Raw genomic sequence first — 67,820 nt, forward strand, 5'->3', positions numbered from 1 at the left:
AGCCTGCTGCTTAGCCCGCCAGTTTGGCGTCATCATGGTCCCCACGGACACCATGATGGCGCGCTGCATGGCCTCGAAGTCGAGGGCTGCTGGGGCCGTCCGTTTTTCGACGGACTGAATTTTGCCCCGCAGCTCCTCGAGCTCCCGGCTCAGCCTGGCGTTTTCCGCCAGCAGCCCCTCCGTTCCGGTGGACTTTGTCAGGGCGCGGACACCGCCCTGAATTTCCTCCACCGCATCCTTGAGCCTTTTGATTAGGCAACCCTTTATATTTTTGGAGGTACGTGCTACCTCCAGGATTGCCATAAGGCTGCCATCCGATGGCTTCTTTGGCAGAAGAAGGGTCCATTGGCTTTAGTCCGGAACTAATGAGGTCCCGGACTTCCGCTCTGGCGTCCCTCCTCCCGCCTCTCCTCTTCCACCTTCTCGTCCAGAGTATCGGACGACTGCGCCGATTCCGCGGCGAGCCTCCGATACTCTTCTCGTTGTCGGTGTAGCCCGACATATCGCCCGTGGGTGACGCCGCCGCGGGACCGTGTCGACGAGGCTATAGACACCTCGCTCTCACAGTCGGAAGCGGCGTACGCCCCCACAGACATTCTGTCCTCCGAAGCATCCCGCCTGGGACGCTTTCGGTCGGACCTTCCCGCGGAGCTGTCGCGTGAGTGACACGACAGCTCCTTCTCCTTCTCCAGGGGCGAGGCGATGCGCTCGAGCACCACCCGAGGCGACCTCGCCATCAAATCGTCAGCCAAACTCGGTCTACTAGTAGACCGAGTCTCTCTCCTTCCTTCGACCTCTTCTGCGTTTTTTGGGTGTTTGAATGGTTCCATTTAGATCCCACGAGTATGGGGGATTGGGTCGTCGTCCCCGGCCAGTGCCCCCTGTAGCCGGGGAAGGTCTAAAAGTAACCCTCCGAGGTGCGACATGTGCCCCGTCGGGGGTCAACGCTAGGGACTGGTTTCCCACCAGCCATTCATCCCCTCGCCGCGTTGTCCAATAGCTTGGGATTGGGGGTTTTTTATAGAGGTTTTCCGTCCTCGCGGTCCAACCGGTTAAGGTAAGACCTCCGTTCCTGCGTAAGTCCACCCCTGACCTCGCTGCAGGTTTACGGTCTGGCCGACGGTGGTCTTAACAAGACCGCGTCCGGAGGCAGTGCAAGTGCACACCGGACCCGTCGCCCATCTCCGACTCCCCGCCCGCCGCCGCTACCCGGAATAAGCCCAGGACGCCGACGGGCTGCGACATCCAGCAAGCTGTGAACACTCACTGGACTCGCCCTACACCACGCCCGCTGCCGCTACTCGGAGTACGTCCGAGACGCCAGCGAACGCCCACCACGCGAAGGCCGAGACAACAACGACCCCCGCCAGTCTAACCCACAGGCTGTGGGAAGACACCCCCACCCGCCGCCGCTACCCAGAATGAGTCCAGGACGCCGGCGGGCTGCGGAGTCCAGCAAGCAGTTGTCACTCACTGGACTCGCCCTCCTTCCGACCTTCGGCCAACAAACAATGGCCGAAGTCGTCGCCGCTCCAGCTCTGCAAGCCACTCCTCGCTTGAGGAGGGTGAGAGCGAGCGCGTCCGGCCAGCAGTGGACACTGGCCGGACTGGCAGAAATTCGCCACGCACAACAATTGCCCCAACTCGCGAGACGATTATTGTGCGTACCCAGGGTGCACCGGCCCAACGACTGCTCTTCCCCCCGGACGTATCCGTAAGGGACCAGCAGCCGCCAGGCACACGAGGAGGTTTTCTGCCCTGCACCCCCAGCGAACCTAACCTAACCTAACCTTTTTTTTTTTTTTTTTTTTTTTTTTTTTCGGGGGGAAATCCTCATGGACTTCCTCCGCCAGGGGAGAGGCGGAGGGGTGTGCCGGACTCTTACCGGCTAAAACCCCCCGGTGTGTCTCCTCGCACGTGGGCACGCGGGGCCGCGGGAGTCCAAATTCCTCCGCAGCCCCGCACTAGTGCTGGCCCGGTCAGTCCGGTCAGTCTCGGGTCCATGGAATAGGGGGCGGGGGGCTTCCCCGAGTCCCGCGCCCCTGAACCCATTCATGGGGGCTGGAAGAGGGCGTTGTCCGCCCTCCTCCTACGCCCAGTGCGCTTTCTGCGGCCGGGGAAGGGAGTCGAGATCTCCCTCTCCCGCTCCGCAGCTTCCTTCTGCGACATCACGTCCTCGCAGAAGGACACCACCGCGTCCCACGACTCTGCGCTACCGACCATCTTCCGCACTACGGCCGGCAGCGACAGATCGCCTCCTACTTCGTTTGTGAGGACACGGCGCTGCTCCTCCCAAGCCGCACACTCGGCGAGAGTGTGCTGCGCCGTGTCCTCCCCGCAATGGACGCAGTGGTGGCACCGAGCGTCCGGCTCCCTGTTTATGCGACACAGGTACTTGCCGAAGCAACCGTGCCCCGACAGCACCTGCGTCACCCTGAACGACAGGGAGCCGTGCCTTCTCCCGAGCCAGTCGTCGAGCACTGGCCGGATCGCCTCGACGGTTGCGAGGCCGGCGGCAGGGCGCAGAAGCCTTTGCCGCCATTCCGCCACCAAGACCTGACGGAGCTCAGCTCGGCGCAGTGCGATCTGTCGCTGCGCCGGCCTCGAGCCCCGTGCCCGCTCTACCTCGCGCCATCGGTACAACGACGCGAGTACTTTCGCCTCCAGGACTCTGACGGCCATCGCCCTCTGCGGTTTACGCAGAATGGCGAATGTGCCGGCCGTCAGGTCCATCGCCCACACAGGGGCCCCATACAGGGCCATGGACCGCACGATTCCCACGTACAACCGCCTACAGGCGGTGCTCGGGCCCCCCATGTTGGGAAGCAGCGTTGAAAGCGCGCCCGCCGCGCCCATCAGCTTGGGCGCCAGGCGCCGGAAGTGAGGACCGAATTCCCATCGGCTGTCGAGCACCAATCCCAAGTACTTCATGGTGGACTCGACAGCTATCCGGGCCCCACTGACCACGATGTGTGATCCCGGCGCCGGCGCACGTCGGGGGCCATGAAACACCATGGCCCCCGACTTATTAAGGGCCACCTCTAGGCCCAGGCGCCGGATGCGGTTCACCACCTGTGACACCGCAGCCGTGGCTATCAACGCCGCTTCCCTGTGCGAGCTGTGACTAGCGTGTCGTCCGCGTAGCACGTCAAGTCGGCGCCCGACGGGAGCTCGCCTCTCAGCACCCAGTCGTAGCCGATGTTCCACAGGAGCGGCCCCAAAACCGATCCCTGCGGAACACCGCACGACATAAGGTGCCGACCAGCACCGTCACGTCCCCGATAGGTGACGCACCTATCCTCCAAATAGGCCCCTACTGTACGACGGAGGTAGGGAGGCACACGATGATATTTTAGGGCCTCCCGAATACAACTCCAGGGTAGGGTGTTGAAGGCGTTGGAGATGTCCAACGACACCGCCAGCACCACCCCACCCCGGGACACTGTCTCCTCCGCCAGGGCCCTCACGCGCATGATGGCGTCTATGGTGGAGCGCCCCCGACGAAAACCAAACTGGTTGTCGTCCAGGTCCGGCCCCTCTCTGCACAAGTCCTCCGTCCTCATCTGAGGACTGACCCGCCGAACCACCTCCCATCGAAGCACGGTCGCGCGGACGTTTCCTAACGGAAGACGATCCGCGCGGCCGCTCCTCGGCGTATTCTGTGCTGCCAGTAATATTATCAGCGACAGGGGCCTGGTCGCCTACCCCTGCGCGTCCGTCGGTAACCAATTTCACACTCGCAGGCCCGGGTACCTGCGAGCGCCGGGCGTCAGCCGGATCGCACGACACAACAAAACTTTCTGTGTCCGACATCATTATTTACGAATGGGTGGTACGCACATCGCTTCCCCAAGGCGATGCGGCCGCTCTTTTGGGAGGTTATTTGATCCTCCTGAGGCCCGCGGATGCCTCTGGTGCAGGATATACCGCCCGCTGCTCAGTGTCTACAAAATATTTTTTTTTTGGATTTTCTGTTTTTTTTTTTTTTTGTAAATTATAAATTCTAAAACTAACCTAACCTAACCTATGTACATCCGTGGCTCAATACCTCGCCACGGATGCGTCAGACCGCGGGCAGAGGAGTAGCCCACGGTCTTACCCGCCTCGGTCACCGCGATCCATACGCCGCGGCGACCCCTAGACCACGGGCCGGAGCGACGGCCCGCGGTCTACCCCACCTCACTCCCTAGTCATGCACTCTGCAGCTGCAGAGCGCAGCCAGGGAGCCTTCGGGAGCGACTCCTCCGCTCCGGCAGAAATTCGCCACGCACAACAATTGCCCCAAGTCGCGAGACGATTGTTATGCGTGCCCAGGGTGCACCGGCCCAACGACTGCTCTTCCCCCCGGACGTATCCGTAAGGGACCAGCAGCCGCCAGGCACACGAGGAGGTTTTCTGCCCTGCACCCCAACCTAACCTTTTTTTTTTTTTTTTTTTTTTTTTTTTTTTCAGGCGGGGGAATCCTCATGGACACCCGCCCCCCCGGGGGGGAGGACGGGTAGTGTCAGACTCTTACTGACTAAACCTAACCGCCGGGTGACGTCAGCCGCGTTTTGTGCCGGCACGTGGTGTTACATGATATGACAACACTGTGCCGGCCGCGGGGATCCGCCGGCCGTTGAGTAGGGCCGGCGGCTCGCTTTCGCGTTGTTTTTGTTTTTGGAGGCCGACGTGTAAAGGGCGTCGGCCTCCTCGCCTCGTAATGGGGTCGCACCCGTCACACCGAAATGCGACCCCCCGTCGCGGGTCTGTTTTGACGGGCGATATGCACCCCCGTGCCTATCGCCCAGACCCTAGTTAGGGCGGCAAGTGGCGCTCGTGCGCAGCACGTCGCCGCCCCATACGACGTCGGCGTATGGCGGGCGCGCTGGGATCTTCCTCCCGAGCGCGCTCCGCCGCCTCCTTCGCTGACATGACTGTCTCTGCGAAGGAGGCCAATGCATTCCACGCTGCGCGACTGCTGATCGATGCAGCCACAACAGCCGGCAGCGCGGACAAGTCTATATTGCCAAGCGCCGCCAGAAGGTCAGAGCGTGGCTCGGCAAAAGCCGGACATACGGCCAGAGTATGGAGTGCGGTGTCGTCGACATCACCGCACTCATGGCACGCAGTCGACTCCTCCCTCCTGACGACGTGGCACAAGTAATGGGCGAACGCCCCGTGGCCCGTCAACATCTGCGTGAGGCGGTAGGTAAGAACACCATACCGCCTCTCCGCCCACGGTTGTAAGTGTGGGCGGATTGTTTCACAAATAGCCCGCCCCGCCGTCGGTCGTGAGAGCCGCAGCTCCCAGTTCCTAAAGGTGACGAGGCGGGCTTGTCTCTTCCAGTTTTCTTTTTGCCTTGGCGAGGGTTCAATGCCCCGGGACCGGAGCTCGGTGATGCGGGTGTAAATGTCCGCAAGCACCTTCGCTTCCAGATCCCAAGGCGGCGTCCCCGCCAAGGCAGTCGCGGCTTCGTGCCCGACAGTACGGTATGCACGGACGACCCTGTTGGCGACAGCACGCTGCGCGCCAAGCAGGACCGCCCGACTGTCGGGCAACAACGATTTGGCCCAAACGGGTGCGCCGTACAGGGCCATGGACCGTATGACCCCTGCGTATAGCCGGCGACACCCTGCATCAGGGCCCCCGACGTTCGGCAGCAGCCTCCCGAGAGCAGCTGCGGCAGCCCGGAGTCTGGGCGCCAGCCTTCTGAAGTGCTCCCGGAAGTTGAGCCTCCCGTCGAGGACCAGTCCCAAATACTTCATTGTGCCTGACAGTGGGATACGGACACCTTCCACCGTCAGGCACGCGTCAAATCCGGTAGTTTGTGTGGGGCTCCGGGGGCCGTGCAGCAAGAGCGCCTCGGTCTTCCCCAGAGCCACGTCAAGTCCAAGCATCCGGATGCGACCTACGACGAGTTGCGTGCCGCAGGTCGCACGCCGGATGCATTCTGCGGGGTTCGCACCCCGCGCCAAAACCAGGGTGTCGTCCGCATAACAGACGACCCGCGTGCAGGGCAGGAGAGCACCTCGGAGGGTCCAATCGTACCCGATGTTCCACAAGAGGGGCCCCAAGACAGACCCCTGTGGAACACCGCGCCCGGTCTCCCACCTCTGCGGGCCGTTCTGACCCACGAACGACACAAATCTCCCGGACAGGTAGTCCGCCACGACGCGCTGGAGATAGAGCGGCACCCCGTGGTATCGGAGCGCCGACTCTATGCACTGATGCGGCAGCGAATTGAAGGCGTTGGCGATGTCAAGTGAAACAGCCACCGCCACGCCCCCCCGTGCCACCGCATCCGTGGCGAACTCTTTTACAACTTTAATGGCGTCCACTGTGGACCGCCTCGCCCTGAATCCAAATTGGCAATCCGACAGACTCGGACCCGTCCTTTCCAAATGCCGGACGATGCGGGCAGCGATGACACGCTCAAAGAGCTTGCCCGCCTCGTCCAGCAGGACGATCGGCCGATAACCCGAAGGCGAGTCTGCCGGACGCCCCTCCTTGCGTAGGAGTACCAACCGCCCCGTCTTCCATGTATCCGGGAATCTGCCCTCCTCCAAACAAGAGTTGAGCAGTCCCCGGAATCGACTTTCGAGTGGCCCCAGTGCCAGCGCAAGAGCGCGCGCCGGCACTCCGTCGGGGCCTGGGGCGGTCTTCTTCGGGCGAAGGCGGCTTATGGACGCCTCCAGTTCCCCCTCCGTGATGAGCTCCAGTGACGACTCTGGCGCCTGAGGCGCGGCCACCACTGGAGGGCGAATCTGTGTCCTGTCCGGGAATAGGGACGAGACTACGGCTTGGAGCAGCTGGGGCTCCATGGTCTCCGTAATCGGGGGCCCGTTGGCGCGGAGCTTGCTCCGCGCCGCGATGTACGGGCGCCCCCACGGATCCCTGTTGAGCTCCTCCAGCATCTCCTCTCTCCCTGCTGCCTTGGCCTGTATGATGGCCAGGCGGAGATTGCTCCTCGCCGTGCGGTAAGCCTCATACAGCGAGGCCTCCCTCGTCTCGTCCCAGCCTGGTCTTCCGGCGTGCCTGGAGCGGTAGCGGGTAAGACTCCGCTTTGCCCCGAAGCACGCCTCCCTGAGAGCTGCGATCTCGGGCGACCACCAGTAAACTGACCGGCGGTTCGGCCGCCGTCGGACGCGAGGCATCGCAGTGTCGCACACTAAGGTTAAGGTGCGACAGAATCGCTCTGCCTCGTCGTCAATTGAGCGGCCGGCCACCGCCGGTGTGCACCAATCGGCTACAATGGCCGCCTCGATCAGCAGCTCTCTGTCCATCTTCTTTAGGGCCCATCGTGGGCTTCCCGGGTCCGGTGTAAAGCGCCGGATCCCGGGTCCCCCAGGAGCGGAAACGCTGAACCGTATGTAACGATGGTCCGATAGCGTCTCCACCTCCTCGACGCGCCAATCACGAACGCGCTCCGCAATAGACGGAGCGCAAAACGACACGTCGACGATGGACCCTCGTTCGGCGAGAAGTAGACCCCTACGACTGCGTACGGCCCCCAAACGACTGCGACATAACCCGAGCCCCTGCGGATGGTATGCAGGGGCCGGGAGTCCGCGCCCGTAGCGCTTATAACGGCGACGGAGCCATCCAAGTCCCCCGCCCAATTCGGACGAGGGGCGACATAATATGGCTCCGCCACCACTCCAATGTCTATGTTCCACTGCGCCAGCGACTGTAAGAAGAGATCCTGTGCGCCGGCGCAGTGGTTCAAATTCCCCTGGAGGAGGAGGTGTGGACGGACGTTATCCATTATTCGTCCATCCGTTCCTCCTCACAGGAGTGCGCCTGTGATGTGGTCGCATTGGGCACCTTCCCCAACGCGGCCATTCTCTTCTTGATTAATGCCGGGGGAGCACATCCCCGGCTGCCCATCTGGTGGGCGGCATTGCGTCCGAGCTCGACGCATATGGCGCACCTTGCCGGCTCCTTACACTCCGCTGCCTTGTGCCCTGGCATCGCGCAGCGGTAACATAAACCACTGCGGTCTGCGGGGCACATGCACACTGGTCTGGTGTGACCTAGTGCCAGGCAGCGGTAGCACTTCATTGGTCGTGCCCCCAGCTGCACGACCCGCGCCGAGCTCCATCCCACCAAGAACTTTTGCGTCTTGGTGGTTATTAACTTTGGTGCCGCCTCCAGTGGGCACTTCAGCACTGCGCTAAATTTGCCGCCGTAGCTGGGCCTCAAGTCTCCCACCTTGAGCTGGCCGGTAGTGCACTGCGACTGACGCGCGGCGACGTCGAGGATCTCCTTCTGGGTGACGGAGTCGTCCAGGTTCGACACCCGGAGCTCCGCGCACCTGACAGGCCTAGTGACTCTGACGTCACCGCCGTATTTGGCACGCAGTTCTTCTGCCATGCCATCAGCCGCCTCCCGACCAACGTTCTGCGGGAGCTCAAGGACCCGAGCCCCTGTCTGCGTCCTCCGGATGCGGATTGGGTCGACCTCCATGTCGACCCCCATCTTTTTTAGGTCGATGGTTTCCCGCGCCTTCCTCAGAACGGTTTCGTATGTGAGGGCCTTCTGGGCCCCCTCCTCACTAATCGTGAGGACGACAGCAGAGGTGCGGGCAAGACGCCTCTGGCGCTGCTCCCTTCTCCGCCGCGTCTTCCCCGACTCTTTCGTCGGCCCCTTCGTCGTCGACTTTCGCCCCTCCTGCCTCTTGGTGGGAGGGGTTTTCTTGGCCGGCTTTGCCGCCGGCTTCTCCGGCGCCTTGGTCTTCTGCGCCTTCTTCTTTTTGTTGGAAACTGTGGTCCAACCATCGTCCACAGTCTCCAACGTGCCCACTACCGGCGCCTCTTGTGGCGTCGGTGCCTGAGCTGGCGCCTCTTCTGGCGCTGGTGCCAGAGTCGCCTTTTTCGCCTTCCCCTTGGCCGGTTTTGGTGTCGGCTTCGGCGCCAGTCTTGACGCCGGTTTCGGTGCCTGCTTCGGGGCCGGGGCCGCTTTGAGGACCTGGTTATACCCAGGCTTGGGCCCACGGCTTGTCGCCTCCGCCTCCGCGCGTCTTCTATCCGCCGCAAGTGGCGGACGCATGATCGGCTCTGGCGGGAGTCGACTCGTGACCCCCGCCAGTTTCGCGTCCACCATTGTCCCGACGGACAACATGACGCGCTGCAGCATCTCCTCGTCGAGGGATGCTGGGGCAGTCCGCCTCTCCACGGACTGGATTTTGCCCTGCATCTCCTCCAATGCTTTGCTGAGTCGCGCGTTCTCAGCAAGCAATCGCTCGAGCCTATCATCGCTCGTCAGGGCGCGGACGCCGCCCTGAATAGCCTCCACGGCATCCTTGAGCTTCTTTATGAAGCTCCCCTTAATGTTTTTGGAGCCGCGCGCAACCTCCAAGACCGCAATCAGGCCGCCGTCTATTTGCTCCTTGGCAGACGCAGGATCGAGCGGCTTCAGTCCGGAACTTATCATGTCCCGGACGGCCGCCCTCGCATCCCTCTGCTCCTTCTCCTCTCGCTCCTTTAAGGCGAGCGTTTCGTCTGGCTGCGTTGATTCAGCGGCCAGCCTCCTAAACTCTTCCCGTTGCCTATGCAGGCCGACGTACCGTCCGTGGGTGACGCAGCCGCGGGACCGTGTTGACGAGGCAAGAGACACCTCGCTTGCACAGTCCGAAGCGGCCCCCACGGACAACCTGTCATCCGAGATGTCCCGCCTGGGACGCTTCCGGTCAGACCGACCTGAGGAGTTGTCGCGGGAGCGACACGACAAGTGTGTCTGCTCCGCGACCTCCATAGACTCCTGCTGTAGTGGCAAGACGATGCGCTCGAGCACCACTCGAGGTGACCTCGCCACCAACTCCTCCTCCAGACTCTGCCTGACAGCAGACCGAGTCTTTCTCCTTCCATCCTCATTCTTTTCGCCCACTAATACGTCGGTTTGGTTTTGTTTTTTAGTAGAATTTTCCATTTGATTCCCACGAGAATGGGGGATTAGGGCGTCGTCCCCGGCCAGTGCCCCCTGTAGCCGGGGAAGGTCTAGGATGACCCTTCGAGGTTCGACATGTGCCTCGTCGGGGGTTAACGCTAGAAACTGGTCTCCCACCAGCCATTCATCCCCTCGCCGCGTTATCCAATGGCTTGAGATTGGGGGTTTTTTATAGAGGTTTTCCGTCCTCGCGGTCCAACCGGTTAAGGTAAGACCCCCGTTCCTGCGTAAGTCCACCCCTGACCTCGCTGCAGGTTTACGGTCTGGCCGACAGTGGCCTTTACAAGACCGCGTCCGGAGGCAGTGCAAGTGCACACCGGACCCGTCGCCCATCTCCGACTCCCCGCCCGTCGCCCCAACCTAACCTAACCTAACCTAACCTAACCCTGAAATTTTCAGGCGTTTTTCCTAGCCTAACTTGTAGCACAGTCCGCGACCAGAACAACGAGCCCAAGCACGCCAAAATCCGTCCCATAGACCCAGAGATATCACACCTAGAACTTTTCTAGGTACACCGCACACGAAAAGTCTGGATTTTCTAACATCAATATCTCTGGAACCACTAGGCGTACGGAGGTGAGCTTGGGGTCTTTGGAAAAGTTCTCGGCGAGGACTATCAAAGGGTACTACTGTGAAGCCCCGCGCGAACAAAAAATTTTTTTAAATTTTTTTTATTTTCTTATTGTTGTTTTATTTTATTTTTATGTTTTAAATTGCTTGTTTTTTATATATAAGACTGCTGCGTGATCACGTGGACCCAGTGCTACACGACAATACTCTACAAAGTAGAGATATTTGACTATATTATACGCAGCAACTGTTTAGTGTTGCTGCATTAGATTAAGTTTATTATATTATTTTACCCATACCTAACGCGTACCACCAACCCACAATGATGTCGGGAATCAGAACCCCCCCCCAAAAGGTTTCCAAACCCTCACCCAAAAAACCCGAGGTAGGGCCATCAGAAAGGCGAAGCATAGGGGACCGGATTGAAGATTGGGAGGCCGCCAGAGCAGTTGCAAACGCAGGCCCCACATCTAGGAACCCTGGTACACAGATCGCCAGAACGCCGCCTCATGCTTCAACCGGCGTGGAACCTCCGAGGCAGACCAAGACAAGGACCATAGAGGCAAGAGAGTGCATAGCTCGGGCAAAGCTCCATCTCGGCAAGGCTAGGAACCTCAAGACCGAAATTAAAGATGAGGTAATGTCAGCACTCACGAAGCTCTTCTCCCTTATAAAAGGGATTGAAAGCGAGCTCAGGGGTCTGCCGGCAGAAAACGGCGAGAAGGGAAACACCGCAGTACTTCCAATCTCGGACTCATCGGCTACGGTCCCCGAGGTAGCCCCGCATTCGGCCCAAATTGAGGAGCATGCGAGGCTGCTCCGGGAGAACAACCTGATGATGACCGAGCTAAAGCAGGAAATGCAAGCCCAAAAGCAGCTCCTGGAGAAGGTGACCACAACAACATATGCGAGCGTAACTGCGAAAACTACGGCCCAGACTGATAAAGTCCCGTACGTTAGGGAAACGCTCCATTCGGTAGTGGTCTCCTCCACAGATGACCAAGACTCCGGGGAGAGAGTGCTTGAAAAAATAAGGGACGCCGTCGACGCCAAAGAGGGTTGGGTCGAGGTCCGTAACGTCAGGAAAGCACGTGATAGGAAGGTGATAATCGGATTGAGCTCAAAGGCGGAGAGAGACAAGCTCAAGGTCAAACTGATGGCGGCAAAAGAACACCTAACTGTGGAAGAGGTGAAAAATCGAGACCCTCTCTTGGTTCTTCGGGGAGTGCTCAATATACATAAAGACGAGGATATATTGAAGGCCCTGAGGAACCAAAATAGGGACCTCTTCTCTGGGATTGAAAAAAGCGAGGATAGAGTCGAGTTTCGCTACCGGAGGAGAACCCGAAATCCACATACATGCCATGCCGTCATCAGTGTCTCGCCCATCATTTGGCAAAAAGCCTTGGCGAGGAAGCTGGTGCAGATCGACCTGCAACCCGTGAAGGTAGAAGACCAGACACCGCTGGTCCAGTGCACCCGCTGCCTTGGTTATGGCCATGGCAAGCGATTTTACACTGATCCAGCGGATCTGTGTAGCCATTGCGGAGGACCCCACGTCAGGACCGAGTGCGCCGACTTCCTCGCTGGAACGCCACCAAAATGTAAGAATTGTGAGAGGGCGAAATTCAGTAATGCAGAGCATAACGTCTTTGACGCATCGTGCCCGATTCGGAAAAAATGGGATGCCTTAGCTCGCTCCACAATAGCGTATTGCTGAGGGCAACGTAAAAGCACCAACTCAACCCGAACGTATATGGCCAAATACTTACCTCATGGTTGCAACAACATGTGCAGTGTATACACGTTTCCGAAAATTAGTTTGGGGAGCAACTGAAAGCACAACGCGATACCCAAGAGTTGATAACGGGAAGTCGACATTGAATTGGCAGCTGTTTAATAATAAATGGAACCAATTTAAGAAAAAGACTCTAAAACATCCCATTGGTAAACGAATAATACACTGCACAATGCTTGGAAACAAGGCAACGAAGGTAAAAATAAGACATGGTACCATTATTAGGGTTGCAATTGATAACTTTCTAAGACCAATAAAAGTCAAGTGTTGCACTGAGTTTACGCACCAACGCACAGAATTAGCCATAAGATTAAAATATGTATCGTAAAAAACTATATGATGTCTGAATATTTAATAATATTCAAGTTCACCATAGATATAAGAAAAATAGTATAAAACTGTAAACCGTACTAGATATTTAAGCAATAGAATTAAGAAAGTTAAGAAATGTTATCAAATAAAAATGAAAAATATAGACAAAAGATAGGGAATTGTAACAAGATTAAGAAACATCACGATAAGACCAGAAACAAGAAAGAATGTATAATAAGAAATAAACCAGCAAAGCCTAAAATTATTTACCCTATAGAAATAAGTATCAACAGTAAAATAAAGAGAGAAAAGTAGTTAGATTAGTTGAATTAAAAATAGTGATAGACGGGCATCCCACCCGGTAAAAGCAATAAAAGATGAAGTATGAAAGTGTAGTATGAGGAATGGAAGTGCGAGAGGCATGAATGATAGAACTGGAATGAATCAGGCTCGAGTAAAAACAGGCTCCGATAATGTTGGAGGTACTAGTATAAAAAAAAAAAAAAAAAAAAAAAAAAAAAACCTAACCTAACCTAACCTAACCTAACCTTTTTTTTTTTTTTTTTTTTTTTTTTTTTTTTTCGGGGGGAAATCCTCATGGACTTCCTCCGCCCGGGGAGAGGCGGAGGGGTGTGCCGGACTCTTACCGGCTAAAACCCCCCGGTGTCTCCTCGCACGTGGGCACGCGGGGCCGCGGGAGTCCAAATTCTTCCGCAGCCCCGCACTAGTGCTGGCCCGGTCAGTCCAGGCCTCGCCTCGTGCACGGGGTAGTGAGGTGTTTGCCTACCCCGTGCACCGCCTCAGAGGCGCGCGCCGACACTCGCTCGCGCCTCCGCCTCGGGTCCATGGAATAGGGGGCGGGGGGCTTCCCCAAGTCCCGCGCCCCTGAACCCATTCATGGGGGCTGGAAGAGGGCGTTGTCCGCCCTCCTCCTGCGCCCGGTGCGCTTTCTGCGGCCGGGGAAGGGAGTCGAGATCTCCCTCTCCCGCTCCGCAGCTTCCTTCTGCGACATCACGTCCTCGCAGAAGGACACCACCGCGTCCCACGACTCTGCGCTACCGACCATCTTCCGCACTACGGCCGGCAGCGACAGATCGCCTCCTACTTCATTTGTGAGGACACGGCGCTGCTCTTCCCAAGCCACACACTCGGCGAGAGTGTGTTGCGCCGTGTCCTCCCCGCAATGGACGCAGTGGTGGCACCGAGCGTCCGGCTCCCTGTTTATGCGACACAGGTACTTGCCGAAGCAGCCGTGCCCCGACAGCACCTGCGTCACCCTGAACGACAGGGAGCCGTGCCTTCTCCCGAGCCAGTCGTCGAGCACTGGCCGGATCGCCTCGACGGTTGCGAGGCCGGCGGCAGGGCGCAGAAGCCTTTGCCGCCATTCCGCCACCAAGACCTGACGGAGCTCTGCTCGGCGCAGTGCGATCTGTCGCTGCGCCGGTCTCGAGCCCCGTGCCCGCTCTTCCTCGCGCCATCGGTACAACGACGCGAGTACTTTCGCCTCCAGGTCCCAGGGCGGGGATCCGGCCAACCTAACCTAACCTAACCTAACCTAGCGTGACCTAACCTAGCGTGACCTAACCTAGCGTGACCTAACCTAGCGTGACCTAACCTAGCGTGACCTAACCTAGCGTGACCTAACCTTGCGTGACCTAACCTAGCGTGACCTAACCTAGCGTGACCTAACCTAGCGTGACCTAACCTAGCGTGACCTAACCTAGCGTGACCTAACCTTGCGTGACCTAACCTAGCGTGACCTAACCTAGCGTGACCTAACCTAGCGTGACCTAACCTAGCGTGACCTAACCTAGCGTGACCTAACCTAGCGTGACCTAACCTAGCGTGACCTAACCTAGCGTGACCTAACCTAGCGTGACCTAACCTAGCGTGACCTAACCTAGCGTGACCTAACCTAGCGTGACCTAACCTAGCGTGACCTAACCTAGCGTGACCTTACCTAGCGTGACCTAACCTAGCGTGACCTAACCTAACGTGACCTAAGACAATTTCCGCGATATCGACTTGTAGAGCTTCACCAAGTTACGCCAGGCTACGATACCCTCGAGAAACGAGAAAAAAAAACAACTCACGGATCACCGCGATATCGACTATTCCGAGCTATGCTATGCTAGAAACTACGGAAAACGTTAAAACAACGCGATTTCTGCGATATCGACTTTTGGAGTTTCGCCGAGCTACGCCGACCTAAGTCTTGCTACGCGCCTCGAGAAACGAAAAAAACCAAAACTCACGGATCACCTTGATATCGACTATTCCGAGCTATGCTATGCTAGAAACTACGGAAAACGTTAAAACAACGCGATTTCCGCGATATCTACTTTTGGAGTTTCGCCGAGCTACGCCGACCTAAGTCTTGCTACGCGCCTCGAGAAACGAAAAATAACAAAACTCACAGATCACCTTGATATCGACTATTCCGAGCTATGCTTTGCTAGAAACTACGGAAAACGTTAAAACAACGCGATTTCCGCGATATCGACTTTTAGAGTTTCGCCGAGCTACGCCGATCTAAGTAGTGGTAGGCACCTCGAGAATTGAAAAATAACAAAACTCACGGATCACCTTGATATCGACTATTCCGAGCTATGCTATGCTAAAAACTACGGAAAACGTTAAAACAACGCGATTTCCACGATATCGACTTTTGGAGTTTCACCGAGCTACGCCGACCTAAGTCGTGCTACGTGCTTAGAGAAACGAAAAATAACAAAACCCACGGATCAACGCGATACCGACTACTCTGAGCTATGCTATGCTAGAAACTACGGAAAACGTTAAAACAACGCGATTTCCGCGATATCGACTTTTGGAATTTCACCGAGCTACGCCGACCTAAGTCGTGCTACGTGCTTAGAGAAACGAAAAATAACAAAACTCACGGATCACCTTGATATCGACTATTTTGAGCTATGCTTTGCTAGAAACTACGGAAAACGTTAAAACAACGCGATTTCCGCGATATCGACTTTTGGAGTTTCGACGACCTTGGTCGTGCTACGTGCCTAGAGAAACGAAAAAAACCAAAACTCACGGATCACCTTGATATCGACTATTTTGAGCTATGCATTGCTAGAAACTACGGAAAACGTTAAAACAACGCGATTTCCGCGATATCGACTTTTGGAGTTTCGCCGAGCTACGCCGACCTAAGTCTTGCTACGCGCCTCGAGAAACGAAAAATAACAAAACTCACAGATCACCTTGATATCGACTATTCCGAGCTATGCTTTGCTAGAAACTACGGAAAACGTTAAAACAACGCGATTTCCGCGATATCGACTTTTGGAGTTTCGCCGAGCTACGCCGACCTAAGTAGTGGTAGGCACCTCGAGAATTGAAAAATAACAAAACTCACGGATCACCTTGATATCGACTATTCCGAGCTATGCTATGCTAGAAACTACGGAAAACGTTAAAACAACGCGATTTCCGCGATATCGACTTTTGGAGTTTCGCCGAGCTACGCCGACCTAAGTCTTGCTACGTGCCTAGAGAAACGAAAAATAACAAAACTCACGGATCACCTTGATATCGACTATTCCGAGCTGTGCTATGCTAGAAATTACGGAAAACTTTAAAACAACGTGATTCCCGCGATATCGACTTTTGGAGTTTTGCCGAGCTACGCCGACCTAAGTCTTGCTACGTGCCTAGAGAAACGAAAAATAACAAAACTCACGGATCACCTTGATATCGACTATTCCGAGCTATGCTATGCTAGAAATTACGGAAAACTTTGAAACAACGTGATTTCCGCGATATCGACTTTTGGAGTTTCGCCGAGCTACGCCGACCTAAGTCTTGCTACGCGCCTCGAGAAATGAAAAATAACAAAACTCACGGATCACCTTGATATCGACTATTCTGAGCTATGCTTTGCTAGAAACTACGGAAAACGTTAAAACAACGCGATTTCCACGATATCGACTTTTGGAGTTTAGCCGAGCTACGCCGACCTAAGTGGTGCTACGCACCTCGGGAAACGAAAAATAACAAAACTCACGGATCACCTTGATATCGACTATTCCGAGCTATGCTATGCTAGAAACTACGGAAAACGTTAAAACAACGCGATTTCCGCGATATCGACTTTTGGAGTTTCACCGAGCTACGCCGACCTAAGTAGTGCTAGGCACCTCGAGAAATGAAAAATAACAAAATTCACGAATCACCTTGATATCGACTATTGTGAGCTATGCTATGCTAGAAACTACGGGAAACGTTAAAACAACGCGATTTCCGCGATATCGACTTTTGGAGTTTCGCCGAGTTACGCCGACCTTAGTCTTGCTATGTGCCCTGAGAAACGAAAACTAACAAATCTCACGGATCACCTTGATATCGACTATTCCGAGCTATGCTATGCTAGAAACTACGGAAAACGTTAAAACAACGCGATTTCCGCGATATCGACTTTTGGAGTTTCGCCGAGCTACGCCGACCTAAGTCTTGCTACGCGCCTCGAGAAACGAAAAATAACAAAACTCACGGATCACCTTGATATCGACTATTCCGAGCTATGCTATGCTAGAAACTACGGAAAACGTTAAAACAACGCGATTTCCGCGATATCGAATTTTGGAGTTTCACCGAGCTACGCCGACCTAAGTAGTGCCACGCGCCTCGAGAAACGAAAAATAACAAAACTCACGGATCACCTTGATATCGACTATTCCGAGCTATGCTATGCTAGAAACTACGGAAAACGTTAAAACAACGCGATTTCCGCGATATCGACTTTTGGAGTTTCACCGAGCTACGCTGACCTAAGTCTTGCTACGCGCCTCGAGAAACGAAAATTAACAAAACTCACGGATCACCGCGATATCGACTATTGGAGTTTCACCGAGCTACGCTGACCTAAGTCTTGCTACGCGCCTCGAGAAACGAAAATTAACAAAACTCACGGATCACCGCGATATCGACTATTCCGAGCTATGCTATGCTAGAAACTACGGAAAACGTTAAAACAACGCGATTTCCGCGATATCGATTTTGGAGTTTCACCGAGCTACGCCGACCTAAGTCCTGCTACGTGCTTAGAGAAACGAAAAATAACAAAACTCACGGATCACCGCGATATCGACTATTCCGAGCTATGCTATGCTAGAAACTACGGAAAACGTTAAAACAACGCGATTTCCGCGATATCGACTTTTGGAGTTTCACCGAGCTACGCCGACCTAAGTCCTGCTACGTGCTTAGAGAATCGAAAAATAACAAAACTCACGGATCACCTTGATATCGACTATTCCGAGCTACGCTATGCTAGAAACTACGGAAAACGTTAAAACAACGCGATTTCCGCGATATCGACTTTTAGAGTTTCACCGAGCTACGCCGACCTAAGTCCTGCTACGTGCCTAGAGAAACGAAAGATAACAAAACTCACGGATCACCTTGATATCGACTATTCCGAGCTATGCTATGCTAGAAACTACGGAAAACGTTAAAACAACGCGATTTCCGCGATATCGATTTTGGAGTTTCACCGAGCTACGCCGACCTAAGTCGTGTTACGTGCTTAGAGAAACGAAAAATAACAAAACTCACGGATCACCTTGATATCAAATATTTCGAGCTACGCTATGCTAGAAACTACGGAAAACGTTAAAACAATGCGATTTCCGCGATATCGACTTTTGGAGTTTCACCGAGCTACGCCGACCTAAGTCGTGCTACGTGCTTAGAGAAACGAAAAATAACAAAACTCACGGAACACCGCGATATCGACTATTCCGAGCTATGCTATGCTAGAAACTGCGGAAAACGGTAAAACAACGTGATTTTGCGATATCAACTTTTCAATCTACGCTTTGACAGGATAAAGTGAAAAATTTCAGTTGTTTATCAATTGTAAACATAATGACACATTTACTTAAATAATCACGTTGCCCACAGTCGTGTTCAAAGATTTCTCAGTGAATTCATCATTTGAAAAATGCAAGGGAATACTTATAGTGTTTGACAGTTTTTATAACAAGTAAAATATACCCGTTAGAACATAATCGCAATAAGTCATATAATATGTGCAGCGAACCTGATAATCTTGGCCGCTGTTCCAGCTCATGGTGGTCGTGTGCCCGTGGTACTGTGTTATGTGCGTGCATGAGAACGCCGTTGTAATGGCTGCTTGTCCGGACTGTTGCCGTAGAAGGCCGTAGAAGTTCTAGAATAGGCAGTTGATGATTGAACAAACAGAGACTCGTTTAAAAAATGATATTTAGATCTTGGAAAAACATGATGCGTTGCGTGGTTGAAGTGTTCTTTAAGCGGGAACTTAAAAGTTCAGTTAAATGCAGTGTTTAATCATGTATCTCTCCGGGCGGGACGCGATTGTTTTGCTTTATGGAGGTTTGTCTGGTACGCGCTATAACAGACCTAAAGGATTTTAAAAGGCTAGACTTAAAGGTATTAAATATTATATTCAATTAAATATAAAAAAATATTTTACAGCGAAGTACTAATACTATGTCAATAAGTCGCCTTAAATAGTCAAATCAGTCCAACACATAGTTTAGTAAACTTAACTCCCATGCGATTAATGTGTTTTGGTTTCGTATTTTCTACTGATTTGACTTCAAAAACAAACTTTGTGAATTGGATATAAATATCACCAGCACCCAAGATCTTGTTGCAAATCTATCTAAAGAACTCATTAGATATTTTATAGAAGTATACATATTATAATAACTTAATGTAGGACTCTGAACTAACAACACAGACACCCAAACTGAGAATAAACTAAGTACTCTTTTAAAAAGACGACTATTTGTTATAACTCACATATGCCAACTAATATAAATGCAACAAGTCTATTAATGTGCACCGAACCTGATATCTTAGAAGCTGCTCCAGAACATCGTAATGTCTCCCACGGTGTCGCGCGGTGTGCGGGCGCATCGGGCGTGCCAGAACTCTGAAATAGTCAGCGAGCTTGCTGAATCAACATGAAAGGCTTGTTCCTGGGTCAGACTCGATTTAGTAGATTAGCGCCAAAATAAAACTAGAACAGTGCGAGTCAGTTTCGCGGCACAGTGGTGTCTGTATCTACGAAAAGCATTAAAAAAAATATTGTTGGGTGCCACATGAATTTCATGGTTGGTACCCATAAAATTATTTGTCACCAACAAATTAATGACCATAACGTTGCTTGATTTTCAGTTTTAGTAACGTGTTTGTATTTAAAGAAAAAAACTGTAATATCTCACCTGTAGCTAACACGGATGTGTTTATTTCACTTTGCTTACGGAACCCGAAGACGTGGGAGATAACAAAAAAAAACATTTTGTGTATTTCGGAACTAACGAGATGTTCTAGATCAAATATAAATACAAATAGTACAAATTCATTATTATTTTATGATTTTTTACGAGTTTATTTCCAAAATCAATCAACTTAGACTGGTCATGTGACGGTCGTTTTAGTTCCTCCCGAAACCAAAATGTTGGTAAATTACACACAAATGTGAATATCTAACAAAATCAAGGTCATTTAAAAAAGTACTACTAGAAGGTAGCTACTGTTAAACGTCACCTCTACGAACACGTTAGGCACTCGCAGGTAGTTTAACTAATTGCACAATTCATTATACCGATTAACTATCGGAAGAATGAGACTTCTTTTCCCGGTGACTACCGCATACTGCCCCCGAACAAACTTACATTTGGTTTAAGTTAACTACCCTCCTCCAGCTATTTTAAATTATAATATGTTGCCAGAATATAAATAAAATTACCTTAATTTTAATACTATAGAATACACCTTAACAAAACAAAAGAAAATTCTGTAATGATAGTGGCAAGTATTTAAATAAAAAATAAATAAAATAAACTGGAGTGCCACAATAGTATTCAAGTAATGTAGATTATTGAAAACAAAGTTACAGTTTGGTTATGAAGATTTTAATGAACTTCTAAAAAAAAAATAGGTTTATTTTTACTCTTTTGTAGTATCTAGCAATTTGGGTATCAAGAATAAATCTGTAGAGTGGTCAATTCTGTACATTGAATATATATTATTCAAAATTAATATTAAGAGATGATTGGTGATCGATACTGATGCCAAAAGTGCAAACAGGTTTTTTTCTGTCTGTCTGTCGGTATGTGTTGTAACACATGCGTTAAAAACTGCTCAACGGATGCTATCCAAACTTGGTAGGTACTTGTAGTCCATGGCTTACTGCTTAATTCATATAAAACTAGCATACAATTAATAAATCAATAAATACCAAGTCATTTATTGAGGCAAAATTTGTCGCTGCGAGTAGGTGATAACGAAAATTAGAAAATAAAAAGACCGGACGAATATATGCTCTGAACAAAAATTTTATTAAGACATGCTATGTTGAACTTGACTTGCTGAACAAATAATGCTGAATAAATTTAGTTGCTCCATTGAACTGTGTCTACAAACGCATCAAGAGTAAGCAACAACATAGTACCTGTGTATAGTGTAGTGTGATTTTTCCTATTAGCAACAATATTTCTAATAAGTACTTGCTTGCTTGAAATTGACTTGCTTGCTTGAGAAAGTCTTTCAGTTGTTTTTGTTTCTTGAAGGCGGTTCCTTTTTTGCGTAAAAAAATATTATACCTTATACTAGTAACTCTGACAACCAGTCAACTAAGGGGTATCGTTTGATGATGACCAACTCAAAAAGCGCGCGCGCCGTATTTGTTTGTATATAAAAAAACCACGGCTCAAACCGATTTTCATCAAAAATATAAATCGGTTTATCAGTTTCATTCCGGCATTCCAGGTTTTCATCCGACACATCCCATTTCCAGCATCAGGTCTTCGTCAATTAGAAACATGAAGAGAACTAGTTAAACCCAACGAGTCTAAACTCGATGGGTTTACTAAAAGGCAGTCCAGGTTACGTCTCCTATCTTCGAACCCTAACAGCAGACCAGCTCAGTGGTTTCAGAAGACAATAGTGCTTCAAATATCAGATCCCACATAATGCTTGTAAGTAAACTGAGCGTGTAACATTCTTATCACACCTAACAAACGACCCGATGACCTTGAAGACCTGAACCGATTTCCGAAAAACATAGCCAAGAACACTCTCGACTGATACACCTTTCAAACCAAATAAACCACATTAAAATCGGATATTCCGTTTGGAAGCTACGATGCCACAGACATACACATACTCGTTTACAAACTTATACACGTCAAACTTATAACACCATTTCGTTTTTCGCCGGGGGCTTAATTAAAAACTAGCTGTAGCCCGCGACTTCGTCCGTGTGGTTAGAATTTTTAAAATCCGATTAGATTTTAGAGTCTACGCAATTTCTGGTAGTATTTGTAAGATATTTCATTCCTGTTCCTGAAGAAAGTCCGGGGCAAGAGCTAGTGATTTCTTTTGGTAAGGTAGGTATTTAACAATACGCGGCTTTCACTTGGTTTGTTTTCTTGCGTCCGACTAAATGTCAAAAGCATAACGCGAGCCTCTCTCGCTGGCCGCTGCCCTGCAACTGCGACTGGAGCCGTATTATATAAATGCATTAAAACAAAGCCTCATAACAAATTTTAATAGGTACACTAATTATTTCATATTGATTTATTATCAGAAAATTCGAATTATTTTGTTTACTATATCCAAGATTGGTATTGTTTTTCATGGATGCGGTACACTCATTGTTTTTACCCGTAGGCTACGAATACTTTGGACTAGTTCCAAAACTCGATCATACGATATTTGTTTACACATCGCGTGAGCGGTGAGAGGTGTGTCTAAATCGTACAGCGCCCCGCCAACGTCGCCACGAACTCAGTAGTGTTCGTCGTAATCTAGACATTGTCAAAACATGTTTTGATTAATAACTCGGTATATATTCGAAAGATTGTTTACTACCATTTAGTCTTAATTTGCCTCTCGCGAAATAACCTACTTCTTACTTAAAAGTATCTGCCTACAAAAAGTGACCTATACATAAACTGTGAAATTGTGAAAGAAAACTATCTATTGAACTACTCATACAGTAATCAAATTACGACTTTACCAAAGTTTTGTTCAAGGACGTCAAAACTATAAGTTTTTATATTTACGTGGAACGGAACGCTTTAGGATTGTTTTGATTTGCTTCAGTTGGTAGTCTTGATCGTCCGATTTGACGTCATGTCAGTAAACCTGTCATTGATTTATTTATATTTGCGAATTTTCTTAGCTTCGCCAAGGTTTACATAAAATTGTACATTATCGAGTTGTGCTTTGTCGGAAACACTGGGTGAACGGAGTGATATCCTCCTCAATATTTACATTTACTTTGTGAAATCCAGTGCGACAGATCAAGCGCTAACAGTCGTCGTGTTGACTATATTACATACGTTAATTAAAATCAGTGTATATATTGTTGTGAGTGGTATCTAATGAGCGCGCGACAGTTCTAGAAGAGCGGAGTCTGTTTGTTTCGAAGATGTCGTCTCTGGGCGGTCAGTGGCGCGTGATCCGGCACTACCTGTCGCTCACGAATCTGAACGCCGAGGTGGAGAAGCTGGTGCAGCGTATCAAGCCTGCCACGCCCGAGCAGTGGGACGGTACGTATCTCCCTAATACTGTGTGTATCATAGATCCATCATAATGTTCAAGACTTAAAGTTCTCTGCTACATTTGCTTGATATCCTAACAAACCAATACCATGAACCCCAAGAAAATGTGTGGTACTTTTACAACTATTCAATTCAACGTGGCTTGTTTGTATACAGGTCTAATCAGACGGTTTGAGAAGGCTGTATCCGCTCGTATCGCACCCGCTGCAAATGTAACAAAGGAAGACAGTACAGTTAAAGCTACTACCATAGAACACACAGACTCTAAGGCTGTTAGTGATGTACAGAGTGAGGCTAAGACTGAACAGAAGCCAGCGGCCAACGCGGTGGCTCCTACCCCAGCCCTGGTGTCTGAGACCAAGGAGCTGACAGTGGAGAGCTTGCTGCAGGGTCTGCGGCTCAAGAAGGACACACACCTCGGCAAGATATCAGAACCCACATGGAAGGAGACTCGGCCCACTGTCACCAAGGTAAGTCATGCGCGCCCCTCAAGTGAAAGTCATGTTTATGTAAGAATAATTCTTAATGCCCGTTACTAGTGATAAATACTAGGTTATCTGTGCTCTATTGTTTACTTTAACTGGTGTAAACATAGATCTCACAGTAAAAAAAATCAGAAAATCTTATAATACAAAGTAAATTTACATATACATCTTATAAACACAAAACACCAGACAAATATTAAGTGTATTTTCATTAAGTATCGCATAACATGTTTATCTCTAGTTAAATACAAGTGAAAATACTTTCCAACTCAAAATATGAAACAAACAACAAATTATTATTTATTATTGTTGTTTTAAGTTGACACACAAACATGTTTTTGTGAGCCCTCTAAATCATGATGGCTGCAAACATGAATGTGGTGTGTGCGGTGTTGTGGGGCATGGCGTGTTGTTGTTGTGAGAAAGTCTATCTCAGCGGTGACACCCAACTGATAGGGGAATGTCGCACGTCTAACACGCCTCATTTTTAACTTAATCGTACGATAAACCACACTACAGGCATTAGCAGAAGGCTCAAGCCACTAATGTGAATAATAAAAATATAATAGTAATAGATCTATAAGTAGGTAATCTATTATGTGGCTTAGTCCTTCTGTCCGCGTCTGTGATGCGGCCTCGCGATCTGTGTCACTAGTTATCTAATCATTGTGTATATTTCGCGAAGTGATTTCACCGCTCATAGCACACTGTATTATCAGTGAGTATGTATTGCGGACATACAGATATACGTAATTAGCATGACTCGAGGTTATCTAACACTTGTATAAAAATAAATCAGAGAAATGGCTCGTGTACAATACATGCAGATGTTATTGTTACATCTGTAGCTGACGTGACTATCGTATGTTCTAGCGTCTCTTAAGTCGTACAATTAAATTGTTACAACAATACTTAATGATATTTATCTAGAGTTCATTTTTGCAAATACCGCGATAACTGCGCGTGTTGCCGTGTTGCTAACTATTGTCCTTGAGCTGGCGGCCGCGGTGCAGGTGGTCGCGAGCAGCGGGAGGCGCGGCTTGTGTAATGTTATTCGTTACACTTTATGCGTAGTAGATGCGTTATCACCAATACAGAATAGGTGTTATTAAACGTATAACCCGAATGCGCACGCGCAGATTTCTGAAAAACAACAAATATTATCCGAGTGATGTAGAGATAGGGGGTTATTAGAAAGAGCCTTGCGAAGGTTATTGAAGATGTTTATTATAACATCGCTTAAAGGGAATCGTAAATGAATCAGGCGTTGTGTATGTAAACAACAACAAAGTTTGACAAAAACAATTCGTGATATGACACACCTCCGTATTTAGATAGTAAACTTATTAACATATATTATTTTGAGTAACTATTTCAACATTAGGTAAAAATAGTTGTAAAACGGGGGCCAGACGGCAACAATAAGTAGTATGTAGATATCCGCTAAGATACAACGGAAGATCATATTATTATGTAGCACTATGTGTGTCAGTGAGCCGGGCCGGCGGCGGCGCGGGCGCAGCTGGCTCGTCGCCACGGCTCTCTCACTTGCGCCTAGTTACTGTATCTCCAGAGTTGAACTCTTTAGTATTTAACCAGTATATCATGGCGGTCAGTGTTCCTCAGCGATTTCAAGACGTGCTTAAATCACGATATTTTGCCACATTTCATCAGTAAGGGACAGACACAGTGGACGAAACTGTCGGTTCATTTGAATATTTTGCATCTATACAGTAGCGGCATAGATCTTGCCCGACTATTGTGACGCAAATCAGTTTGAACCCGTTAGTCAGCTGTCTCTGTAACTTTCGTGAGTGGAGTAGCGACAACTATTTAAGTACATCTTGGAGTTATTTTATCCTTCAATATTGTTTAGTCTGCGGGCATGTCAGGAAGTTGTCAATGGTTCCCTCTCCGGTGACTAGCACGCGCGTGCTCGTGCCTCAACAGGTTGTAGTGATGCGTGTTGTGTTTGCAGACGTCGATCCACTCGCGCACGGCGTACGTGGTGGGCGCGGTGGTGGCGGCCGAGACCAGCGCCAGCGTGCTCAGCCGCGCGGAGACGCTCGTCGAACATCTGCACGCGTACCCGGAGGCCAGGGACTATGCCATCAAGGTGAGCTACACACACACACACACACACACACACACACACACACACAGACACCAGCTGTAAAACCTATCAAAATAAAAACATTGCTGTTAGTTGGTACTTCCAATTAGTACAAAAGCTAAAAATCCTCGAAGATTCTTTCTTATGTTTTATGTTGAAACCAAACCACTGGTAAAATCCAATGTTATGGCAGTTGTTCATCCGCTTAATATTTATATGTGTGAAAAGTCAAGACAAAATTTATTTACCTGAAACTATAATAACAAACCAAATCAAATAAAGCTACAATTATTCAAGTTTATTTAATCCAAAGTGATATTAAATGATTAGTCAACGTCTGATCCGTACTTACTAATGTTGCGTCATTACAATTGAATAGAAATGCGCACATTCTGCTTCAAGCCTGATATTAATATCGTAGTAAACATACGATTGACATATACGATAAGTGTATGTAGGTATGCGTTAGGTAGCGGCCTTGAGAGCGACATATTTTTAGAGAATGTATGAAAACAGTACAGGTGAAATCAGAAGATCTACTCAAACGGTCACATTAGAACTTGAAAAGCAATAAGAAATTAATTAAATACGGGACAATATTCAAAAATTGATTATTACTAACTCTAAATTAAGTATCACGCGTTTATTAGCTTCGTTTTTCAGTTATTTGTTTAAAAATTTAATTTTGTTTGGACTGGTCCTTCTGCGCGTCTATCATTCGCAACGGTTATCTTGGCGATAAACATTGCGAAATGATTTCCGCATAATTCGCACGTCGGCGGGTGGTTTAATCCTAGATAATAACGTGAATGTGTTGTTTGTATGGCTCGCTAGGTTCACAATAACAAGCTGCGTATTCTTAGCACATGTTGTTGCACTCGAGAGCACTGGACGCAGCTCCGCTTCTGTCATAAGATTTATTATATGACGTCACTATGACGTGTAGCGTCGTCGCGTCAGACCACAACTGTCACGTATCGTGTTGAGCCTGTGATGTTGGCACCACCTTTAATGCAAAGCTGTAAGGTTGATTATTGGAACCTTTTGTTGTTATTGACTTAGGATACCGTTCGACTACGAGTAAAGGGAAATCCTGCAAGTCTAACCATCCATAGTGCTAGGTTACATTGTTTTGTAGTGGAAGCCAATGAACTGCGTAGTAAATTGTGTAGTAGCTAGTAGTCACGAGATTATTGTTTACAAACATGAAGTAATGTTAGTCTTGTTGTGTGCAGGAGGGCGCGGTGCGGGCGCTGCTGCGGGTCCAACACGACCTGGACCACAGCTCGCCGCTAGCCAAGGATATCGAGGGCGTCGTCAACGAGGTGAGCGTGCTGAACAGTGTGACATATACAAACCAACATTGTACATTGTATAGTTGTTCACTACTGGTTGTGTTCCGCGGCAGGCCCTGGCGCTGGTGGGGTACGTGGCGCCGCCGGGCGGGCCGGGCGCGCGCGTGCTGTCGCTGGACGGCGGCGGCATCCGCGGCATCATCGCCATCGAGGTGCTGCGCCACCTGGAGCGGCTGACGGGGCGCCGCGTGCACGAGCTGTTCGACTACATCGTGGGCGTGAGCACGGGCGCCATCATCGCGGCCGTCATCGCCAGCGGCGTGGGCACGCTGGACACGGCCCGCGACATGTACTACACGCTGTCGCGCGAGATGTTCGGCAACACCTCGCTGCTGGGCGGCGGCGCGCGCCTCGTCTGGACGCACTCGTACTACGACACCAGCGCCTGGGAGAAGATGCTGCAGGACAACCTGCGCGACTGCACGCTCACGCAGTGCAACCGCAACAACGCGCCCAAGCTGGCCGTGGGCGTGGTGTCGGTGCGTGGTGAACGCGGGGCAGCCCGGGCTGTCGCCCTTCCTGTTCCGCAGCTACGAGGTGGGCTGGCGACGCCGCTCCGTGTTCCCGGGCAGCTCTCGCGCGCGGCTGTGGCACGCCGTGCGGGCCTCGGCCGCCGCGCCCACCTACTTCGCCGAGTTCCGGCTGGACGGGCTGCTGCACCAGGACGGCGGCATCATGGTCAACAACCCCACGGGCGTGGGCCTGCACGAGGCGCGCCTGCTGTACGGCGAGCAGGCGGTCCGCCGGGGAGTGGTCCTCAGCGTGGGGACTGGCCGCGCGCTCACCAGCCACACCGACTACCGCCGCCTCGCGAGGGACGCGCCGCAGCCCACCAGCTGGAAGGACAAGTTCAACAAGATACTCGATTCCGCCACCGACACTGAGGGTATGTACACCCCCCCCCACACGTATACACACACTATACGAATTACACACTACTACCACTAATACTGTCTGTTGCCCGCAGGTGTGCACCTCGTAATGAACGACCTCCTACCGGCCGGCAGCTACTACCGCTTCAACCCGCCGCTCATGGAGGAGTGCGCCATGGACGAGATCAACCCGCAGAAACTCGACAACCTAGTTGTCGACACACACGCCTACATCAGGTACATACTAGACACTCCATGTGAATAATACTTAAGTACTGTTTGGCAGTAGACGCAGAGTGTAAGAGGTGCGCATGTCCGCAGACGCAACCAGCACAAGTTCGAGCAGGCGGCGGCCATGCTGACGCGGCGGCGCGGGCCGCTGCAGCGCGTGCTGGACGCCGTCACGCACCGCGCGCGCCTCGCCGGACTCACGCAACACGTCTGACCCGCCGCCGCGGGGCGTGAACAGTCAACAAACTGATACACTCCACTGGGACTACAGATATTCCGTCTAGTTGTAACATACCTGATAGTATAGCACGCGGACGACAACGCCCGCGACAGATTGCTTCGCCTTTTTAATACAATTTTAGCAATATCTCATATTTTATACTTATTATTATTAAGGTAGGCGTGGGTCCGTCTCTCGCGGGTCCCTGACCTGGCTCTATGAGAGCTGGAAGTCGTCCGTCGTCGTAGACTAGTCTGCACTCGCAGATGTGAAAATGATATTAGTGAGTTTCTTGTAAATGATTGTTTGGCGCTAAGCGTCCGCTTCCGATTTACGGAACATGTTTGTAAAACTCTTCGTGTAACTTGTGCTTATAATTGTTTTATAAACGATTTTGTATAGTCTAATTATTGTTATATTCATGCATTTTATAAATATAAATGTTGTTAGATAATTTACGTTAAGCATCACCCGTAGTGATCATTGCAGGCCCCGGCCTGGCCGTCTAGTCATTAGTCTCGTAGCTCCGTAGCCCCGGCAGCTACAGCTCGTAGCACGCAGTCTGCAGCTTGGCTCTCGCGAGAGAGTCGTAGTGTCTTGCTACTGTAACGCGCTGACCACGCTCCGGACTCACGCGCCGTACTTGGTCAGCGCGTTAGCGTCATGTTATGTAGAATGTACGTAGTTGTCGTTAGATTTTACATATTTTTTGTTAAATCAGCGAATGTGATAAATAAATGATTGCAATACTTAGCTTTGTTTTTTTTTTCATTTACAAAATAATCTTTCTTAATTATTCTATAATAAACCGACTGATGTTGCAATTGCCTGTTAATCATTTTATTAATCAATCACAATCTGTTATTACTGTCATGTCATTTTAATTAAGACACGTTATTATGTCATATTAAGTATTATCTTTAAGTCGTAAAGCAGTCTTAATTAGGTGGAAGTATTTATCTAATAAGTTCCCTGTAATGAGCTAATAGGTCAAAATGTTATTCCTAATTAGTCATCGGTGCACTGATACCGGCTCACAGCTTTGTCTTATTTACTGTCAATAGCCGTATTCAAAACCGACGCATAGTAAAATGTCACCGTTAGCTGTCATTGTCGAGTAAACATTTTTAATGAAGCTCCTGACTAGTTTCTGACTCAATCTGAGTCCTTTACCATAAAGTGACTCGGCGGTTGGAACTAGTCGGGAAGACCGATAAACATGCGTGAGTAAACCGTTGCATAATTTTAATATGAATTGTCCACATGAAAGTTACTATAAAATATAATTACAAAAAGACGTTGTACCAATACGTAGTCATTACCATAAGATTGAAAAAAAAAACTGAGATTAGAGTGAAAAACTCTTAGTCGATACCGGCTCAGTGGCGCCGCGCTTCTGCCGCGGCTGGTTTGCGCGTTAATACCTATGATGCGTCATGCGCTTTCACTTTCGCTTAGAACTGTACTGAGCTAGCGGTTCGCGATGAACACCCACTTATATATTATTACAATTAACATATTTTGAGTCTTATTTTATTTGTTCCGTTAGTAGGTCAGTATAATATTTTTTTTAGATCAAAATGTTCGAACACAGTCGTAATAGCAAAAAACTGAAAAAAAAACATGAAATCACTACGCACAGTGTACGTAATTTTTGTTTAACACTTTGCGATTGTCTAAGATTGGTATATAAACATTAAAGTGCACTGTCTGTCTGTCGAGTTGTGTGGTGGGTCACGTCAGCCTCATTAACAGTCACCTCGTGCTTTCCCTTCCACGGCCGCGGCCCGCTCGCGCCAGTCGTTGCCGGACCCCCGACGCGGACCACACGTCTCCCTCTCGACACTTGTATATCGGGATCGCGAGACACCCTGGACGCAGTGCAGTGTACAGTGAGCTAGTACTAGCTACCCGCAGATCAGACCAGTATGGATTGCTACAAGAACCTGCTCGCGCTGGTGAGTACGCAGAGCGTTGTGTAAGTGTTGTGAAACTGTGTGTCCATGTAACAGAGGCCGCTGAGACGTGCGAGCCTCTATACGGATACGGTTATGTATGAGAAAAGTGATGTGATTTATTAAATGGTAAACGTTTTAGTAAGCATAGGAAAGTATTTGAAGGGAAGGGAGAATAGATCTAGGTAAGCGGAAATATATTATATGAAACTAGCGCGCGGACGAAGCTTACTTTCTATCTAGATAAACACAAGACGGTGTCAAATAAAATCAGCTGTGAGGCGGACATCAGGGTGGCCCGCTGACCTCAATAAAGCTTGTTGTTAGTCCTGTGGCCGGGGCATGGCGGCGAGCTGCGGGTCACTGACACACTGACTACTCTCAGGTGATTTGATGTAATCGATAAAGTTCGACCCACATCTCGCTAGATGGCGCTGTCACACATGTAAACAATATGGTGTGAGGGTTTAAAATGTGTTTTATTATTTCATTTTAAAAACGTTAAAGGTAAATGAGTAGTTGTGACTAGTCCGGTAATTAACCACTGCGTGTGTTTACAGTTGACGCTGTTGCTGTCGCTGCTGGTGGTGACGGACTCCACCATCCCGCAGCCGCGCGCACCCAACTTCCAGTACTTCGAGAGGTCAATATGAATGCATAACTACCAGATCTAAGTTATATTTTACAATACAAATTCTTTATTTTGTGGCAAATTAAATCGCACCTCATTCATGACTGAATTCCACTTTAAGCAAAAGAGGTCTAATTAGGGTTTGTTTGAGGTTCAATTAAATTCAATTCTTTATAGCATACCATAACGTTACGTAGGTGGTAAATTATAACTAGGTCCACAGCTCATTTTGGACCCTGACGGGCACAGGGCTGCTTGCATTTCTACAGTTACAAGCCGTATCTTATTCCTTTACTTATAATAATGGCGTATTTACCAATAGCACATTAATCGTTTGATTAACCGTGATGTTGTGAACTGTTTTCACGTGAAACTACTTATCCTGCGGTATAATTAAAGTGACATAGACTCGCTTATTGGTTGCAGGCCTAACTACCGATACCCGTACTACGACGAGAACGGCAAGGGCAAGCTGCTGTACGGGTACGGCGGGCCCGAGCTCTACCAGTACAAGTCCTACTCGCCGCTAGAGGGCATCTACTAACTAAACCACAATACTTAGTTTCAAACTAACACGTTGAATGTTCTATTAAATTAAATTACGTAAGCGGAAAATTAACGACAATCCATGTTGGATTAACGTTTCATGGCTTGACGTTCTACCAGGTCGCACTGGCTTTGGTCACAAACAGATTTTACTTGCGGTCTGAAGCCTACGTGCGTTATAGAAGTGCGCGTTAATTTCCCGTTAACGTAATTCAATTTAATGATTTCAGTCTGCATCGACTGAGACCAAGGCCAACTATAGATACTGTGTAAAAAGCAAACGCATTTCCGAACAATAAACTTAATTATAGTATAGTCAGTAACAGAAGTCGGTTAACACAAATTACTTGTAGGAATTAATTTCTTTATCTTTTATTCTAAGTTGTATGTTTAAGGTTCCAAGTCTATTCTGTTACCGTATAGAACAAAATTAACGAATTACTTTTTATCGTGCATAGTTGTTTCGAAATCTCATTACGTGAATAGTCTTCAGTCGCTGACTGTACTAAATCCTAAGAAGGAATCGCACCTACGTCTTATTTTTGCGTTAGACCTATGTATCGGAGGAAAACTCTGTTCACTAGTTTAGCGAGTCGCTGTTAATGAGCGCTAAACGAGATCATTGGTCGGCATTGTAAGTTTTATACATGTTGTAAGTTGTTTAAGAGATACATACGAGGTTACGGGTTTCAGAAGGATTACTTCGAACAGCGGACAAAATGTCCACAAAATGATAAAGCTGCTCCTTTATGAGTACTTAATGTTGAGACAGTTCAATATCGCGTGATTCAAATATTGTAAATATTATTATTTTTTATATTGTTGTATAATAAACAGGTATACTTAAGTTAACGACATTAGTTTTATTTTTGATTCCAAATTTTGAAATTATATCTACCCTATTCACCACGCTTGTGATAACACATTTATTTCAGTTTTCCTGTAGTGTGTCCAAAAGTAATATTATTGCGGTTATGGAAGAGAGATGTCGCTCTACGCCGACCGTTGCACTGCGGCGCTTCCACAACCATAATAAATAATAATATTATAATTGTACAATACGATTCATTACCAACTCGCTAGTTTAGCACTAGACTGGATATCTGTGTTGGAGTAGACTCACGGCTAGTAGTTATTATACAAACTTACTTAAAATATACTATGACTATTTTTAAAAGAGATGCACTGGCAAATTAATGTTATTAAGTATCGTAATCTCGGCTATATACTCACTTAAGACGGCGCCAAACCTCATTTTCCTGGTTATTTGTTCTTTTGGAAGTTCATAGTGACGTTTTCAAAAGTGCCTGAAAACCGGCCTTCTTCAAATTAAAACTTTTTATTTTGATTTAAGGGTCGACACCGACTCCTTCCGCAACCACTTAAATGATAAGATAATTTGTCATTCATTTTATTTTTACTTTGAAGTAGATTTTTTTGTAGTCGATTCGAATCCTTTTTTTATTAGTTCTACCCTCTAATATCAGATGACCTTTATACGAGTTACTGCGAATACATTTTTGGTACTTACATATATGTATTTTCTATATGTTCTGTATTTTTTGTTTAATATTAAATTCAAGAAGATTTAGTAGGACATTTTCGTAACCGTTTGTTGAGTCGATATTTCCGCATTATTAGTTTTTTTGTGTAGATAATAAAACGGCGATCATTGTCGAGGCCAGACCGGTGTAAATATTTCACGGCCTCTACCGTCGCTGTCAAGAATCTTCAAATGATATTACCATAGCCATGAGGCATTTGTATTTGTTCTGTGCAGTGTGTGCGTTACAATGTACAGAACACTTGATTACGTTCATAGGACTGTTTAGATCATACGACACAGTGGCGTCATCTCAGCGTAGATCACAACTTGAGCATGCCCTTGGCGCGTTAGTGTTAGCTGATCAAACACTAGTGTGTACACACGCAGTAGCGGCCACTACCGGTGCGAGCTAGGGTCGTGGTGGTCAGTGATCAGAGCTCAGTGGGTTATGTAACGACCATGTGGCGCGGCGTGTTGTTGTTGGTGTTCGTGACGCTGGTGGCGAGTGCTGCCAGTGTCACAGTGTACTCTAGTTTCTGGGCGCCCCTGTTCGACCGCCGCATTCTCAACTACCGAGTCGACGTCGCCTTCGACCCGCAGACGGCTCGAGCAACTCGCGACCAATACACTAAGGACTACGGCTACAGAGGAGAGAGACTCATAGCTGACTTGGGGAACGGAAAAGGACCCAGTGATGTCCCGAAAAATGTAGAGGTGAGAATGTTTAATTAGGTACTGTATTAATATGACAATTGATATATTACTCATAATGTATACTCATAGTGTAATGTTATTTGTGCAGATGTATGGAGATGTAACATTTTACTACACTTGAGAAGGACCAAGTATGAAGACACAATACAACAAAACTGAGACTTGCTACTGTATATTGTTAGTGATGGGTTAAGGAAAATATTTGTGTTGAAATAAATATTTGTTACCACAACTTTGTACTGATTGTATTGAAATATAAAAATGAAATAGCTGTGTAGTAGAGATTACCAGTTTAATGTTATTCTTATCCTAGTTATCACAGCGTCCTGCTCCGCCTACATCCGTCTCTTCTGTGTGCTGATGTAGAGCACATTGTTCCCGCGGATGAAGGCATCCCCATACTTGTTCTTTAGCTGTCCGTTCACATACTCTTCAGTCTGCTCCAGAGCTATGTTCATGTATCCGTCCAGACACGCTAGAACACCTGTTTGATTGAATACTTTTATTAATTTGGAATTACAAAAGTAGTGAAGATAATAAAAGGATTTGTCACTTTTCTTGCAGGTTTCGGAATAATTTATTTATCATAAAATGTCAAAAGGAGAAACACCTTCAGAAAATTTCTGTGATTTTTATTTGTTTGTTATGTAAACAAACAGCTTTGATTTCAGACAAAAGAAAAACAAGTACCAAATCTATAAGTTTATGCTGTACATGACGAACACACTTTCGCAAATTCCTGCGCTGAAGAAATTTTACAAAGCAGTTAAGGATTCTAATGTTGATTGAATGCTAACCTAACCTACAAATCATATAAACATGTTATTAATTTATTTTATTTCACAATAGGCACTATTTAAGTAAGTACATGCTACCACACAGTTCGTATGATCTCATAGAGTTCTCCAAGGTAATGTAAATAAACAAATGGAAGGTAACCTCTGTAGTCGACGCCGCTGTTTAGTTTCACGACGACAGGCCGGCCGTGTATTTGCTGAATGAAGGATGACAATGCCTCTTTGCGACTCATTTTAGAAGAATAACTGGCTTGTTTCGCGACAGTATTGCAATTTTATATTAACACGAAATCAAATGCCGCGAATTATATTCTGCTGTGAAACTGAAAAGTTACTATAAGTTAGTGACTGAGTGACAGGTGACATTACAATTTACATTGACAGTTTGAGTTTTGACACTTGGCCTGTTGGTTTCACTCACGAATCACGATCTGAGAATATTTGCATTTTATTTGATCTATTACATTCGGTTTGATTTGATGATCAGTAATTAGAGTGACTAGCAGGATGCGATATGCGTTTTTGAATGAGTTTAAGTCAAGGTTGCACACATATAGTGCTGATAAAGTTATGACACAATATTGAACGTAAAACGAAATGTTGCACTTTGTTATTTTTTTAATGAGCTGTATAACAGCATAAATGCCAGGAATAAGCAGTGTTTAAAAAAAAGTTTCTTTTAAGTTCACAGTTTAAGACTTCTTATCAGACCTCAATTAAAATAAATAAATAAAGAAAAGTCAAATGAGGATAATAAAAATAAGCATAAAATAGAAAATTAGGAAAATAACTTTAATTACACACTAATCATGAGTTAACATTACAGCTAAGGATAGTTATGATCTAGGTATTCTCTGTGGGCTCCAGTGTCGTCCATATGAAGCCGGTGTAGTTGTTGACCTCGTTGTCAGTGAGGGGGTACGGGCTGTTGCTTGCTTTGTAGTAGTCTGAGGGGGCGTGCATCACAAACTGCATCACTTCTAGTTTCCGAGGTAGCTCCTCTTCAGGACCTGGGGATAGGGAACAAGTGCATTAAGTATTTTCTGATATAATATTACTTAATGGATCTTAATAATAGAAATAACCTTTAGTTAAAAAATACAAAATCATTATGTAAATCCATATTTTTTGTAAATTGATTTATCAAAGCAATTACAATTGATTATTGTCGTAGAATGAGAATCTATTAAGGACAATTTTATCATACACTGATTTCCTCTGAGGAAGCAGTGAAAACTTACACATTGTGTTGAACCTAAATCATGACAATGTACATTGCAAAGGTAAGTAGGTAGGAATTAATGGTAAATATCTTAGCTATAGTAATATGTATAAAAAGTAATAATATGTATAATTGAGAATTTTGAGCATGAATAGGTAATTTCAAACTTTAAACCCTAATATTATGTGGATTGGCTCCAGTATTGTATACCAGTAAGGTAGAATTAAGAATGAACTCAGTTCTCACCAATAATATAAGTAGCGGGGTCAAAGCCTTTCTCAGGTGGTGGGCTGGCGCGGGTGGGCAGCAGCCAGGTGACGACAGCACTCTTCTCACAGTACTGGTCGGTCATGAAGCCGCGGATCTGCGCGTAATACGTGCTGCCGTCCACGTCCGTCATGGACACGATGTCGCCCACCTGCATGTACATGCCCTTGTAGAAGATGGAGTCGCTCGTTACTACTGTCGGCGTCGCCGTCGGAGCTTTCAAAGGCTGCCGTTTGAAGATGCTCCGGCGTCCACGGCCACGCGGTGCAGGAGTCTTCGGCTGGGCGGGAGCGGGCGTTTTTGCTTTATACCGAGTGGATCGCGTGCTTTTCCTAGTTCCCTTGCCTGTCGCTTTAGCAGGAGTAGTTTCTCCTTCACTTCGTCCATTCTTACTATCAGCATCGTCCTTGTCATCCTTTTTATCGTCCGGATCGGGCTTAACAGTAGTCTCTGATTTCGCTTCTTTAGTAGCCGTGTTAGAGAGATGACATTCATTGCATATCTGCCCGTTTTCGGCGGTTCGCCAGAGCAGAGAGTCGTCGGTACTACATTGAACACACGTAGGTTTAGGCATCGTGATCAACTTTGATAATATTTATTATAAACACATAGCTTCGAACAAAATAAACACAAATTGACGCTGTTTTATTTTCTGACAGATACGCAATGACAGTTGAAATTACGTTCTGTTCTATGCATGTGCCAAGGGTTTGTAATTCATATTTTAAATTATTTGCTAGTGAAATAATAACATTGTCTGGTTTATAACATAAATAAATATGAATAAATTGTAAGCGTTAATGTATTATTTCTACGAAATAGTAAACGATAATATTTTTGTAATTCACGTTGTAACAGCTGCCATCTATTTAAGAGTAGCGGTAGCAATATCTTTCTCTATAAATGATAAGAGATGTCGCTACAGGTCTTAAATTGTGGCGATGTATTATGGCGTTAACGTAAGGGTGCGTCTTTGTATAGCCCGAGTAGGTATAAACTACTGACCTGGTATATTTACGCTAGGCTAGCACTTTTACATTGATTCAATTTGCGCAACAGAAAAGTCACGTAAGTCAGTCAAGTCAAGTAAACGAAACTCATTAAAAAATTTAAGCAACAATTTTCATAGTCGATAATTATGTCTTTCTTTATAAACGTCTTCAAACTTCTTCTTGTAGTAAGAGAAAAAATAACATTTCTTAACTTTATAAATGCGAAAATATTAAAAAGTTCTACTAAATAGGTTGGTACCCAACGGAAGCCTGTTTAAAAAGTTACTTCATCATTAGTTGTTGACATCCGAACCCCGTCCCTGCCCTGAAGCGTTGCAACTTTGTGTTCGGCTACATAAACTTTTAATTAACACCCTCATTACATACTTTTTCAAACAATTTATATCTCAACAAATACTTATATTTTTGTTTTTTGGACATTTAGAGAAAATATTTATGTACTTCTGTATGGAGATATTTGTATATCCCTCCATTTATGTTTCGGTGGAGCTTTACGTGGCTATAAATTAGTGTTGGACACGGCAAACAGCGCGTTACGAGATACTCGGCGATACCGCACATAACTCAGCGAGCACGCGCACATGCAAATAATGTCGCTTTGTGATGAATGTGCTAGCCTCACAGATGCGTAGCTAGCCTCCACAGAGGACGGAGGAATACCTCATAAGTAACGTGTAAGCTGGCAGTGTTTAGAGGCCATTAGTACCAGCAGCTAAGGTGTAACTACCACTCTTTTTCCTGCCTTTTCTTGAACATATTAAAAATACTTGAGGTCAGTACAAAATTTGTTTTTCTTCCAACCTTATATCTTCTTCAACAACTTCAACTTCTGTCCACCTAAGCCTTCTAATATTAAAACTACCTAGTACTTGCAAATTTTAATCGAAGAGAGTTTTTCGAACATTATACTATAGAAATGGACAATCAGTGATGCTTTATCGTCTATTAATCTCGCTTCTGTTTATATTCGTCTAGGAGTATTATGGCTTATGAATACTTACGACTTTTCAGCTTTAAATGTAAAACAACGTGCTGAACGATACGACATGTAGGATCCATTCATCAGTTATTGTAGCATATGGAGCTAACTGCGCGCTTTATGGTAGAACACCCATTCTGCGAACGCGGTGTTTATGCTGGTATGTATACTAATTACCTTACAGAGTCATTTCTTCAGATTTATAATTATAATCAACGCATTTAAAGCACCCCATTTCAGGCCTACCGCATATAAAAACTTTTTGTTCGGTTTTTCATGAGTAAAAGCAGAGAGAAACAACAACATTTTGTGTGGTAAATCGTTTATTGTCGGCGTCGTGTGACGAGTCCTTGAGTGCGTCGGGTGTTGCAGAGGAGTCCTCACGAACTTTGGATCCCTTTTACAGTTGTAGAAGCGAGACGCCGCTGTACGCCGTGTAGTGCACTGTCTCGCTTCTAAAGCTTCAATAATATTGCTTTCATTCGAGGTGTTAGGCCCTTCGTCAAAATGTGAGGAACCAGGTTCTCTGGATGCGACGCACACAGCGAGGGTTACGTGATAATGTTTGATATGAATATTCTGTGAGCGGTGTCAGGCGGTGTGAGCATGATCATATTGTGTACATTTTATAATAAAGTATTACGATTAGGAAGTACAGAGGCAAGTTACATAAAATACTAAAATACACATTCCAAATCATGATAACACAATGATCACTGTTCGTACGATTTAACTCTAACTTAATTGATTACAGTAGATTTAAATTAATTATTATGTTGTTATCACAAATGTTGTCGAACTTTACACTGGTGTAGTATTTAATAAATTACTTAAACATTAATTTAATCACTATAGTTATTTAACACTTTGTTCACTTCATTTCACTTATTGCCTGCAAATCATTGGGTTCGGATTTATTTGTTCATCGTCGTCTATGTCCAATAGTACACAAAATGAAGTGAAACGTTAATTAGTCCACAAGTAAATATAATTAAGTGTTACATTGTCATTAATATGGCTACATTCAGGAATTATTTTATAATCACTATGACATGAGGGCTGACGGCTGCAGATGCTGCTGTGAATCGTTCATTTTTAGCCATCGCACAACTAGTTCACCCCGCTTTCGAGGTATATCTCGATATAGCAAGCATTGATAAATAGTCCTATTCAGATAGGGGCATTGCTTCCTTCGTTGCCTGCCGCTCCACGACCTACCGGCCCTCGCTGGGCTGGCGCTAGTTGCAGACGTGGGTCTCGGTGCGCGCCACGCAGGTGTCGCAGGACACGCGGCAGCACCAGTGGAAGCGGCACCGGCACTTGCTCTCCAGCACGCGCCGCACCGTGCTGTAGCCGCGCCCGCAGCACAAGGACTCGCACCCATCATCACCTGGGAACAAACATTTTTTACTTTTGGATTTCAGTTCTGGACACCCCAATACAACGGTACTTGTACTTACTTGCTTTTTACTAACCCATTGGCCATCAGCCCTGATCTTGTAATCGATTTATTAAATCGTAAGATTATATCTATCAGCTAGATTTTACGCACTGAAAGACATTGAAAAGACAATTTCTCTGGTATCCACAACTTATTTATTTGGTTGATAAAGGATCCTGAGAGTACTCATAATAGGATAATTTAACGAAATATTGCAGATTAAAATGCTAAGTAAGGTAACGGCCATGTTACCTCTGGAGGTGCGGTTGCAGAGCCTGGCGTGCGTGCCGAACGAGCCGGCCGCGTCGTCGCGCTCGCAGTACGACGGCGATGGCTCCAGGTACACCAGGTCTGACTTGCGCGGCACCCGCACCACGCCCGGGTTCGACTTCTGTCTACAAACAAAACAATTACTATGAAGGTAAAGGAACACAATAGCACCTGTCAAAGTCTAGCGACTGATCAAATAGCGGTGGCAAAGATTTAAGACGATACGCTCATGTCTTAAGTGATATGGCAAAGTGTTTAGTGGAGCCAAGTCTTTAGTGTCAGCTGGAAGGCTGCCTTCACAGGTGTCGGAAGTGGCGCACAGAGAGGCATGTAGAGGAGCTCCCGGAACTAGATAATCTTCAGACCATCATTGGTCGGAGACTAGCTTCGTATCATCAGTAATTTGTATCGTCGTTTCAGAGCACTGCTGGCGCTACTGATATATGTCTTGGACAGCTATGTCAGCAGCCTATTCGTGCGTATATTACCTCCTGACAAGCACGAGATGCGTGTGATGCGGCTGGTTCCTCTGCGCGGCGGCGGGCGGGGGCGCGCGCGCGGGCCGCTGCGGCGCCACGTGCTTGGCGCGCAGGTAGCGCGAGCGCAGCGCGCCCGCCGCCGCCGGGAAGGGCGCCAGCGCGCGCCAGCACGTGCGGACCGCGCACGACCCCGACACGCCGTGACACTTGCACTCGCGACGGACCAGCTCCTTCACCACCTGCACATAACAACTAGGAGTTTACGGAGATCGCCCAGAATTAGACAGACCTAAGACCAGTGTATATAGCAAAATGTCGTGTTTAGATGTTGTGATGCCTTTATCATACCCAAATTATACGTTTCTATAAAGCATACCTAATTAACTGTGAATGAAAATTCAGGAAAGCGAAGCGAAACAGCGCCATCAAGTTTATATCCATGAAGCGCTATGTTTCCAACTACACGAGGTATATTTTTTTCTACTTGGGTTTTAAATTTGCACTATGAGCACAGCACTCAGCCCACTGGACTCGGGCGCGCATTATTAGCGGCGGCAAATATTACCCTACCGCGTGCTATTAACAGGAAAGAAATAAAACGGCCGCGAGATGAGCAGTTTGTATGATTGTATGGTTAATAGGAGTATGATTGCATGGACGGGCTCCACGTGAATGTTACACGAGTGTCTGGCGTGTGAGAACACAGCTCTTGTTGTTTTATAACTCATTAGGTGAGGATATTATAGGAGAAAATTACGCTCCTCGCTGTATGTATACAACCATAACTAGACAGATATAATTTAACTAATAGGCGGTTAAGTTTCATGTTGAGCTGAAGTCAGGCTTGTAGATTTTGGTTAAGGAGAAAGCTAGTGTTTGGCAAATTATGAAAGTCTTTCTAAAAGGTTTATCGTGCTGGTGTATGCAAGCACGTATACGTGTAATGATGTGTGGATAATTCGTACGTTAAGTAATTGCGGGAGCGGCGCGGACTGCCGGCCCGGTCGCCGCCGGCACCGCACGCCGCCGGAACGAACCGCGCGGCCCTTGTTCAGCATATCATTAGATGGTAGGATAGTGTTCAGGGGTATAATCAAGTGGAGTTACTTACCGTACCGGGTACTTACGACTATTGTTAGCTATTTAATGGTGTAATTGTGTGATGCCTAACATTAATCTGTGATGATGCAGAGCTGCACGCGCTTGCTCTGCCCACGGACAAGAGTCGTACGGTGGTATAAATGTACAAGTTGAAGGCGAAATGGATAAGAAACTGGAGACCAGATACCAGAGAGTTGTAGTCATTAATTTAATTAAGTGCTGTAATGATAGATAACAGGTCCCGCTAATAAATAATGGTAGTTAAGTTAATATCAGCGGGAGGTGGGCGGGGGTGGCCCTCGCAGGCCTGCCGGCAGGAGGGGGAGGGGGGGGGCGTGCAAGTTGTCAGTAAACACATAATATTAGTGTTAGAGGTGCACTTTCACATTCCGTGAGTGACGCCATTACTCCAGGCGAAGCTGACAGCCAACCATTACACCTTTAACGACCACCAACACCAATACCGATACAAATACTAATAATGATTGAAGTCCGATACCGACAACTATGTTTGCTCGCCAACTTAAGTACCAATTGATTGTATTTATATGAACTTCAAAACTTTGTACTTACATGTTTACAAAAGTATTCGCTCTGAGACAAATTGGCCGGGAAACACAACGATTAATAAGGCAAGGTGACTACAAGTTTCTGCAATTAATCTGATAGCTCTACAAAGCTTCTATTACAGCAGTACCTACACACAATATTGCTTTAATTGTGCAGCCTCTACCTTTGTTAGCGGCAACACGAGGAAGGCAGCCGCAATACTCTGCGTGCGTCCTGTCACTAGCACCTTACCCCGTCTCCCCGCTAGCATATCCGACCAGAGCATGCAGTGCAGGTGCGGAGGTACCTCGCTCACCTTGCGGCCGACGCGGTTGTTGTGCAGGTTCATGAGCGCGCGCGCGTCGCGCTCCAGCTCGCGCGCGTCCAGGAAGCGCCGCGCCAGCCGCGCGCCGAACGCGCCCACCGCGCACCCGCCCCACTCCCACTGCTCCGACACCGACGAGCCGCGACGCCTGCACTCAACACAACACTATTAGAACAATCAAAATACGTTAAATTCAAAAGTCCATCCATAAAAAGTCAGTCATCAAAAAGTTACTCAAAGTTATTGGAACCGGTAAAAAATGCAAAAAGCCAACGACACGCGGTATTCCCAGGCGGTCACCCATCCAAGTACTAACCGCGCCCGATGTGGCTTAACTTCGGTGATCGGACGAGAACCGGTGTATTCAACGTGGTATGGACGTTGGCGATATAGATTCCGAAATACATCGATTGTAGCGAGGTAGGTAGTTTTTGTTGTTATTAGCCCAAAAAAAAAATCAAACTTAACTATCAATCGAGTAGACTATCATTACAAAAGTTAGTATTTCCATAACAAAGTCTTTGATTTTGTTATTTAGAAAAACCTACAAACAGTTTTGGATCTATCGTAACTGCTGGTCGCCAAGCAGCTTTATAATAATATTTAATAAACAGGATTTAGATCATTGATTGGTCTCCCCTATTCTAGACAGTGTGTGTGTATGTTACCGGTTGGTGGTGCAGGAGCAGGCGGGCAGGTCGCCGCGCGCGCACGCCGCGCTCAGCGCGTGCGTCACACCCGCCGACGTGATGGCGTACGTGAAGGCTGCCTCCGGGTTCGCTGCAACAACAGGCAAGTAACATCATTTTCACAGGTGTTTAAGATTTATAGGGCAGCTTTACCATCAAGAAGAATTGTATCGTTATATGATATGTAAATTTAGTGTAAGTGTGTATGTCATCGAATTTCTCAGATATGACTAGATCAATATGTTTTTTTTTGTATGGATCTGAGTGGTTGGCTAGATCTTTTATAATATTTTAAATTCACAAATTTTCCCGGAGTTACTAATTTGGCCGGTTCAGCAACCCTAAATAAAAGTCACATATTTCCATGTTATTATAATGATGTTAAGTGTTACTAAGGAATTCTCTATACCAACTAACATGCCTTAAGGTTCGGTAATCGGACTATGTATCTAGCCATCCCAACAAAACGTAAACGAAACCAGAAAAATAATAATGCTACTTTTCCATCCTTAATTTGCTTTCGCAGATAAGTTCGCGGTAGTCGTAGTCCAGCCCTGGCGAAACACTCGGCATTATCCACTCCCGTTCGTCCATCAACAGGTCGTCGTGTATCGGCGGCGGTGTTTATATTGAGGTATTATATTACGATATTACCATATCAGGCGGCTCGCGAGACACGCGACAGCGAGTGAAATGTTACGTAGCGGAATACATGAATAGCAATACTCACTCCGGCTTCAGTAGTGGTGCTGTGCTATAGTGTGCAAGGAAGTGGCAGTCACCATGTGAGGTAGGTCAGCGGGACCGCGGGGAATGTACAAAAGGTGTCTTTGTGCACGTGATTAGTATGTTTGTTAAAGCACAAGGATTAAAATCCTCACGGAGGGAATCGTTTTTTTTTTTAAAGACTGTCTATGATGTCGCATCTGTTTTGTCAATGGTACCAGTCTCCTTAATAACAACACGGAAGGTGACGAGACACACTGTACACTTAAGATAGTTTATATTATGGAAGCCAATATATGAAACTTATATTCCGTTCCGAAATGTATTTTATTGCGTGTGCCCATATACAGATAGTGGAATGTCCAGTGGTGACCACACTCAAATGTTTGGCTTCAATCGGGTCGTAACTCAGAGATCATGTGGAAACTTTATTATATGACTAAAATGATCGCAGGATTAAGTTTTCCGCCCGACAATGGCTCTGCATATAAATTTGCACGACGACTGAGAAATTGCATCGTCACCGGGTTCCATTTAAATCTTATTCATCTAGAGAGATCGTCTGTGCGTATTTGTAAGAACACTGATGATTGATCCGATTTTTATTCACACTGCGTCTGACGGCATTACTGTGGTTATAATACACTGCCGCTTATGATATATAGAGTTAGATACCAGAGCTGGGTGGACACGCAATGTATTGCATTTGATAAAAGCTTTTGTTTTTGTTTTGGTTCACATTATTATCATTCCCATGAATGTTCTTCCTACATTTAGCTCTTTCGTATCCATTCATTAGCGGCTATCCGAGTCCCGTCAGTCCGACTGTCAGTGACGTGTCAGTGTCAGCGGAGGAGTGTCAGTCACGTGGTAATTATTCTGAGTGCTGACACCGAGCAAATGTATTGATAAGTGCTGAATACTAAGCGCGGTGACTAACACCACTCGCACCAATTGCTCGGAGGGACTCATATCTTTGACTACAACTTAGAAATGGTTGTAAAGGTGGTGCTAATTTACAAAAGAGATAAAATAACACAGCAGTGATTACATAAAACGATAAGCTCCAGAAATATTTTAAATTGATGTTTACCGTTTATTTAGTGATGATATAAATAAATTATCACAAAATAAATTATCTTTTTTCTTTTTATAAACTAACATTATTTTTTTGGTCATGGCGTTGCAAGTGCTCTTAGAACCCGCCTGTTCTTAAACTAATGGTAGAAATAAATAGGTACTGCTACAAAATAGTTGGAAATAACACTGTTTTAGGAAAAATATCTTCAAAACTGGCGTTTCATCAAAAAATACTATCAATTTTTCATTTACATTTTTGATTACTATCGTACACTACGTACGTTGAATCGTGTTCTCAAACTTTACCAACCAGAACACAAGCCAAGCACTTGCCTATTGTCACAATCCTTTCTACCCACAATAAATCAGTCCGGGGCGAGTCCGGAGGGCGCGCTTGTCGCGTTATCTCCGCCGTCGGCTCTACCCGGACATATACGTATCGGTGTCCGGGACAACACTTCTATAACTCAATTAGTTAGTAAGCACGACAGCTCGTGTAGAACACGCTGTTAACAATATTAATGAAGCCGTATTATCGTGTTTACTTGGAGGCCTATCTTTTGACATAACTTGTCTTGATCGTTCTAATGGTAATAATGTCACGATGAGGTATTACGAAGATTTAGTAGCTGGAGTTTTTTGGAACCGTAACGTTTTAATAATATGTAATTATATTTTTGATCCTTTTATGAGTGAGCTACAGGGAGTAATAACCAAAAAAATAATTACAGACGTTTTTAACGAATACAATTCGTATTCAGGAAATCAAATCAGTTGGTTACTTAAGTAGCACAAGTTATTTAATTAATAACATATTCCAAGTCCGGACCTGTTCGTTTCCGTCGCGTATCTTCGTAATTGTAAGTGCACATCACATTAAGAAAGTCCGATATGATTGCAGTAGCGACTGTAGCTAGTAATGCGCGCCTCGAGCGACACACGCCCGGTACTAGCTGATTGCTGGTCATTTGCGACCACTAGTCCTACCTAGATACCTTAAACTATTATAATTACAGTTGTGGAAGAGAGACACCGCTCTACACCATATAGCGCGCTGTCTCGCTTCCACAACTGCAACAGCGTTCCTTTGAGTGTTAGCGGTAGATCCTTTGAGATGTAATAGTGACCACCACTTCGGGCTCAGGAAACAGAGGCGCGATGTGTGTTATTTAGACACAGACAGAACTAACATTAGTCAGCGTTTAACTGTGACTCGGTCTTGTCAATGGGAGATGTAACGTGATTTGTAAGTATAGCCTGTGTTTGTCCGGTTCGAGAGCTGTCATTGGACTGCCCGCTGACTGAACGTTTCCATCATAAATCTGTGGGAGACAGGCGAGTGTTGGAGCGCCGCGCTCCAGTGACCGCCGCTGTTATTTACGACGTCGGTAATCCTGTGACTCTGGGCAACCGATACAGGTGACATACAAGCTATTTACTTGTATGTGTATCTGTGATACGTCACGAAAATAGAAAGCACTCATGTGAACATTATCAACCTATGTCTTAAAATAGTTGAAGGATAAAGAGTACCGTTATAATTTGATTCTGTATTACATGATTTATTTTTACATAATATGTATGTAAAATATTTTTGAGCCGTTTGGGGTCGAAACGTTCGGGACATGGGGACCAGGTGCACGAGTTCTTTATAAAGAACTCGCAAAGCGTTTGGTCGACTCTACACGTGATCAGAAGGCTGGTCTATATTTTGCCCAAAGAATTAGCATTGCCATACAACGTGGCAATGCAGCCAGCCTTCTGGGCACGTTTCCCGACTTTGGCAGGGATGAGGATATCTTTTTTGACGCTTTGTAAATAATGCATATTTTTCTTTTTATATTGATATAGCTTTCAATATGTAAATATTAGTTTAGTTTAGTTCCTAGATACTCCTAATTTTAGATGATCAGAACAACTAAGTGTCAGATATTAAAATATGTATGTTAAATTAATATTCCGAATCATAATTATGAGAAGATTAATTATTTTAACTTATACTAACGACCGCGTCAGTTGCATTTTTCAACGGCGACTTCTTTTAAGTTTTACGCCTTGATCACGACACTAACTGCGGGTGATTACACATTCAGTTTCAGTTGAATCCGGAGTAGTTTCTTCATAAAAAGTTTATTTATATTTGTTCTTTACAATATAGATTTACTATTTATCATATAAAAAGTATTTCTAGAATATATATGAATATAGGATATACACATCAATTAGAACACCGTATCAAGGTCGCTTCACGGTTTATCATATAAGTATGCAATTAAAAATAAAAGCTATCAATTTGTTTGTAACAGAGGGATATGCCAATAAACACATATACAGGAATGTAGTAAGTCGTAGTGGAGTCGGCTCAATTACTGGCCGATACTACAAAAAAACAAACGCGGTTTAATTGACAAGAGGCAACACCGCGTGCGGTGACGACACGACCAATGTATGTATGTAATATTTGATTATGGTAACACCGTATTATGAAAAATATGGTTAATATGCTTACACTTGATTAATATACAATTATTGATATTTATATTGACAATCGTTTAAGTTAAGCAGAAGATCAGATTATCTGCAAGTGAAATGATAAGTATGACATATTATTGTGAATGACTGTATTGATCTTCTTTAGTCAGTATTGTACCCTGAAATTATTATTTGTTACAAATATTTGCAACAGCACAGCTATTTTTAGAAGATTTAACACATTAACATTCTTGTTTCTCTGCGCCACCTCTTGGTTGAGTGGCAGAGAATGCCTCTGGCATTAAGTCCGCCATTACACATATTTGTATAAGAAGTTTTAAATACATAAATAATAAATTAGGTATCCAATTACTTTCTTCATCAATTTTTCAGAGTTTTTGGATCTTCTTCCAGTAGCACAGAATACAAATGCATGATGCAAGATAAGCATGAAAGCATACAATTCTTGCCTTTAACCCATGCCCATTATGCTTACTCACTTTTGGTTCACTCAAATACCATAACATAAATTGATCGATTACTATTCACAAGCCTACAAAAACACCCTAAAATACCTACCCTTAATAATTAATACCATGTGATCTGATCGCCGTCTGCTGGTGTAAAGAGCTACTCTTTATGCAGTAGTGCGTCAATTACGCGAGCTGTATAAATCACGAGTGTGGGTGTGATCTCACACGTCCACGACGCGGACGTGACGTCACAACACACCTCCAACACACACTATTTACTATTCATTTAGTTTTATAATTACGTAGATCCAGTATATCAAAAAGTCTAAGAAGTTTTCCAGGGTTTAATTTTAGGAACAATATTGAACGCATTCTCATGAATTGAGTTCAACGTTCACGGTTCATTTGATACAGACATGCTGAATGCGTATTGTTGTAATAACTAGCTCATACAGGATGCTCCGTGTAGACTTGTAGAGCAGTGAGTCTGGACGACAAATGCCAGCCAGTGATCGATCGGTCCATTGATGGGTATTAGGTATAATGATATTCGCAAACCAAAGGCAGGTTAGACCCTGTTTCCACACACACATTTCGAATGACAATGTTATATCATTATGTAAAGTTGAAAAAAACATTTCTCCTTATTGTTGTTTAGTTAGTGTAGCTTATTATTGTGGAAGCAGGAACCAAAACGTGGACGACGCGCGAGCTCGGCGGTTCAGGTTTAGTCAGTAAAAGTCTGACACTACCCGTCTCCTCCCCCGAGGAATTGTTTGGAGTGGCTGTCCATGAGGGTTCAGTATACGGCGTAGAGCTGCGTCTCTCCTCTACAACAGCAGCAACCTGTCACCTGTCACCAACCTGCCAGGGAACGATCCACAGGACCAATGGACATTCCTACTTATTAAATATATGATTAATACCCAAAAGCAAGAAAGGAACATCTTAAGTTCGATATTTTAATTTCAGATGTTTTTGTAAACATTTAATTAGCAAGGTGAAAGGCAAGCACGACGCGTGGCCTCCGCTCGGCTGTAACACACGTGTCTTAATAAATTATTAATTAATATATTATGTCGATGGTCACTACCATAATTTATATTGCATGCATCGTCGCTTATAGTAACGAGTACATGTCCATAAGGCAGTTGTAAAGCGTTTTAAGGTTTTGGTTTACTTTTGCGGACGTGACGTTTCTTACTCTAGACATAGCGGGTCAGATTTTCTCAGCAAAAGGTAAGAATTTATCATGACCCACATTTAAGAGCACTTTCTGCAGAGATTTTTTTCTTGTCTCTGTCAAGTGGATAGATTTTTTATGGTTTCACCACACGTCTCCCTGTTTGCGAGGTGGTGTCGATCAAGCAGAGGCCGGTGTCTCCGGTGACTAATCAAATCATTGAACTTTTAGCGAGTGGCGGGTGATTAGCATAATGCATTCTAAATCAATTGGCCGTTATCTTACATTCGGACATTTAAATGGCAATATTTCAAGATAGCGATCTCGAACGTTTTGGATATAAATATGATCGGTTTGTATAAATATTCATGCGGCGGCCATTAGCACACGTCAGACGGGCAGCAGACAGACCCAGACACCGTCTGGACAATGAACTAGGCACAACACACCTAGCGAGGAACAAAGGATGGTGTGACACGTGATCTCATATGTGTTTGGTATTCTTCACGCCCTTGGCTCGGCAATTGTATACCCATGAGGTTTGGAGACAAAATACTAACTATTAAAAAGCGAAAGCTTCTTCAGTTATATTTAAATGTGAAAATGATCATCTATTATTTTCACCTGAACCTGACCATCTTTCTTTAAGGCAAATACCAAATAGCTTACTGAATTTTGGCCATTTAGGGTTCAGTCCATCCAGAAAAAGTTCAGTCTATTTTCAATAAAACTGTCAGGGAGACTAATTGTTCAGCTTGAAGCTACATTGAACGTCGTGAGTACTAAGAATGTAATTTTCATTAGAGAATGTAATTTTCATCACGGCGCGGTCGCTGCAGTGGGAGGCGGCCGACACGACCCGCGCCGCACGCGACGTCGCGGCGGTCACTCATGCTGTACCTACTGGAGATGTAAATTAAATCTATATACATAAAGGAAACGTGACAGTGAACTGAAATTATATTATAATAACTTTCGTGAGGCAGATTCATAGTCGTTTGTTTAACAACGGTTTCTTCGTCAGCGATACCGAAACTTTCAAAAGTAACGATGTCTCTCAATAAAAAGAGCTTTACTTGGTGACTCTGCTTAGATTTAAGGAAAACCGAGATTACACACCAAACAGTGGATGTTGCGAGGGTACTATTACTAAGATTAAAAAACCAGTCTTAACGTAAACTCGAACAGTGAAATCAAAAGCTCGCTACCAATTACCTAATAAGATTTTTTACAAAGTACATAAATCACTTTTACAACCTGCGCGGTGAGCTTTTATATAGAAACCCAATAAAACTAATGAAGGTGACGTGTCTCGTGGATATAAGTCATTGGTGACGTCATCATAATTGTAACAGCATGTATTATATGTGAGGAGGAAGCTATTCATCACGCCTCTGCTGATCCCCGCAGATTACGGGATAAGGACGCGAGCGCGCATAATGCGAGGTAACAGTATCGACGGGTCATCTATAATGTGCGGCGGACTGTAGCTGTGCCTGTTACAGTAATGCATCCGCTTGAGATGTATTGGGCGTTTAAGTGATAGAAATGACTGATGAAGCAGATCTACAATATATCCTGTTGCTGCTGTAACGGACGACGTCAGAGTACGTTTTCATGAATTCCTATTTTTCGTATGACTATCAAATTCACTTAACTAACAGACTGAAGACCCATTTCTCCTACGGCATTAGTATGACAATATTATTTAAAGTACAATTTAGACTTTTGTCTCAACTTAGTCTAGATGAAAATCCGATGAGATGCAATGGTATTACATGAACATAACGTAAACTTGTTAATATGGTAATAAACTCGTTGTCTGTAGGACGCCACGGATGGTGCATTGTCTATTTAGATTGATCTGCGGTTCTTCAATACAGATGTAAGCTAATCGGATTAGTGAGAGGATGTGACCGCGAGACCACGACGAGCACCTAACAAACGCGATGACGTCACTCTCACAGCTTTTGTCTCCGCTAGTAGGATTTGGATATCACTATATACAGAACTCGTTCGCCCCAGTTCTGACACCGGATGTGGCTTTTATTGTTCCTATAATAATCTTTAATGCATTATGTGTTATTTATTAGCTTGATAGACAAATAGCTGATTATGGAGCAGCCGTTCTCATAAGTAAAAATGTCTTCTAAAAGGTTTTCTATATCCCCACGGAAAAAGGTAATAAGGTCACTGGGGTCAAACAAAAATAAGGATATATCTATGAAAAGTTTTGTGAAAAGTCGTCTAAATCCTCTTTTTTTGTTCTATGCTTGCCTCACCCCGTAGTTATCACCTCGTGATGATATGATATAAGTTGGAGGACTCACCGAGCGGCATGACGTGTCCGAAGTGGTGTCCGTCGCCGACGCCGGAGCAGTTCCAGCGGCGGCCGGCGAGCTGCGCGCGGCACTCCGCGTACGCCATCCTGCACCACATAGTCGCGTGTTATTGTATCAATCAATATGGATGGATGGTTTCCATTTGTTACTATTGCAGACGTTGCTTTACAGGATTATATAATCGTAATAACAGATTTTTAATACTCTGGACTGATTCATGGACAGGTTTTGCTGATGATTTTTTTTTAAATGGACTTAATTTAACACCTAGATTTGACTTTTAGGACGTTTAAAACCTTTTATAAGTAATTCTCGTCTAATATAATTTTCGTATTTACAGGCAACTTCCTGTAAATCTAACACCTCTTGTATTTTACAAATGCATTGACGAATAAAAAGATTTGTATTTGTATCTGGCGGAGAATTTTTCTTTTTTAGTGGAAATTACAAATCTTAATAGTGTTGTAGATAGGTGAGGTACAAGAAAGTTGCCCATCCAGCTGGACCTTAAGTGTGGCAGTGGACTTGTCGTATATCAGTCAGACATGTAGCGGAGACACGGCCGACTTTAAATGATTACCTTAATAGACTGTGTCTCATACTCGATCACGCAGAATGATCAGCTTTAGATTAAATCACTTGTAATAAATTACACAAAGCCTTTCCATCGGTCTTTGTCATACTTACTGGACCTGATATATCTCATCTAGTCGGACTTAATTGTACAATAAATTAGACAGACTTGTGTTTATATAAACAAGTATTGTATTAGTTTGACGTATCTATTGTCAGTCGTATGTTTGTTGGGAAATTAATTTTATATGAGGCCTTTGAGCCACATGCAGCCAGCGAGTGATGCGAAATGACAGCGAGACGCAAAATACGTATAACTATTCTGCTTCAAAAGTTTCAACTTTGATCAAGCTCATCCATGTAAGCCAATTAGAAACTTCAGATCAGGTTCAGACACAAAAATATCCTCAAGCTTTAGTGAAATCTTAAATCATGTTACCCCAGGGCACAGCGCTAGGTCCAGTGTTACTTCACCTGCAACAGGTGCAGGCAGATGGTGGGTGGTGTTACATTGCTTTAGTTTTAATGTAGATCTAATCTGTATTAATATTAATTTGAGAGCATTGTGCAAGTCTGCTCGCAACAAATTAATTTCGATTTAGTTGAGGTTACATTTGCAATTTTGTAGAAAAGTTCTGCCTTCGCTGTCAGCGTAAGTAGTAATAAGGAAATTAAAACATCAAATGTTGTATGTCCCCATTTATAAACATATAAATTGCCGGGTAAAATGTGAAGAAAATATCACAATTTTCCCCGCAGCCAGCAAGTTACACGAGGACTAAAGGTCAAAGGATATACTCTATCTAGTTATACATAGCCACATTCGAAGGATATTTATTAGCCGTAGCGATTAATTCCGATTAATCGGATAAGTGGCCAATAAATCGTTAATCGGTTTATCGACAGCAGCAATCTTTACGCCACTCGTATTTATGTGTCTTCTATTATATCGTAACTTTATTATGGCTTTAATTCAATTACCTTTGACTTTATTACCCCTTGGATTAAGAGTTTTTGGTCATTATTTATATTAGAGTTCACTAATAGATCTCGTGTTTGTTAAATACCGTTTTTGATCTACATCAAACATGGAGAATTAGAGGTTTGTCCAAAAGCACCGATGGGATAGACTTGTATGCAAGTATTACCTGAGGCCATCCCCGATGGCGGCGATGGCGGCGGGCGACTGGCGGCACATGGCCCGCTGGCGCTCCGTGAGGCCGGGCGCGCGCGCGCACACCAGCGCCGCGCCCAGCGACCCGCCACCGCACGCCGCTAGTCTGCAACAACACCAAACAATCATACAGTAAATATAACAAAACTTAAATCAGATCGAAGTCAACTACTCCAGGTCTACGAATGGAAATATTAGCTAGAAGACATATATTTTTATCATGTGCTGTCCTTTGTGTTATTTCAGTCTTGTAATAAAAGCTCGCATCAAAAGTGCTCTTTACTGATATTAATTTATTCCTACACTTAATACACGCACCCTTTTAATGTCGCTTAAAGCATTATCTTATCTATGAGGCTGTCAATGACAATAACTCGTCTCCGCTGAACTCAAATGAATGGCCTCCGCCGTAAGCCATTAGCGTGGCGTATTGTTGTGTGGCAGTGTGGTCGCGCGCCGGAGCGCAGTTCCGCTGCGCCCGCGCCGCTATTATCTACACTCAAGCGAACAAACACACGACAAATAAGAGCGCTTCCTGACACCGCATGACACGCGGCGCGTGCCGGTCATAGCGGGTGTTGAGCAGGCGTTATAATCACATGTGGTACATGATAATCTGCTCTTAATGAATTTGGCCCGTGATATGAACAGATGTTTTCACCAATTAAAATCATAATTAGTACCTATCTAATTATTAATTTGTAAATAACAAATGAAAATATACAGTGAGACAATAAAGTCAAGTGTGCGCAGTAGAGAACACATTCACACACAAACGTTAACCAATGATTAATACACCGCCTGAATGTTAATTATTGTCACAACACGTACGTTCCCTTTCGAGGCAATTACACGAATTAACAAGTTTTCTAAGAAAACTAATTGTGTTTATAAACACGGGCATGTTTGTCTGTTTGTCGCGCGGGTAATAAGGCATTGTTGAGGGCGCGGAGTCGCGGCGCGGGGCGGCAGACCGCGTGGGCGCCGCGGGAATTAGCGGCCGATGTCGCGCCAACGCGTTAATTGCCGCCGCGTATTACCGCCGACGTATTAATGAAACGGACGACCCGCGACACCAATACACAACGCTACATAACACGATCACACGAAACACACCTCTATTTTAAAAGTGATAAGAGTTTTATAAGTGTGCCGGTATAGTTCATTAGTGCCCGGTTATGTGGGGTACTGTACGCCGCGAGAGACATCTGTGTGGGAAAGCTACATTGATTGGCAGGCAGTGAGTGAAATCGAGAATAAATAAATGATTGCTAATGAAACATCGTGACACAGTCTAAATATATGCAGTAGGACATTGCGGACACGGAAACCGCAAGTCACTTCGTATGGTCAATCATGTTGAGAAGTTAAGAAAAGCTGGGTTTGGTTTGCCTTCGCTAATTATGTTTTAACACTGTCTTAAGAATATGGGACTGAAAGCAAACCAGTATGCTTGACCTACAGAAGTCCTGACACTTCATAATTCAGGAAGGTGTTTACCAGGGAGTTAATGTGTCCACTACGTACGCTAGACTGTGGCACCAGACCGATGTAATTACTCAAACAGACAGAATGTGGTTAGCTTTCCGTATTAGGGCTAATTAGAACTTATTTCTGCCGGGAACATGTTTTGATTGGTGGACACCCACATTCCGGAACGGAGCTATATGAGGGTCTATTGATTGACGAATGTCTTACACTAATTAGTTAAATCACCTTTTTGACGCAACGGCAATTACCGTGGGTACTTGGATATTTTAAGCTAGCCTACCGTGTACAATATTTTTCGATAAATAATTTGTATTTTTTTATGGGTTTGGTTGGTATAGCCGCGACTTGTAGGTATTAAGAAGGTGTTAAGATTTTTATTTTAATAACATTTATCTTACAATGTCTCTAGCGAAGAACGATACCTATATTATATTCTATATCAGGACAGGATATAACGGAATTATTTTCAATTTTCTCACACTTCTATCGTTCAGTCAGGAGAGTAGACTCTCAGCATCTACAATTACAATCAAATATGCAAATGATTCCCGTAAGAGTTGCTTATGCCTCATTAGTAACAGTCTATCAACATTTTATTGACATTTCCTTCAATAAAGTAAAAATTACGGACCGTTTAATTAGCATATGAATACGCACGAATGATTGGGTTGTATCGCTGGGGAACTAGTTTGATGCGCGCATGCATCGACGTGGCGCCGCACTATCATTAGGGCTGCGCCACCTATATATCGATGTGCGTATTCTATTTATTTTTATTAAGTTAACTTACTCATGCCTCAACGAGGATATCTCGCGTTTTTATTTTATTTTCATAAAGGGAACATATTCATGTCTGAACAAGTTAATTAAAGACAATATCTTGATCTCGCTCTGTGTTTACTGATCGTATGATTGCGAGGTGTGTTCGCTTTATTAATGCGATTAATTATTTGGTTCTAGAATATAATAATTGCGATATCAATTTTATTTAAGAGGCAATGGTAATGATAAAATGCCAATGGCGTATTTATTTTTGAATCTAATAGTTTATTGGCGAATCGTACCGATTTTAGATATTATTCATTTACCAATAGAAATCTTATTTGAACTGACTTAACTATTTAATGTTGTGTAACCATATTTGCTGCTTGCTTTTACTATATTGATTGTTTAACTAAATTTTTTAAATCGTTTTCAAAAACATTAACGGTTTTACGTTATATTTTTAATGCTATAAAATTGAGAATTTCCCTTTTTGTAGTCGATATAAATTCCAAAGTGGGCTAGAGTCAGCTAGGTTTATATGTTTTTCTTGTTACCTAGAAGTAAATGAGAAGTTTTATGAGAGTACGAACATGTGACATGGTCTGAATGGTTTTATATCTCCAACAGTATGTAACAGTTAACAGTAAATTAATTTTAAACAATAAGAAAACGAATAAAATGTTGCAACGATGTAAAATGGGTGAGCTATTGAGTATTGTTTGGAATATCGCTTACGTAATGTAGGTATCATATGTTGCACAATCAAATATGAATCAAATGTTTAATTGATGACTTTTTGCTGACATTATCCATACTTATACATTATACATACTTTTTATGTAAACAACATTGAACATGTACAAACACGTAACTGTATTAAATCCTCTTCTTTCTCCTACTCTTTTCAGATTATATTTTGTGGTCGGAACTCCTCTGACTCTGCGCTATTTAAATCCTTACTAGGTTATGTTTTCAGAGAAATGGCTTCCATGATTCTCTTTATATTTTCGATTACTTACAAGTGGCTCGCGGTCTCTACCTATCTTTTCTCCTGGAAGATCTAGCTAGATGAAACTACTACTTTAATAATGCAGTTATCTCTTCAACAACATTGTTTTGTTGTTCAATCGTCACAACCTACTATCAGTGTTACTAACTACCAGTGTTACTAACTACCAGTACTTGCTCAAACTCGTGTGTACGATGCAGTGTTGATGGATACAGGGGGCTTGGACAAGGCGCGGCTTTCCCTCAAGCCGGTGTTTTGAAAGCACTTTGTCAGGTTATGACGTAGAGATGTAGCGATAAGCCGCGGGTGCTGCGAGTTTCGTATCGACACAAAAATCGCTCGACTAACAGGCAGGAAACATAACTCGCGATATCGCGCGGAAATCGCGCCGACCGGTGTTACCCACGCCCGAACCTGCGCTCTGCAACACATGCTGCTCATAGCAAGCAGCTACAATAATGTACTTTATGCCATTGTGATAAGGATTAGGTCATATTATATTATTGTTTAGATCGCAGCACGTCACGTTATAATAATTGTTACACGCGTGAGAAACATCCGAGTCGACATAACTGATTAATCAAATCCGAATTGCATGCGTTATAGTTAGTTATGGATATCTGTTTCCTATTTTTAATGAACTTTATCTTTTGAGGAAAACGTACATTAAAGCATCAACAATATGGAGTGTAAAACACGTTTGTTTATTACTCTACAATTAACATTAACTATTTGTTTTAGTGAGACGACGACGAAAGAATGATTTTTTATCTGATTGGGACAATAATTGAATAATTTTACTGATAGCCGAGTGATACAAATCCCAGATTTGATCCCAGTTGCCTTGCTATTATTCTAAGTCTGAGCCTTTGTAAAATATCTGAACAAAAACAATAAATATTTGAACAAAATCACCGAGGGCGTTTTTGGGCATTAGGATGGTTGTGATGTATTAGGAAAATAATTTCAGAAATTAATCATTGCACGTGATTTCCGCAGTGTTGTAGGACCACACAGCAGGTTTGGCTGCAATGTAGTTAGGTGTCGGTGTCGGTGCGTGCGGCCACCTCGTAATGAGTGCATTGTAACGCGGGGTGGGTCCAGCCGCTGGCGCTACGCCGCGCGCCAACAGACATCAGACAGAAGGTCTAGGGTATACGGAATTAGAAGATAAGCTTAAAAACAATAGTGATATACCGTCGGTCAACCTAGTTGCTAAGACTACATGACGACCGCGACCACTCTGTAAGGCTAAGAATAAGACAAACTGTGAAGGATATCGTTAAAACCTGTATACCTGATAATTTGTCTCATGGAGATCTCGTCAGAGGTCTCTTAAGAAGAAGAAGACTATCAATTTCAATAATAATATTTAGACTACCTGTTGTTCCTTTAACTAAGTCGGAATATAAAAATAGCTTATTCCGAGGTGTCACCTAACTCGATACCAAATTTTATCGAGATTGGTGCAGCCGTTTGAGATGAAGAGGTTACAGAGTTCGTGAATATGCATTCGTTTCTTGATTTATATTGTTACCGTAAGACTTACACAGACGGCGCAGACTTCCCCTTCTGTGCCACCTGCCTAGTGCCGGTGTCGGAATGCGCTCGGCGGCGCTGTGCTCTCCCACGTACCTGATAGCTGTTATCTATGGGCTTTGTAATTAGCGCCGCGCTGGCTAATTGATGTGAACACGACGCACCGAATATACGGAGCTGTGTTATCAGGGACTAAGCAACCACAATATCGCTAGGTGTAAGTAAGTTACCGTACTAGCTAAATATATAGGTGTTGCTTGCAGCTTCGCACGCTTTCTTTTCGGATGTAGCTGCAAAAACGTAATCTTGAGTAGGAATGAGGCAGTCGGATGAAACTAGGTCGGTGTCAGCTGCCATACCAAATTTCATCGAAATAGGTCCTTCCATTTGGGCGTGGAGAGGTATACGCCGTTCTAATATGGCTGTTACAATATACAATATAGGAAACAATTAATAAGCGACGGACATTCTTACAACGTATTACTCTATCAAGAACTTCCGCGTTGAATTTCTCTTCAATTATTTTCTCTAGTTTGTATAGTGTTTCCCCGAGTGTCTGCCCAGCGTGAGCTATTTTAATTGGTAACATATCCGCCGCGCGCGGGGGCGCCACCGCGACACTGACCACGCGGCAACTAGTTCAGGAGCTCGCGAATAAAAACATATTTCAAGGAAGATTTACGTTATTTACAGAGCTTTGAGAGTTTTTACCTCATGTAACTGGGATACTTCGTCTTCGTAAAAAAAATCAAATATTTTGGTTGGGATTTCGTAAAATTTATTGTCATTTGATGAATTCATGTTTGCGTTACAAAACAAAAAATAAATATTCATTAAAATACATGACGTACATGAAAAATACTGTCATCATCCCTATTCCGATAAAGTTTATTTTAAACCAATCGATAAATTAATCAATAAAACTGGTCCTAATTAGATGCTCGTGTTTTCTATTCGTAAGTTCTAACATAGTGACAAAATGACGTATTATCATTAAAATATTTAATGGCTGCCGTACCTTGAAGGTAAGTTTAAAAAGCTATAAATGTTTAATTACCACTGCGTTATCGTGTTTATGCATTAATTATATCAACCAATTAGAGTTGACTAATACCATATAGATGCTACTCTATACTCATGTTCCTTTTTGTTTATGTTTAAGTTACTATCTAGAAATGAAATACAAATAGTCTTATTTATGTCAAAGAAATAACAAACTATTTTAGTAGTCAATTTGCTTCATGTGTGAGTAGATAAATCCTGCGATACAGATTCAACTCTTTAATATATAATGACTTCATACACTTATCACACGCTTTTATGAGTAAATATATATGTTTGTAATCTCTTTACGTCCAAACGGCTGGATTGATTTCACAGTAACTTGGTATAGAGTTAGATGACGTCTAGGATTAACAAATAGTTTAGGAGGATAATATCTTTCGACATCTTTAAATAAGGGTAATGTTTTTGCAACTATAACAGGGCCCCAATTCTGCTATTTACAATGGCCGATGAATGAATGAAAATGACACTTTTCGTATTATCCCTACACAATAATTGGAAATTCAGGTGGTCAATACAATTAAGTTCAAATTATTGTATTGGCAAAATACTTAAAAGAAAAGGAATAATTTCAAATTTAATTCAATTGGCATTCATTCATCGGCCATTGTAAAATAGCAGAATCGGGGCCCAGGCACCTAGAAGCTGGATGCTGCCCTACAACTAGTAGTAGTAACACATAAAGGGTTCGGTGTGTGTTGTAGCTCTCGGCCCACACTGTCGGCCTAGCCGGTGTCCAGCTCGCGAGGTTCCCAATTAGCCGCGTCGCTCGTTAGCCGGCGCGGGGCACCTGTGAGCTGTCATTGTTAGCTCACTATTATTATACCTACTGTGATACCGCCGGCGGGGCCCGGGGTCCATCATCACTTTCCATTAAACTGATGTCGTTGTGAAAGCGAGATAACGCTCTACATAGCGTAGAGCGGCATCTCTCTTTTACGAACGCAAGTATCGCATTAAGAGATGGTGGTAGGAAATCAGGATGTAATCATTGAGTTTCTTAAATTGTTTACAGCAAGAAAAACTAGCCGGGGCTGTATTAATAACGGCTTCTGTGTCACTCAATACTTATGATGAGATCCATAATAAATTGTTGTTAGTACGTATTTTCACTGTAGCGGTCAAATATTAGGTTGTCATAGCTTTGAGTAGCTAATAGTGTGGTAAAAGCTAAGTTCTTTTTAAATTTCGAACCCGCATTCGCTTTCTATTGGGTTTGGCGTGGTGATCTCAACCACTCGCCTATAAATGCATTTGAATTATTCTGATTATCCAAATACTTTCCGTGTCATCCAAAGTATTTTAGTGTTAAGTGACGATCGAGGGTTGACAACCATTTAAAAGATCAACTCAGAACGCCCTCTTTGACAGTCGGTAAAAGCTTCCGATATGAAGGTGATGTATGTTCGTACTTATATGTAGCATATTAAGTGTCGTTGTTTATACAAACCAGTCACGAAAGTGCAGCGGGGAGCGAGGTTGGCTGGTATCAGGCGGTTGTAAGTTCGTGCCCGATCCGAAAGTCGCACAAGAACGCACAAACATTTAACTCACAAGCTCAGTGACAGCCACACTCAGGACAAGCATTCGTGGATTACACAAACGCTTGTCTTACTCGGGAATAAAACTCGCGACATGTAAAAAACGAATCATAGCTGGCAATAGTGAATATTATACTTAGCTTAATCCAACCTTTGAAACGCACTGAAGAACTTGTACGCAATTATTCTTTGAGATTCTAATTTTAATGTAAGCTTTCCCGTTATTAATTTACATTCATATTGTTAATTCCCGCTAACATTTTTAAAAATCGATACCGAGTTCTGTCATCCTTAAATACGTGTGTCCCCAAACTAAATGCTTCCAATAAAAAGCACGGAATGCGTGTCGCTTTGTGTCACCGCCGCGCGCCGCGCGCCGACGACATCACATCGCAAGATACACGCAGAAGTGCCACTTCTAACACAAAGTATGATTATGAGAAATAACCAAACAGCAATATGACCACAGAATGACTTTTAAACAAATATTTTTCGAGAAATACGGAATCATGACAATGTAAAAACATAATATAACAATACAATGTGAACAAAGTATTAGCTTAATAAAATAAACTCAAACAAGTCAACAGTTCATGATACACGACTGGACATTCTGATCTCAATTGTACAGTAACTCTGAGTAATGTTTATCCAATAATTTGTTCGTCGTAAAATCTATAAAATTACCTTAGTTATTAGTAACGTCTATTTAGGAAGAATGTCGTTTAATACATAGTACATGTGTTCGATACCGTGGTACAGGGGCGGCGGCGCTCACTCTAATCATGTTATTTAGATTTACATAATTTGGTGACAGTCACATTTAACGGAGCATTACATATGAGTTATATTACTGAATGCCAGGATATTACTAGCCCGAACAAGCCTGCTTATAACCAACTTAATTAAAGTTAAAGACGTCGACAACTTGGACTATAGAAAGTGACAAAATGATGAGTTGGTATTTGAAAGTTGTACATTAAACGAAATGATATTTTTAAATAAAGTCATTACTATGTAAAATCAATATTAAAATGCAATAAATTGTTTTTGGTTGAAGATCTCTACATTATACTATGTAGAGTCATTTCAGATGATTAGTATTTTGTTGATACATTTGGCTGTGACGTAGTTTCGTAGGAGAACTAGAGCATGACTGTAATGGGATATGTAAACCGCAGGCAGCAGCCGGCGGCGAGGGCAGCGCGGCGCAGGGAGTACAGCGCGGCGGGGACAGTGGGACACTGGCGCGGCGGAGCTGGCGTGCTGCCACTGTCAGGCAACACTATCGCCTTACACTAGATCACGTTACAGAAGTTGTTACATTGTTACCGCTGTTGCCACTGCCTGTCATTAGTAGTAGTACTACGCATTTAATTATTCTGGTGATAGTTTAAAACTCTACCTATTTTACGCCTTTTACAGGCAAAATCAATTTTATGTTACGTATAAGTTTTGATATTGGTTTTGTTCAAAGAAATCTGTGCAACTATAACGTATGCATGGACAGTATTTATTTCAATGTGTTAACCTCTGCAGACACTATACAGTAGCATCCATAGACGGAAGCTTGTAGGTATCACCCGCCTTTCAACCTAGGAATAACATGAGTTTTCATTGTTTGGATCGGATTTTTTACGAGATCCATCGGAATGTGAGCGCGGTAGCTTCCGTCAAAACACAATGGAATCCAAAACAGTTTTTGTACTATAAAATGAAACAAATATTCCTTGGTTCGTAGAGTTTGCTGGCGAAACTATAACTAGTTATATTAAAATTAAACATCTCTCGCGAGGTATGAAAGCGTGTGCTACCTATAACTATGTGTAGAAGCGTCGATATGTATTTGAACGATACCCATGGATCCATTACTCTTTGGAATTATAGTAAGCATTATTAGAAGGTGTAGATAATCACATTCTAAAACCTAATTATTTTTATTTATAACAGTATTAATGAAGTTTTAACACAAGTATCTACGGCGCGTATTATTACTTATGCCATTTTTTTACCGATTCAAAATCTTCATCGTTTTCCATTGCCCAAGGGAAGGCGAAGGGGGTTGCCGGACTCTTACCGGGCTGTTTTACAAAGCAGTCCCTCTTGAACTTTTAACGTTTAACAGTGAACCTTCAGAACACATAACGTGATATCACTTAGTAATACATTACATTCGCGGTCGGCATCGATCGCAGTGTTTTGTAGCTGCGACCGCAGACACGGGACACCGGCGCTACTGTCGTTACGTAAGTATGACTTACGAGGCTAAGGCCCACTAATCGCGGTTATGATTTAGAACATCGGGTTTGTGGATTGTCCTAACATTACGTAAGAATGTTATTTTAATTCCAATATACTTATGTTACCTACTGAGATTGTGAAATCTTTGGTGGTAATTGTGGTAAGCATTGATTCCTATGGGAGTAAGCGGAAATTGTGATGTTTAATGCAATATTAAGTTTGGACGCACGGATAGCTATTATAGCTAATGGTTGAGGTCACTCTGCTGAACATACTGTGCGCAATGTATCGCGAGTTCGATCCCAACGTATCACAAGTGTTTGTGTGAATCAAAAATGCTTGACCTAAATAAAAAGAAAAAACCGTTTTGTAAGGATTTGGAACACGTTGCGAGAAACAATGGAAAAAAATAGGCTGGAGGAAAAAAAACATTTTTGTTACGAAGTCAGGTTTTTGTGTAATAAACGTCCATTAATTTAATTAAACAAGCCAAAGTTATAAGCCCAAACTATGTTATTTGATAAAATTGCTGCAAACCACACGCGTTCAATAGCGAAATTTCATGCACATCGATTCAAACGTTCGCATGTGTATTAGCAAAACAAACAAAAGCCGGAGCGGATATCACTCGGTTCCATTCCATGGTATTGAGCATTAGACACAGTCTGACAGTCACACAGGTAGCTCGGCAGAACTGGGGGAATTGCTCTGGTGATCAGTGGCTGCGACTGTTATACCAGAGGTCGTGGGTTCGATTCCCAAATGTCTACGTGATGAGCGCGATCATTTATTTTCTTCTGTGTCTGGGTATAATTTATCCATATTGAGTATGTATTTGGAAATATTTTAGTATATTTATCAGTTTTTTTCATTTTAATTATGATGGTCAACTAAAGTAAAGCATATATTTTTTTTTGCGGAACAACATGGTTAAGAAAACTCGTAGAAGCAGAATCCAGTCATATTTTGTATGTTTCGAAGTTGTTTAATTAAATACTCCTTATGTTCAGCGACCTTTTTGTCTAAAACCAACAGCTACCAACAGCTGCCCCCTGCGCGAAAAGAAAAGCACACCCAAGTGCTATAACTGTCACCAACACAATATCAAATACAAAACCACACATGACGTCGGGCATATGGCGACCTCCAACACCTGTCCGCGAATAAAGTCTGTAAAGTCAAAGATAATTACCCGCACTGACTACGGACCTGCTACACAATAAAATCTCAATTATATCAACAAAACCAATCTTCAAATAAATTCCCTTAATAATAACACATTGTATAACATAATTGTATGTATTCTATTCAAAAACTTCTGTGTATCCACTTTCACCAAGACTTCATGTCTGTATAGCTACATCTTGGGTTGCGGCAGTGAACGTATCAAATCGCGTGAGCTGCCGCAACCCCACAAACATGGTGAAACACAATGCTCTCTTTTCTTATGTATATATGTATTACCTTTATTGTTTTCAAATTTCCATTTTTGTCTTCAATCACAAGCGAGATCTTTGTATCTAATCGTGACATTTGGGGCTGCGGCGGCAAACGTATCAAATCGCGTGAGCTGTCGCAGCCCTTCAGGCATTGCTAAAACAAATCTTATTATAATTAAACTAGTCTTTTAAATTTTCTTATTCGTTAACACGCCTTTATGAGACTTATGTCTCAAACATGTGAAATCTTGGGTTGCGGCAGTGAACGTATCAAATCGCGTGAGCTGTCGCAACCCTACAAATTCTGCGAAACATGTTTTATTTTTTACTTTTTATTATATTTTTATATTTATTTGTTCAAATTTATCTTTGCTCTTTCTATCATAAGTAAGCGAGACCAGTGTCTCAAATTGTGACATCATGGGTTGCGACAGTGAACGTATCAAATCGCGTGAGCTGTCGCAACCCTACAGGCATTGCAAAATCAAATCTTTTCTTTCAACAACAATTTTCTTAATTTCTTTCCGCGTCTACACGACTTAGTGAGATCTATGTATGTCTCAAATATGTGACATTTTGAATTGCGACGGTAAACGTATCCAATAGCGTGAGCCGTCGCAATTCTTAAAAATTTTGCAAAAACAGGTACATTTTATTTATAATTAACTCCCGCGTATATATGTGTTAATGAGGCTATTGCCTCAAACAGCGACAAAATGGGTTGCGGCAGCAAACGTATCCAATAGCGTAAGCTGCCGCAACTCTTACGAAATAGCGAATCAAAACCTAACTTTCTAATAAATCAAAGTTCAATAAAAAAAAAAAAAAAAAAAACCTAACCTAACCTAACCTAACCTAACCTAACCTAACCTAACCTAACCTAACCTAACCTAACCTTTTTTTTTTTTTTTTTTTTTTTTTTTTAGGCGGGGGAATCCTCATGGACACCCGCCCCCCGGGGGGGAGGACGGGTAGTGTCAGACTCTTACTGACTAAACCTAACCGCCGGGTGACGTCAGCCGCGTTTGATGCCGGCACGTGGAGCTGCTTTGCATTACTACACAGTGCCGGCCGCGGGGATCCGCCGGCCGTTGAATCGGGCCGGCGGCTCGCTTTCGCTTTTGTTTGTGGAGACCGACGTGTAAAGAGCGTCGGCCTCCTCGCCTCATACTGGGGTCGCACCCGTCACACCGAAATGCGACCCCCCGTCGCGGGTCTGTTTTGACGGGCGATATGCACCCCCGTGCCTATCGCCCAGACCCTAGTTAGGGCGGCAAGTTGCGCTCATGCGCAGCTCGTCGCCGCCCCACACGACGTCGGCGTATGGCGGGCGCGCTGGGATCTTCTTCCCGAGCGCGCTCCGCCGCCTCCTTCGCTGACATAACAGTCTCTGCGAAGGAGGCCAGTGCGTTCCACGCTGCGCGACTGCTGATAGCTGACGCGACAACAGCCGGCAGCGCGGAAAGGGTAGTCAAATTTAGCGCCGTCAAGAGTTCGGAGCGTGCTTCGGCAAAAGCCGGACATACGGCCAGAGTGTGCAATGCGGTGTCGTCATCGGCACCGCACTCATGGCACGCAGTCGACTCCTCCCTCCTGACGACGCGGCACAAATAGTGCCCGAAGGCACCGTGCCCTGTGAGCACTTGCGTGAGGCGGTAGGTCAACGCGCCGTACCGCCTCTCCGCCCACGGTTGTAGGTGTGGGCGGATCGCCTCACAGATAGCCCGCCCCGCCGTCGGTCGTGAGAGCCGCAGCTCCCAGTTCCTCAAGGTGACGAGGCGGGCTTGTCCTCTCCAGGTTTCGAGCTGCCTCGGCGAGGGGTCGACGCCCCGGGACCGGAGCTCGGTGATGCGGGTGTAAAGGTCCGCAAGCACCTTTGCTTCCAAGTCCCAAGGCGGAGTCCCCGCCAAGGCAGTCGCGGCTTCATGCCCGACAGTGCGGTACGCACGGACGATCCTGATGGCGACAGCACGCTGCGCGCCAAGCAGGACCGCCCGACTGTCGGGCATCAGCGTCTTAGCCCAGATGGGTGCGCCGTACAGGGCCATCGAACGGATGACACCTGCATACAGTCGGCGGCACCCTACGTCGGGGCCCCCGACGTTCGGCAGTAACCTTCCGAGAGCAGTTGCGGCAGCCCGGAGTCTAGGCGCCAGCCTTCGGAAGTGCTCTCGGAAGTTGAGCCGCCCGTCGAGGACCAAACCGAGGTATTTCATGTGCCTGACAGCGGGATACGAACACCCTCCACTGTCAGGCACGCGTCAAGTCCGGTGGTTGGGCTCCGGGGGCCGTGCAGCAAAAGCGCTTCGGTCTTCCCCAGAGCCACGTCGAGTCCTAGCATCCGGATGCGACCCACGACGAGTTGTACGCCGCAGGTGGCACGCCGGATGCATTCTGCGGGGGTTGAACCCCGCGCCAAAACCAATGTATCGTCCGCGTAGCAAACGACCCGCGTACAGGGCAGGAGAGCGCCCCGAAGGGTCCAGTCGTACCCGATGTTCCACAAGAGGGGCCCCAACACAGACCCCTGTGGAACACCGCGTCCCGTCTCCCACCTCTGCGGGCCGCTTGGCCCCGCGAACGATATTTCCCTCCCGGAGAGGTAGTTCGCCACGACGCGCTGCAAGTAGAGTGGCACCCCGTGGAATCGGAGCGCCGACTCTATGCACTGATGCGGCAGCGAATTGAAGGCGTTGGCGATATCTAGCGACACCGCTACCGCCACGCCCCCTCGTGCTACCGCATCCGCGGCGAACTCCTGGACTACTTTTATGGCGTCCACCGTGGACCGCCTCGCCCTAAAGCCATATTGGCAGTCCGACAGACTCGGACCAGTCCTGTCTAGATGCCGGACGATGCGGGCAGCGATGACGCGCTCAAAGAGCTTGCCCGCCTCGTCCAGCAGGACAATCGGCCTGTATCCAGACGCCGAGTCTGCCGGTCGTCCCTCTTTGCGAAGAAGGACGAGCCGCCCAGTCTTCCAAACATCCGGGAATCTGCCCTCCTCCAAACAGGAGTTGAGCAGACCCCGGAATCGACTTTCGAGGGGCCCCAGTGCCAGCGCAAGAGCGCGCGCCGGCACTCCGTCGGGGCCCGGGGCGGTCTTCTTAGGGCGAAGGCGAGCGATGGACGCCTCCAGTTCCCCCTCCGTGATCACCTCCAGTGGCTCCGGCGCCTGAGGCGCGACCACCACTGGAGGGAGGATGTCTGTCCGGGTTGGAAACAAGGACGAGACGACGACGTGGAGCAGCTGGGCCTCCATGGTCTCCGTGATCGGGGGCCCGGCGGCGCGGAGCTTGTTCCGCGCCATGAGGTACGGGCGCCCCCACGGATCCCTATTGAGGTCCTCCAGCATCTCCTGCCTTGCTCCTTCCTTGGCCTGTAAAATGGCCAGGCGGAGATTGCTCCTCGTCGTACGGTAGGCCTCATACAGCGAGGCCTCCCTCGTCTCGTCCCTGTCCGGTCTTCGGGCGTGCCTGGAGCGGTAGCGGGTGTGGGCCCGCTTTGCCCCCAAGCACGCCTCTCGGAGAGCCGCTATTTCGGGCGACCACCAGTAAACTGACCGGCGGTTCGGCCGCCTGCGGACGCGAGGCATCGCGGTGTCGCACACTAAAGTTATGGTGCGACGGAAGCGCTCTGCCTCGGCGTCGATTGAGCGGCCTGAGACCGCCGGCGTGGACCAGTCGGCCACAATGGCCGCCTCGATTAGCAGCTCC

At 45.5% G+C, this 67,820-nt stretch overlaps 6 protein-coding genes and 1 non-coding gene across 7 annotated transcripts; 3 read left to right on the forward strand and 4 right to left on the reverse strand.

The window, feature by feature from the left end:
• Nucleotides 1-22,398: 22,398 nt before the first annotated feature.
• LOC113506517 (calcium-independent phospholipase A2-gamma-like) lies at nt 22,399-29,220 on the forward strand. Its single transcript, XM_026889352.1, is given in 8 exon segments — nt 22,399-23,179; nt 23,348-23,661; nt 25,655-25,792; nt 27,025-27,114; nt 27,198-27,647; nt 27,649-28,030; nt 28,112-28,253; nt 28,338-29,220. Coding segments are annotated over 8 exon segments (1,761 nt in total). The 5' UTR covers nt 22,399-23,058; the 3' UTR covers nt 28,462-29,220.
• An 80-nt stretch (nt 29,221-29,300) lies between these two features.
• Nucleotides 29,301-32,451, forward strand: LOC113506520. Its single transcript, XM_026889357.1, has 3 exons — nt 29,301-30,425; nt 30,983-31,065; nt 31,480-32,451. Exons 1-3 carry the CDS (start codon nt 30,396-30,398, stop codon nt 31,595-31,597), a joined length of 231 nt encoding a protein of 76 aa, XP_026745158.1. The 5' UTR covers nt 29,301-30,395; the 3' UTR covers nt 31,598-32,451.
• Nucleotides 32,452-32,591: 140 nt separating this feature from the next.
• LOC113506518 lies at nt 32,592-34,088 on the forward strand. Its single transcript, XM_026889353.1, has 2 exons — nt 32,592-33,859; nt 33,948-34,088. Exons 1-2 carry the CDS (start codon nt 33,605-33,607, stop codon nt 33,978-33,980), a joined length of 288 nt encoding a protein of 95 aa, XP_026745154.1. The 5' UTR covers nt 32,592-33,604; the 3' UTR covers nt 33,981-34,088.
• A 46-nt stretch (nt 34,089-34,134) lies between these two features.
• LOC113506519 (U6 snRNA-associated Sm-like protein LSm6) lies at nt 34,135-35,021 on the reverse strand. Its single transcript, XM_026889354.1, has 2 exons — nt 34,799-35,021; nt 34,135-34,343 (listed from the first exon to the last, which is right to left on the reverse strand). The coding sequence occupies exons 1-2, from the start codon at nt 34,887-34,889 to the stop codon at nt 34,195-34,197; spliced, it is 240 nt and encodes a 79-aa protein (XP_026745155.1). The 5' UTR covers nt 34,890-35,021; the 3' UTR covers nt 34,135-34,194.
• A 405-nt stretch (nt 35,022-35,426) lies between these two features.
• On the reverse strand, nt 35,427-36,805 carry LOC113506521 (GATA zinc finger domain-containing protein 1). Its single transcript, XM_026889358.1, has 2 exons — nt 36,125-36,805; nt 35,427-35,666 (listed from the first exon to the last, which is right to left on the reverse strand). Exons 1-2 carry the CDS (start codon nt 36,717-36,719, stop codon nt 35,500-35,502), a joined length of 762 nt encoding a protein of 253 aa, XP_026745159.1. The 5' UTR covers nt 36,720-36,805; the 3' UTR covers nt 35,427-35,499.
• Nucleotides 36,806-38,442: 1,637 nt separating this feature from the next.
• LOC113506522 (protein Wnt-2-like) lies at nt 38,443-53,134 on the reverse strand. The gene is made up of 7 exons (XM_026889359.1): nt 52,989-53,134; nt 51,256-51,353; nt 42,971-43,082; nt 42,285-42,450; nt 40,337-40,566; nt 39,831-39,973; nt 38,443-39,527 (listed from the first exon to the last, which is right to left on the reverse strand). The coding sequence occupies exons 1-7, from the start codon at nt 53,036-53,038 to the stop codon at nt 39,376-39,378; spliced, it is 951 nt and encodes a 316-aa protein (XP_026745160.1). The 5' UTR covers nt 53,039-53,134; the 3' UTR covers nt 38,443-39,375.
• LOC113506523 lies at nt 42,570-42,688 on the reverse strand. Its single transcript, XR_003401735.1, has one exon. It is a non-coding gene; the product is annotated as a 5S ribosomal RNA (ribosomal RNA).
• Nucleotides 53,135-67,820: the final 14,686 nt, after the last annotated feature.

This window comes from Trichoplusia ni (assembly GCF_003590095.1).
Source record: "Trichoplusia ni isolate ovarian cell line Hi5 chromosome 18 unlocalized genomic scaffold, tn1 tig00003353_group17, whole genome shotgun sequence".
Taxonomy (NCBI): domain Eukaryota; kingdom Metazoa; phylum Arthropoda; class Insecta; order Lepidoptera; family Noctuidae; genus Trichoplusia; species Trichoplusia ni.

Excerpts from the sequence above, each read along its gene's own strand:
- LOC113506520 (XM_026889357.1), top strand. The coding sequence starts at position 30,396 with ATGGATTGCTACAAGAACCTGCTCGCGCTG. Across the intron at positions 30,426-30,982 it reads ACAAGAACCTGCTCGCGCTG|TTGACGCTGTTGCTGTCGCT; the intron begins GTGAGTACGCAG and ends GTGTGTTTACAG. Across the intron at positions 31,066-31,479 it reads AACTTCCAGTACTTCGAGAG|GCCTAACTACCGATACCCGT; the intron begins GTCAATATGAAT and ends TATTGGTTGCAG.
- LOC113506518 (XM_026889353.1), top strand. The coding sequence starts at position 33,605 with ATGTGGCGCGGCGTGTTGTTGTTGGTGTTCGTGACGCTGGTGGCGAGT. Across the intron at positions 33,860-33,947 it reads ATGTCCCGAAAAATGTAGAG|ATGTATGGAGATGTAACATT; the intron begins GTGAGAATGTTT and ends TTATTTGTGCAG.
- LOC113506519 (XM_026889354.1), bottom strand. The coding sequence starts at position 34,889 with ATGAGTCGCAAAGAGGCATTGTCATCCTTCATTCAGCAAATACACGGC. Across the intron at positions 34,344-34,798 it reads CAGCGGCGTCGACTACAGAG|GTGTTCTAGCGTGTCTGGAC; the intron begins GTTACCTTCCAT and ends TCAATCAAACAG.
- LOC113506521 (XM_026889358.1), bottom strand. The coding sequence starts at position 36,719 with ATGCCTAAACCTACGTGTGTTCAATGTAGTACCGACGACTCTCTGCTC. Across the intron at positions 35,667-36,124 it reads CCCCGCTACTTATATTATTG|GTCCTGAAGAGGAGCTACCT; the intron begins GTGAGAACTGAG and ends CCCTATCCCCAG.
- LOC113506522 (XM_026889359.1), bottom strand. The coding sequence starts at position 53,038 with ATGTGCCGCCAGTCGCCCGCCGCCATCGCCGCCATCGGGGATGGCCTC. Across the intron at positions 42,451-42,970 it reads TGCTCCTGCACCACCAACCG|GCGTCGCGGCTCGTCGGTGT; the intron begins GTAACATACACA and ends TGTTGAGTGCAG. Across the intron at positions 40,567-42,284 it reads TCGGCCGCAAGGTGAGCGAG|GTGGTGAAGGAGCTGGTCCG; the intron begins GTACCTCCGCAC and ends TGTTATGTGCAG.